The sequence below is a fragment of the Drosophila pseudoobscura genome, chromosome X, assembly GCF_009870125.1.
Source record: "Drosophila pseudoobscura strain MV-25-SWS-2005 chromosome X, UCI_Dpse_MV25, whole genome shotgun sequence".
NCBI classification, from domain to species: Eukaryota; Metazoa; Arthropoda; class Insecta; order Diptera; family Drosophilidae; genus Drosophila; species Drosophila pseudoobscura.
Window position 1 is genome coordinate 29,510,034 of NC_046683.1, and position 72,089 is coordinate 29,582,122.

The window sequence follows — 72,089 nt, forward strand, 5'->3', positions numbered from 1 at the left end:
GGCTCAATCGACTCGGCTATTGATGCTGATCAAGAATATATATACTTTATGGGGTCGGAAACGATTCCTTCTGGACGTTACACACATCCACTTTCACCACAAATCTAATACTCATTTTGAGTATCGGGTATAAAAATGATTCTTATTTATAGGTAATAAAAGGTACAAAAGTGCTGAGTCTGTAAAATATATGTTTTGTGTATTATGGATAATTTTAGTGTCTGGTGGGCAATTGCGACATTTTGATGGTCAGCAACTGCCCCGCTGTCTTCGCCCTCTGCGGAGAGAGTGCATTGTCAGCAGAATTCACTGCAGTGGCTAGTGTGTTGTCGCGAGGTATTATATTGCATGCAAAATAGAAAACTGTGTCACGGTGTCACTGTGTTATGCCGACGGGTATTATAAACTATTACTTAAGCATACTTCTGCAACTGAACATTCTCCCGGCCGTTGAAACTGTGTTCAACCATCGTTCAAGTCGACGGCAAACCGGCGTGCAAGGGGTATAGGGGGTGATGACATGGCTGGATCGGGATTTGATGGCCTTGGTTTCCATAGTTGATATTTCTCCCGGAAAATGAAAGCAATGATCAATAAAATTAATATTGCTAGGGTTGCGTAAGCAGCGAGTTGATGGTGCTGCATGGTGGTGAGATGGTGTGGCAGCTCGTGATGATTGATGGTTGATAGTTGCTGGCGTAGATCATCAAGTTCTTGAAGAAAGTCTGATGTCTGGTTCTTCAGTTGCCACATTGGTGGCGAGGGTGATGTCTCCGGTGGGCTCACGTCATCAAACCGAGTGTAAGTCGATTTTACTTCGCTGATTGTGGTGCTGAAGGTGCTGATGCTTACTTCAGTATTGCGAGCAGTGCAACCAGGGGACATGGAGAGTAGACCAGTTCCTTCCAGTGTTATGGTTGACGGAACTCCGTTGCATACTGCTTGAAGTTTGGTTGTAGAATGCGTTGCGAAGATCCAATTATTTGGATGCTGAGTTTTTAGCCACACCGTGTCAGCCTTTGTGTGTGTTACCTGACACAGTGTTTCTGTTTTATTGTTAAACAGTTGAAACTCACAGCGATTGTCCACATTGAAGATCGTCTGATGGTCAAAGCAGATGAACTCCTCGTTGTGTACTTTAAGACAACGTCGGAATTCCTCTTTGGTAGTGCCCATGAACTGGTCTCGGTGGATGTTCACCGTTATTATGGTGGTTCTGAGGTCAAATAGACTCCAGTTGAATCCCAAAACGGAATTGGGATGATGCTGAAAACTTCGAGCTGAGCTGTTGAAACCAGCGGTAGCGTCAGTTTGAAGATGACGTGTTTTGGAGTCGGGGTTCCTTCGGCTCGCATGATTCTGTATAGCTGAATCACCTCCTTCGTTGTGACCGGCAGCATTTGATCTTGTGGCAAATGATCCCGTATCTGGTCTAGTTGGTCTATTAGTTGCTCGGGAGACACCAGCGTGGAGCTTATTCTCCGATGATGAATACCGATTAGGACATCAGATATGTCGGACTGCATTCGTTGGAGAGTTGTTGTGAGCAGGGTTAATTGTGCTATTAGTCCTCAGTACGCTTGAGTCAGATGATCGCTGTGATACGACCCTCTTTCTCTTTCTGTTCCAAAATTTTTAGGCGATTATCAGTTGTTGATTTGTCCTTTCTGACTACGTTTATTGTCGCGTCGACAATTGATGTTTGGTTTTGGAGCAGATGTAGGAGAAAGTCTTCATGGGTTTTCACTTTCTCAATTACTTGAGTCATCTCTTCTGCGTATTTTGCGTCGAGAACACCAAAAAGACTGCTTGCTACATTTCCTATGATGTCCAGCGGCGATCTGCGTTTTCGAGAGTTTTTCATTAAAACGCTTCCTGCTTGTAGCTCGTTATACACATGTTGAAAGTGTTGAACTATGGAGTTACATGCCGGAACATTTTTTAGTTCAGGGCACATGTATCGTAACTCTGAAATTCCGGCAGACATTAGTTGCATATCCTTCCAATATGGGTCCAAGTCATAGTATACGATCATGGTCCACTCAGACGTTGCTATTCTTGATGTTCCAAGTTTCTCATAGAATATTCCAGGCTTGTTTGAGAATAGTGTCACATTTATTGACTGTGACAATGCTAATGGAAGCATGAGCAACAGCACCACTAATGTTGATGTTAGTGTAGGTGACAACTTTGTTGTTCGCTGTGTGGGTGGCTCATCAATCTCCGTGGTGTCACTGATCACGTTGTGGGAACGTTTGATTGCCACATCTTCTGGAAAGAGCGGCGCTAGACGAGTGATCGGGCGCTTGTATACGCCAGGATATGTCTTAATGATGCGACCCATTGGCCACTTCATTACAGGAAGGTTGTCTTCCTTAACCAAAACTAATAATCCTTCAGGTACGTTTGGTGAAGCGGTCTTCCATTTATGCCGATCTTGCAATTCTTGGAGGTATTCTGTAGACCATTGTTTCCAGAATGAATGCTTTAGGCGCGATACCAATTCCCAGCGCTTGATCAATGTTCTTCCTTGATGATCAGCATTGACGTCAGGAGGCGTTGTCAATGGTTCACCAATCAAGAAGTGTCCTGGGGTGAGCGCTGTTGTATCAGTGGGATCATTTGACATTGGAGTGATGGGTCGAGAGTTGAGAATTGCTTCAATTTCGATTATCACTGTGTTTAGTTCTTCAAATGTCAATGAGGCTGTGTTGGTGGCTGTCATCAACAGCTTTTTTTGCTGATTTTACCGCCGCTTCCCAGAGGCCGCCAAACGATGGGGCCCTGGGAGGAATGAATTTAAAATCCACTTGTTTTTTGTTGCAATGATTCGTGATCAGAGCACTTGCCTTTGAGCTGCACGTTGTGCTGGGAGATTGCCCATGATCTGGTGCATCAGCTTTGGTCTAGCCTTGGTGCATCTAACACAGCTGTGAATGATGCTTCTAGCCATTGTCTTGTCATTGATGATACAATATTGTTGTCTTGTAATCGCCCTTAATGCTTGAGCACTACAATGTATGTTCTCCTCATGTAGCTCCCGCAAGATCATTTTGACGATTGGGTCATTGTAAGGCAGCAAAACTGGGTGTTTTGCGTTGTATGGAAGTAGAGCTTCTTCAAGTCTACCACCAACTCGGATGAGCTCACCGTCTCCTTGGAAGGGAGATAACGATATGATCGAGCTCTTTCTATCCACAGTATAGCGTTGGAACTGTTTTAACTCTGCTGTAAACTCGACTTGTTGTATGGTTCGCAGGATTATAGTGCGGGCGTGAGTCAGTTCTTTTGCGCAGAGCGTTGTGGTGTTCGCTCTGTTGGTTTTGTAGCAGAAGCGTAACATATATGCCACAATGCGTTGCAGCTTGTGAAACGAGTTGCTATGTTTGCAAGTATATAATTCATCCCCAAGTGCACTAGGTGTGATTGGCAAGCTTACATGTTTAGCCCTTCTCTCAAGATTGCTGGGTTCTATGTTGTCTGACTTCGTCCAGTTGTCTCGAGATCCATGCAGGAATAATGGTCCATATAACCACAGATTGTGATCTGCCAGCCTGCTTGCTGCGATTCCTCTCGACAGGACATCGGCTGCGTTGTTGGCCGATGACACGTGACGCCATTGTGACTGGTTTGTTAATGTCTGGATTTTAGCTATTCGATTTGCCACAAAGGTATGGTATGTTGATGACGATGCGTTTATCCAGGATAACACAACGGTGGAATCACTCCAAAACCATCCTGAAACCGTGTTAATGTCCATATGCAGATCCTGTCGGACTCGGTTTGTGAGCTCGGCACCGAGGACTGCAGCACAAAGTTCTAACTGTGGTAGCGATTGTTTGGCTGTCGGCGCCACAGGTGATTTCGAACAGAGCAGTCTTACTGACACTTGGTTGTTTTTGTATGTAGCGCGTACATATACTGCTGCGCCATATGCTCGTTTTGATGCATCTACCAACGTATGGAGTTCTTGTGTAACTGGAATTTTACCATCGTAGATATGCCGGGGAATTTGCATTTTGTTCAATGTTTGTAAGTCGTCCCGGTATTCTTTCCATTCGGTGTTGTAATGGTAATTCGTCATCCCAATCCAGTTTGAGCTCCCAAAGTTGTTGCATGAAGATTTTTGCCTTGACTACCACTGGTGCAAAGAGTCCTAGTGGGTCAAAGATTTGGGCCAGTTCGGAGCATACCACCCGTTTGGTGATGCGTGTAGCCTGGCTTTTCTGTGTTCGTCCACACAATGTATCCTTCTTCGGCATCCAGATGAGACCCAGAGTTTTCACGCTGTAGTGCTCTAGTGTCTCTCCTAGTTTTACATTGGTTACAATATCCTCTTTGGGGATTCCTTGGAGAAGTTGCTCATTGTTGGAGCACCACTTGTGCAATTTGAATCCGGACGGTAGCAATATCTTATTTAGTTCTTGTCGAACCTGAATTGCCTCTGGAATCGTGTTTGCTCCAGTTAGACAGTCGTCAACATAGAAATCGGTTTTTAATGTTGTTGATCCGACTGGTAGTCTGTCTTTGTATTGTATTGCCAAATGATCCAGACATTTCGTTGCTAGGAACGGAGCAGCTGTTGTCCCATATGTTACTGTTTTCAGGTGGTAGTACCTGCTCTCTTCGGATGGATTGTTTCTCCAGACTATCATCTGATGGAATTGATCCTCCGGATTCATTCACACTTGCCGGTACATCTTTTCTATGTCCGCTGTGAACACGTACTTATGAATTCGAAATCGTAGCAGAATGGACATAAGTTCGCTCTGAACGGTGGGTCCAACCTGTAGAATGTCGTTCAAAGATTTCCCGCTTGTGGATTTGCATGAGGCATCGAATACTACCCGAAGATTTGTGGTGGCGCTCTTTCCATGAGCTCGTTTACTCCCGTTGCACAAATGGGTGAGGAATTGTGGGCAGATTTGACTTTTCCTTCCACAATCCATCCCAGTTTCGTGTTTTGTAGCAACGGGCCTCCTGTCCTTAGCTGCTGTTGATCTGGTAGCAGCAGCGAGTAATAATGCTCGGCTCCGATTAGCATGTCGATTTTGCCTGGCTTATGGAAGTTTGGATCTGCCAGTGAGATCCTGCTTGGTATGTTTAAGCTCTCTGAATCGAGTGCCTGAGCTGGTTGGTCAGCTATTATCTGTGGTAATACGAAAGCTTCAATTCTTTTCGTAAAACCTTTGTGAAGGGATTTCATGAGCAAATTTACTCGTGCTCTGCTGGTCTTTGATTGACCTCCGATTCCTTCGATCCGCAATGTTGTGTCTTTTAGTTTGAGTGACAACATTGATGCCATTCGTTCAGAGATCAAGTTTATCTGTGATCCTGAATCTAGCAGTGCTCTGAAATTAGCAACCTGCCCGTTGTTGGCTTCTACTGCCACCTTTGCTGTGGCCAGAAGATTGTAACTATTGTTACTTGCTGCACCAACCGTCGGAGCTGCGCCTGATGCTGTTTCCAAATGTAGCATCGTGTTGTGCTTCTTGTCACACTTGAAGCAGTTTCGACCGGGGCATGCGTTTGTTTTGTGATTTGTTCTAAAACAATTAACGCACATTTTTTGTTTTTGTACCCAATTTGGTAGTTATGATGGAGATTTGGAGCGAAATTCTTCGCATCCGTAGAGCCAATGGCTTGCTTTCTTGCAGAATGTGCATAAGGGTGCTCGCGCTCTCCCTGTGTTTGCTGATGCACATGTCGTGCCTTTTGGCTCTCTCCTTGATGCTGGCGGCTTCTTACTGGTTCCTAGAACCCGAATTCTTTGCTCCAAGAACTGAAGCATCGTATCCAGCGCCTGAATGTCCTTTGAGCTTCCCAATGATTGCTCATACAAGGCCTTATTTGTTACATCCAGTTTGTTTCTGATAATGGCAATCAATATCGGATCCCATGTAAAAATATTGATGCCCAATCCCTTTAGTGATGCAAGGGATTCTATGGTTGTTATATACAACTCTTTTAATGACTTGGGATCGTCATTAATTGTTTGCTGATTGAGGAAGCGGTTCAGTACCGTGTTCGAAACATCTCTGGGATTGTTGTATGCGTCAACTAGTATTTCCCAAGCGGCTTCATAATTTTCTTGCTTTAGATCGATATGTCGAATCAGTCTTTCTGCCTCGCCGGTAACGGTGGTTTTAAGATACCACATCTTTTTCACCGTAGGCATGTTGGTCTCATGCACCATGCATGAGAACAGATCGAAGAACTGGGTCCATTTTAATAGAGATCCCCATCAAACTTTGGGATGCTGATCCGTGGAAGCTGCACGTTATCCGTGTTTGGTGTGGCTGATTTTGCCAATGCTCTTTGGACCTTACTTTCCAGTGTTAGGTAGGATTCCATGTCATATCCTCCTTCCACTGGGTCCTCGTATTCCTCATGAATTGTGGAGTGGACTTCCTGCGCTTGAGTCCATAGTGATTTTATCAAATCATTTGATGTGCGTCCTTCCGCCTCTGAAAGTTGTTTCAGATTGCGTTTAACGGACTCTACTATAGCCTTTTGTCGGCGACATAGTGAAAGAAGTTTGCTGTAACCCTTCGAGGACTGCTGGATCAGACCGCTTTCTTTGGGAGCTACCGGAGGATTCTCATGCCTTTCTTTAAAGACGATTTGACGGTCCCCACGAGCACTAGACGTCTGTTATAGCTTATCCATGCATTCGGTAAACATCGCAATGTATTGCTTACATGTTGTACGTAAGTCTTCCCGGAATTTTACGTATTCATCCGTTTTGTCTGTATCGCGAAGTTTGGAGTCGTTTTTGTTGAAGCGATTCCACGCATTTTCTAGTGCTGATATTTTGGCTTGAAAATAAGAGGCCGTTTGCTTTCGTTCTTGGGAATCTTTTTTAAAGTTCCGAATGCACCTCGATATTTCCTCACCAATCTCTTGCTGCACATCCATTGCCATTGTAGCGGCAGCTTCTGCCTCCATATGTTTACCCATTCTATCTGTTTGTACTTATTCCTTTCGACCCGTTGGGAGTGTTTTATTTGCTTTGCAGCTGGATACGCTCCGAATCGCAACCGTTGTCGGTCAGAAAGGTAATAGTACAGGTGATGTGTTGGATGGAGGGATTTTTGCTGTTTCCAATTACCTTGGTGGTAGTCTAATTCTTTAGCTGTTTTTCTGTTGGCTGATAACCTGAATATGTCAGATTTGCCAGAGTGATACTTATTGGTAGGAGATGCTACCGTAAGTGATGGCCTGGTGCCAAATTTTTATTGAAGATGTCCTGTTGACTGCTTCAATCTGATGTCCAGATCGAATCCTTTCACTGTAGCTTGTCTGACAGTTTGAAAGGATGACCAAGGTCGGGGTCACAAAATGTTAATGTGTGTGTGTGTGTGTAGGAAGCTGGGTTGCATACGGTACATAAACCGTCTACAGTTTGGTCGTCGCAACTAGAACTTGAACCAGTTGGACTGCGGAGTGGGTATCCTACGGTGCGCAAGGGAGGGTCTGAAGACACGGCGACAGCCTCTGATGATTGCGATGGAAGATGAGTGACAGGCAGTTAGGGTACTGTTTCTGATACTGATTTTATTGATAAAAATGATTCTTATTTATACATAGGTAATAAAAGGTACAAAAGTGCTGAGTCTGTAAAATATATGTTTTGTGTATTATGGATAATTTTAGTGTCTGGTGGGCAATTGCGACATTTTGATGGTCAGCAACTGCCCCGCTATCTTCGCCCTCTGCGGAGAGAGTGCATTGTCAGCAGAATTCACTGCAGTGGCTAGTGTGTTGTCGCGAGGTATTATATTGCATGTTAAATAGAACACTGTGTCACGGTGTCACTGTGTCAACTGCAACTGAACAGCAACGATGAGTAGTCCAGAAATTCCTACCCTTTATTTCGAGTTTTTTGGTTCTTCTGAGAACTAAAAAATGCAGAATTGTTATCAAATAAACTGCGTAATTGCTGCGAATTAGTTTTGTTGGCTGGTCACAATTGAAAAATTATAAGAGTTTTTCCAATTGAAATTAGCGAAAACTTTGTGTAATTTAGTTATTTATTCGGCGGGGCGAAAATGGATACGCTCGATCTCCTTCAATGTTAGCGAACATCTATATTTTCTTCACAATGCAAAATCTCTTACTCTAGCTAACCTACGGTGGCAAAGCGGGGCGAATTCACCAAGAGCGAGAGAGCGAGCTTTTCTTGCGCTCCCGCTTTGCCCTAGCCTAACTCACACTAGACTTCATAATTACGAGCAAATAAACAACAATCGCCGCATAGAGGGAAGGTCACGCAACACTTGATGTTATCGTTACCATAAATATAAGCACATCTAAAACCTTGGATCAATTTATTAATTTAAACAGTTAGTTAGTGATTGAATTTCTCAATTTTTGATTAATTCACAATACCTATAAGCTGTTCTAATGATGCCATGAAGTTTTTATTATGTACTAGCTAACCACCCGGAAGAAGTTGATCTGCCACACAACAAAAAAATTTTCGGAATTAAATGTGGCTAATTCATAGCGAACAATTTTTAAATGACCCGGTCAACTTTTTTCTGCCTTAGAGGCAATACGTAAGCAGATTTTTTATTTTATCATGTTCATTTTTGTATTTTAACGTCTTGGTGAGAAATGAGCCTCGTAGTTTTTAATTCAATGTTCATGTATATTGCGATTGACCTATTTACACGCTCATGATTGTAGTACACCGCCTAAGTAACTATTTTTACGCGCATAGCTGTGTTGTTGTTTTGCTCGTGTCCAAAACATAGCTGTAATGTTCTCACACGCATAGCCAAGCCCGCAGCTGCACACACACACAACGATGTGTACCGTTTGGCATTGGACCGTCGCATCGCCTGATCTTCCAATTCCCTTTTAGCTCGACTTCTTTTCGCGGAGTTGAGTCAGTAGAAATTTCTAGACGAAACCGCCCGCACGCATACTTTGTACCGCAGAAACGATCCCCCCGCTGTTCTTGTAATATACTTGTAAAATAACCACCAATATTAAATAATCAATAAAATAAATAAGCTCAAGATATAAACGATTATACAGTCCACTAATTCATAACCACGTCTACTGTGATGACGTTTATGTCCTATCACACGGGAGCGCGGTAGAACGATATAAAAAGTATCCTACAGCAGTATATATATACACCGCTAACCAAATTGCCATTCAGTTCTGAACACTGGTGAACGGGTCGGACACTGCGCTCAAAGGCGATCTCCAGGCAAGCAATATTATTTTTGGGCAACATGATCGGGGATATGGCATATGTTACTTTTTTGACGGCGATATCTTTTGAGTGCCAGTGGCCGTTGTCTGGTGTTTGTCATCGGCATGATCACCCAGACGGCCGATCACGGCCTTGGTCACATTCTTCACGAGTTGGCTGAAGATGTTCGCTGGTGTTGGTTTTCCAGATGTCATCAATGTCCCCGTTGGTGCTCTTGTCGGCCGACGTGCATTTGGGTTTTCTGTCCGATCTGCTGGTCGTCTGACTGTTGTGGCCAGCACTTGCCTCGGCAGTGTTTTGCTGATGTTTCTCCTCTGTGGTGGGAGTAACAGCATTCATGCATCATTCATGAAAGATTGGTGCCGCCAATCGGAGAAGAATTGACGGCTGCAATAATATTGGCACAGCTTCATAAATTGTGGTGTTTTTTTCATAGTTAGGCAAGATAAAATAGGCGATAAAAAAAAGTGATCTTCGCATAACATTTGGCAGAAGGTTCTACACGGAATTGCCGGCCAGACTGTGCTTCAATTTGTTTCTTTCCTCTAATTATTTTTTAATACTGCACAGTGGGTGAAATGGTCAGTATTGCAGAAGAAACCCTCTAGCTCATACGGTATTGAATACAACACATATCTGGTTTAAAATTAGAGCAGTTTTTAGAAAATACGAGGGGGAACGTTGTGAGTTGCTGCTAAATTTATACCCGATACTTAGTCAGTATGGCTCTCCTCCGGCAGATGCCGCTAATATTAAACGACACGACAGAGTGCGTGCAAGAGAGACAGAAAATCAGTCTGAGCGTGACGTCGGGCGCTGCGTAGCCACTGCAAATTGATTTCTTGCTTTTGGCTACAAAAATGATCCGATCTGATCCAGATTCAGCAATCTGATAGATATGGTCATTATCTATGATTCTGCGTTTTTAGTTTTCTCGAATGTGCAATATTGTGGATGCAACAGGGTTTCGTCCTTTGTGGGGGCGGAAGGGGGTGGGACGAAATTCTGAGATATACGTTTTATAGTGAGATCTAACAGAAGTGCGAATACCAAATTTGGTTACTCTAGCCTTAATAGTCTCTGAGATTTGTGGATGCCCCAGTCCATTGCGGGGGCGGAAGGGGGTGTGGCGAAATTTGGACACGAAACGGTCAAGGTCCGATATCACAGGAGTGTGGATACCAAATTTGGTTGCTCTGGCTCTTATAGGTTCTAAGATCCTTGAACTCATATTTTGCAATTGGCAAAACCGACCATGAAACCTGTGTGTTAGAGAGAGACAGAGCGAGAAAGAATGAAATTATTTTCTTGATTCTGGCTATAATAATTATAAGATCTGGTTGAGATTTTATATTCTAGAATATATAGTCATCCTCTACGATTCTGTGTTTTTGGTTTTATCGTATCTTTAAAAATGTGAATGCCACAGATTTTCTTTTTTTGTGGGGGCGGAAGTGGGCGGGGCGAAGTTTTGAAATATTTTTGTAACAGTGACATATCACAGAAGTCTGGATCCAAAACATCGTTGCTCTAGCTCTTATAGTCTTTGAGCACTAGGCGCTGAAGGGGACGGACAGACGGACGGACGGACAGACAGACAGGGCTCAATCGACTGTATGCTGTGTGCTGTATCATGCCTAAGCAATGTAGTTTTTTTTGCATTCTTGCTCATCCAGGCAAAATACAAAATCGCGATCGCATATGGTTATTAAATTAGCATAAAAAATAGAACTAGTTTAATTTAAGAAAATAATTTCCAAGCACCAAGTTGCGCACTTCGGTGCACTTTGGTGCATGCGCACCAATCTCTACCACTTCGTACCTTCAGTTTTCACTACAAACAATAGCTTTTCACTCAAAAGAAAAAAGAAACGGTTGTTTAGTATTCTTTAAAGTTTATTTGTGGCTTTTACGTATAGTTTTAAAATTCACCACATTTGCGTTAGGTGGATTGAGTAGTCATATTCAAAGCAGCAAAATAAATATGTATTAGAAAAAAATGTATAAGAAAAGAATTCTGTTTAATTTACTGTTGGAAAAAAATGGAAGCAAAATGTACTTCAAAGATAATGTTATCTATTAATGAATATAAACTTATTTAAAAATACGCGTTAGATATCCGTATGCCATTAGGTGAGTACTATTATTAAGATTTAATCGTATACAGTATTGTTGGTATGGTATTCTGGCCAGACTAACACACACGCGCAGCTCAGTAGTAATATGTATATATATAAAGTGCATTAGTTTCGATTACGATAACTTGCCCATATAAAGATGCCATCAATATAGATTAATAGATATTTTGATAAAATTTATTTTCAAGGGCTAAGATCCTGGTGGAGGTTGGGATCGTAACCGCCCATACTATTATCGTATGGTTGCTGCTGATCGTAGCCACCGGAGCCCATGGTATAACCCATTGAATCCTGTGGCGGAGCTGGTGACATCATGGGTGTTGTTGTGCCACTGGGCGGACCTGCCATCGAATAGGGGGAAGCACCTGCTGCCTTTTTGGCTGCATACAAATTGGCCTCTTCTTGTGCCTTACCAATGTTCTTTTTATAACGAATGCGTTTATTGCCAAACCAATTGGATACTTGTGAGACCTGGTGATAGATACGATTATACCACAGCAGTAAGGAATGATTGATTTCCAAACTCACCGTTATTCCGCACTTACGCGCCAGCTCCTCCTTGGCCTCCTCGGATGGATATGGGTTACTTAAATGACTATAAAAGTATTCATTGAGGATTTCTGATGCTTGCTTGCTAAAATTACGCCGCTTTCGACGTGCGTCTAGAAAGCGCGAACGAAGAATCATTACAGCTTCGCATGTCGACTGCTTCAGCTGCATTTGTATAGAGCTAAACTTTTTGTGAATGATCTGTACCATTCGCTCGATTTCTTTGGGCGTAATGGGTCTGGGTCAAAGAAAAAGAATGAATTGAATTTAAATATACTAAATAAGTCACTCATCCTAAATTGTATTACCTGGTTCGACTCTGCTCACGCAGAAGATTCATAACGTGCGTAGTGAACTCGTTACAAGCCTGCTCGTACTTCTCTAGCTCTTGGTGATAGATCTGACGAATCTGCGCCAACTTTGCGCGATAGTCTGAGTGTTCAATGGCATTGTCAGCACCATCAATCGATAGGGAGCCACCTTGACTAGCAGCTGCTGCGGATGCAGCTGCTGCGCCTCCACCACCTTTTTCGGGACCAGCAACGCCCTCGGCAATCAGCATATTATCTAGTCGCATCAGTTGCGGGTCTGGTGGTTCTTCTTCCTGAGTATTGCGAATTGAAAGAACTGTAAAAATTAAACATATAAAAAAATAGACTTTGAAATTATTTTTTATCTATTACTTCAGTATCTAAATTTAGTATTTTAGTAGTTCTTTATTTTTCGATCGTTCGTCTAAGACTGTATATACGAGTAACGTGTATATTATTTTGAGATTTAAAAGTTCGCTTTCTTGGAATCGTTTTTATTTGAAGTCGAAAATATATTTTATTTGGACATCACCTATGTATTTATTTATTTTATTTACAAAACTGTAACCTTATATGAACCCTACAGCAGGGTTTTTATACCCGATACTCAAAGAGTATAGGAGTACACCTAATTCTGTTTTTACACTGTAGATTGGTTCCTGAAAAAACCATGTAAGAAATGCATTGACCGTATGAAAAAAAAGTGATTGGTTCCTTGTCTGTAAAACATATATATTATTATTTATTTTCAAGCTTTCAAGTAGGACATACTTTTTGTTTGTTTTATTACTTTTTTAAATTTTAATTATTTATTCTACTATTTTTATTTATTTGTTCTATTATTTTTATTTATTTTCTTTCTTTAAGTGAATTTTTTAATTTTATTTTATTGATTTCCAAAATTTTTTTAACTTTAAAGTAAAATTGAGTTGCGCTCCTAATGGTTTTTATGCCATGGTGAAGATTGTTCCATAAGCGAATAGTGTTAATGCAGAACTACCTCTTCGAGCAAAGCGTTTCAATTCGAGAGCATATGTAATTTTGTTCTTTGTGATTCAGCGGTGTTAAGTTTGCGGTAAAGGTAAATCGGTCATTGGGTGGTCACAATTTTATGAAAGTATACTAAGGTTTTAAAATCTATCCATGAGGTCAAGTTGAGGTGAAGTATTTTACGAGAATGGTGCGAAACATAGTCAAAACGACTTAAAAGCATAACGGACAAATGAATTAAAGCCTACTACTAGTGTAAGCCTACTACTAGTGTGTGCAAGTCACGAGCGTCACAATGACCAAAAATTTCTACCCAATAAAAGAGAGTAGGGATGAGAATGTCTTTAGCAATTAATAGTCTTATTTCTTCTGGCAAAAAAGTTGTAAATGCTGAGAGGTGACGCAACAGACCATATATACGTCCAGTTGCCTTTGATATATGTTTACTCTATGACAGAGTACTACTGAATATTATCCCCAGATTAACTGCACAATCTTCGTAGGAAATAGGTGTATTGCCTATGTATAATGTATACGAGAGATTTTTTGTATCAATCCGTTTTTTTACAATTACAATTTTTTAGGATTTAAATATGTATTTAAATTGGAGAATTTAAATTAGGAAAAAGTTGGAAAAACAAATTTGCGAACAAAAAATGTCTTTATCAAACACGTCTGATTGCATAGTTTATCATTATTATATATGCACTACTGGCCAAAATAATAAGTACATCGGTGTCGTGCTAGTTTGTTATGGAATAGCTCGAAGGTTTGTAAATGTAAGGATGCCAATTGTTTATATTTGGAAAGGTTACAGTCTTGCCACATATTTAAATCAAAAATTAAAGTGGGGAACCATCTTAATACAATTCTATGCATACATTTTTGCTGAATGGGCATTTTTGGTCTGGCCAAAATAATAAGTACACTGGTGTTATTTATAAATTTTAAAGGATTAGATAAGGATTTGGTCAAAGGATTGTTTGTTTTTATCGAGTTCTTTCATATTTAAGTTAAAAAAAATTCTTTAGATAGGCCGTACTCCTGAAGAAAAGAAGTTTTCCATAAGTCTTCAAAAAGAAAGGAAAATTCTCCGGGAAATTGCGAAAAGTCTTGAACGCTCGGAATTTTTTGTTCTGAATGCTTTAATATCTAAAGTGGTTATTGAAAATCAAGGATGGAAGAAGAAATCGTTACAAACAACGGACACCCGCATCATCAGTCTTGCAAAAAAGGATCAGTTCATGTCTTCCAAGGCCATATTCGCTCAAATTGGCAAAGAAAAATCAGGTCTGATGGTTCGTCGGAGATTTCAATATACAGACCTAACAGGACGTATAGTCCGAAAAGTTTAATTACTCCGAGTAAAAAGTTTGAAGATGAGGCGAAAAGTTGTTGAAAATCATTTGGCATGGTCTGGGTCAGATGGGTCTTAGAAGTGGAATAATATATTATTGAGAGACGAAACAAAAACAAATCTTTTTGATAATGACTCCAGAATTTGAAAACCTTTGGGGTGACATAAAACATTGAATTGGTAAAAATTCTTTTCGAAAAAAAAAAGAATTTTGGAGAATTTGTGCAAAAAACGTGGTGAGATTCCAGTCGTGACTTGCCGCAAACTTATTGCTAGTATGCCAAGAAGAATGGCCGAAGTCATCCAAAACGAGGGGGGACGTTGTGAGTTGCTGCGGACACCGCAACTCTACAGTTATATCCGATACTAAGTCAGTATGGCTCTCCTCCGGCAGACGCCGTGAATATTAAACGACACGACAAAGAGTGCGTGCGAGAGAGACAGAAAATCAGTCTGAGCGTGACGTCGGGCGCTGCGTAGCCAGTGCAAATTGAATTGTTCCCTTTGGTTATAAAAATAATCTGATCTGATCCAAATTCAGCAATCTGATAGATATGGCCGTTATCTATGATTTTGCGCTTTTATTTTTCTCGTATCTTCAAAATTGTGGATGACACAGATTTTCATCCTTTGTGGGGGCGGAAGGGGGTGTGGCGAAATTTTAAAACAAACTCGTATCGGTCCGATATATTAGGAGTTTGGAGTGCTGAAGGGGACGGACAGACGGGCGGACGGACGGACGGACGGACGGACAGCCAGACATGACTCAATCGACTCGGCTATTGATGCTGATCAAGAATATATATACTTTATGGGGTCGGAAACGTTTCCTTCTGGACGTTACACACGTCCACTTTTACCACAAATCTAATATACCCCAATACTCATTTTGAGTATTGCTACAAAAATATTTCAAAACTTCGCCCCGCCCACACAAAGGACGAAAATCTGTGGCATCCACAATTTTAAAGATACGAGAAAACCAAAAACGCAGAATCGTAGAGAATGACCATATTTCTTAGACTGCAGAATCTGAATTGGATCGTATAATTATTATAGCCAGCATAAAGAAAACAATTTTATTTTTTCTCGCCCTGTCTCTCTCTAACACACACGTAGCATAGGCGGCTTTGCTTAGAGCAAAACACTAGCGCCTAGATCTCAGAGACTATCCAGTGGCATCCACAATTTTGAAGATACGAGAAAACTAAAAACGCAGAATCATAGATAATGATCATATCTATCAGGTTTCTGGATCAGATCAGATCATTTTTATAGCCAAAGGGAACAAATCAATTTGCACTGGCTACGCAGCGCCCGACGTCACGCTCAGACTGATTTTCTGTCTCTCTCGCACGCACTCTTTGTCGTGTCGTTTAATATTCGCAGCGTCTGCCGGAGGAGAGCCATACTGACTTAGTATCGGGTATAACTGTAGAGTTGCGGTGTCCGCAGCAACTCACAACGTTCCCCCTCGTTTTTTTGTAGTTTTAAGCATTTTATTCGCGTTTGAAGTTGAGAAAAAAAATGGCGAATATTCTCTTTATGCTCTTTCTTGTTTTCGTTTGGTTTCTAGCTCTTTGTGAGCTGTGTGTTTTATCTATTTGTGTTGTGTTATTTTGAACCGTGCTAAATGGAATAAAATCGTATTAAAAAATGTGTACTTTTAAACCGTGTGAAAAAACCGTGTAAAAATGGAATTAGGTGTATATTAAATTTGTGGGGGAAGTGGATGTGTGTAACGCCTATAAATATACATATTCGTGATCAGCATCAGTGGCCGAGTCGATAGTGCCAAGTCTGTCTGTCCGTCTGGTCGTCCGCAGAATCGTAAAGAGTGCCATATCTAGACTGCAGAATCTGAATCAGATCGGATTATTTATGTAGCCAGAAGGAACAAATCAATTTTATCGACTGATTTTCTGGTAATTGGTATGGTATCAATGGTAATTGTGTTTGTATTGCAATATAGACAAAGCGGCGGTAAGAATTTGTTAAATAGGCGCTCGTGATCAAATTTTGTGTTTCCTTATTTAAATCTGGTGTAGTTGATAGCGTATTTCCTATTTGTTGTTAATGTTCCTCTGATTCCTTCATTTCCCGGTGTCCACATGAGTTTGATTTTACTAATGTTGGATTCATTATTTCATTTATTTTAATTTCTATAAATTTACATCTGTGGTTTTTTAGGTGCAAAGATTTTCCGCTGGATATTTTTGTGCCAGTAAAGTTTATGTGTTCTGCATGTTGCTTAATTCTCTATTATAGCCCAGCTTTTGATTGAAAATAAGACAGAGATCGTCAGGATATCAGGATACATCGTGTGGGTAAAAAATTTGTGCTGGCTTATTATATTTATTTTATTAAAAGCGATTACGAAAAAGAGTCACTGACAGCGGGTATTCTTTGGGGATGCCGTTGTGTAGTCCTTTTTCTTCTGATAAGGTGTTGTTTACTTGTACTCAGAATCTTCTGTTTCCAAGGTAACCTAGTTTCCATTCAGAGTTGTTCAATAATGCAATGGGTTCCTACTCTGTCGAAAGCCTCTTCCATATTGATGGACAGGTAGATTTTTTAATATTGTACAACTGATGCTATCAAAACCGGGAGTGATTCCTCATAGGCTAGAACTGAAGTTATATTGTTGTGATGTTGGTTTCAATAAGTTGTTCTTTGGATTTTTGAATATAAGGTAGGGGTGATTTTTTGATGCATTGGGATCTTTTTTTTCTGAAAGAGTCTAAGAAATTTGCGTCTTTTAAATAACTGGACCAGGCTTCTCTACCTGTCGGTGTTTACATTGTGTGGATTTGGGTATTTTTCGCCTCCTGTTTTTACGTGGACTTTTTTGACTTTCTTTGTCTCTTTTAGCCAGGCTCCGCTTTTCACTTACTTTTGCAGATTACATTTTCAGCCAATACGTTTACTTTTCGTTTTAAGGGGCTCACAAATTCACAAATTTTTGGTATCGATATGTTTCATTTTCTCATCAGTTCTGAAAAACAAAAACAGCTGACCTGGTTGCTTTGAAAATATACAGCCTGATAAAAATACCTTTATATTTTCAATTGATTGTTTTGAAGCAACGTTCCGATAACCAAATCGGACTGCGTAAGCGGTTTGCACCAAAACGAAAAAAGTGATTGAGATTGGGTTAAGAAAAAATTATTTATAAATAAAGCAAAGGTTAATTTGCCCTGATATAGGTGTCAAGCTCATGTTAATGCATCAATAAGTCATCTAATTTTTTATACCCGATACTCAAAATGGCTATTGGGGTATATTAGATTTGTGGTAAAAGTGGATGTGTGTAACGTCCAGAAGGAATCGTTTCCGACCCTATAAAGTACATATATTCTTGATCAGCATCAATAGCCGAGTCGATTGAGCCCTGTCTGGGTGTCCGTCCGTCCGTCTGTCCGTCCCCTTCAGCGCCTAATGCTCAAAGACTATAAGAGCTAGAGCAACGATGTTTTGGATCCAGTCTTCTGTGATATGTCACTGCTCCAAAAATATTTCAAAACTTTACCCCGCCCACTTCCGCCCCCACAAAGGGCGAAAATCTGTGGCATTTACAATATTGCAGATACGAGAAAACTAAAAACGCAGAATCGTAGAAGATGACTATATCTTCTAGAGTGCAAAATCTGAACCAGATCGTATAATTATTACAGCCAGAATCACGAAAACAATTTCACTCTTTCTCGTTCTGTCTCACTCTAACACACAGGTTTCATGGTCGGTTTTGCCAATTGCAAAATATGAGTTCAAGGATCTCAGAACCTATTAGAGCCAGAGCAACCAAATTTGGTATCCACACTCCTGTGATATCGGACCTTGACCGTTTCGTGTCCAAATTTCGCCACACCCCCTTCCGCCCCCGCAAAGGACGAAAATCTGAGGCAACCATAAATCTCAGAGACTATTAAGGCTAGAGTAACCAAATTTGGTACACACACTCCTTTAAGATGTCACTATAAAACGTATATCTCAGAATTTCGCCCCTCCCCCATCCGCCCCCACAAAGGACGAAAATCTGTTGCATCCACAATATTGCAGATTTGAGAAAACTAAAAACGCAGAATCATAGATAATGACCATATCTATCAGATTGCTGAATCTGGATCAGATCAGATCATTTTTATAGCCAAAAGGAACAAATCAATTTGCAGTGGCTACGCAGCGCCCGACGTCACGCTCAGACTGATTTTCTGTCTCTCTCGCATGCACTCTTTGTCGTGTCGTTTAATATTAGCGGCGTCTGCCGGAGGAGAGCCATACTGACTTAGTATCGGGTATAACCGTAGAGTTGCGGTGTCCGCAGCAACTCACAACGTTCCCCCGTCGTTTTCCTTTTGCAATTAAGATTTTTTTTGTATCAAAGCCGTTTACTCTTTATTTCGTCAAGGAAAATGTTTTTGATTTGAAAAGTAAGAAGTCTTGCGGATTGTGAAAACGGGAGACCCAATTTATGTGATTTCAAAAGTAAAACGAAAAACTTTTGTAAAAGTGAAAAACGGAGCCTGCCTGTTTTTTGCTCATATTCATTGAAGCCCTATGGAAGAGATCCATACATACTGTTGAGTGATCACTTTCACAAATATACCATTAAGCATTTAGGTTGAGTGGTGGCTAGCAAAGGGAGATGTGTTCATTAGTGAAGGTGTTGTGAGTTGAGTGTGTGCTTGGGCACCATTGTTAAGATTCGCTTATTGTGTGGAAAGCGAACACCAGGCCTTAAAGTCCCCAAGCATACGTGTTCTTGAAATTGTTAATAAGATCGTGCAAATCTTGCTCAACAAAATTATCAGTTGGCGAGATGTAGATATGTATTAATACAAGGGGTGTTTCAGGTTTGATTCCTGCACCAATGGAAACCAAAGTGGAAAATATAGAAATTATTTTGCGATCAATACTTTTTGAAATGGAGAGGGCGACGCCTTTACTTGCTTTTGTGTTTGATGTAATGTAATTTTTTTTGTATAGCTCAAATTGTTTTGCCGTATTAAAATATATCCTCGTTAATGAGGTGAGTTTCTTGTAGTGTAATTAGCTTTGGTTTGTGCTTATTTACTAGAGCCGTGCACGAGTACACACTAATTCGTATTAACAGTTAGGAACCACACTGTGCACAGTATCAAAACATGATTCATGTATCCTTTTCACACTATCTTTCAATTCATTTTCTTTCCTTTATTTGCTGACTCATTGACTCAAGGCATAATTGTCGAGTGACTCATGTCAAATCGTATGACTCGCACTCACTCTGTTACGAAAAACGTTGCGACAGAGAGAGAGTGTGTGAGGTGTCTCTCTCGCTCAATTTGTTGTGCATTGTTTTGCTCACTGCAGTGTGGAAAAGAAAACGTCCAAAAGCTAACGAGAAGGACATTTTCATTTAATTTTCTGTCGGTGCTAGTACTGTTTGCTAATTACTGAAAATGGAATAATTCGATTGTTGGTTCTTTTGATTATGTAAGTTTAGTAGAAAATGTATGCGTGTGTTTCTATTCGAATATTATATGCACATTTAATTCGCAGTCCTTGTCACCATCTGGCTTCGAATTACCAGCCGATATAAAAGCAAAAATAGTGGCTGGCCAATACAAAATTAACCAAAAAAGTGGCAAAAGCAAGGTGTGGGAAGTTTTTGGTCCTGTCGTTGGAGAGGACAGCAATGTTATTCCAAACATCGTGGCATGTCGAAATTGTTTTACGGTTTTCAAGTTTACTGGTGCCACGTCCAATTTGGTCCGGCATAAGTGCTATAAGGTTACCAAATCTGAAGAAAACGGCAACGTTTATGAACCTGTCGTAGATGCTGAAACGAAATTATCGGTGACAAAGGTCGTGACGAAAGTGGGTCGTTCAAAATTGTCGACCATTTAGTATTATCAGCGATTCAGGATTTAAGGACGTTATAACCGTTGCCCTTGATATTGGAAGTTGTTTTGGACCAAACATAAACGTTAGCAACCTGCTACCTCATCCAACAACTGTATCGCGTAACGTCACAGACTTATACATTCACACGATTCAGTTAAGCAAGATGGGATAATTTTTGGAATACTGTGCACTCATGCAGGGCTCTATTATTTACTAAGAGGGGGAGACTGTAGAATTTGTCTTTGTATCCATATATGTTCCATTGAAAGTTTTAAGTGCAACAAGCAGATCAAGTTAAATTGGTTATAACGTTGTCAGTAATTTCTAGTATTGTGTCCTTGTCTAATTTTGATTCGCTGATTGTTCTTGTTTGTTTGCGTTTTTTTTTTTTTTTCTTGGAGGTGGGTAGTTTTGTGTGGCTCACTTTTCACTGTTAGCAAGGGAGGCGGCCAAAATTTACTCGCAGCGAAGAGATATAGCGCCGGCGGAGCCAAATAGGGACGAAATCGGACAACGGGAGCGGCATCAAACAATGGCCGAGTGGCAGCGCAGATGGACGGAGTCAACGAAGGGGAGATGGACGCACACCCTAATACCAAGAGTCGAAGAGTGGTGCAAGCGAAGGCACGGGAGTGTGAACTTCCACCTGACGCAACTTCTAAGCGGCCACGGTTGCTTTAAAGCATACCTACATAGGTTTGGCCACGAAACAGACGGAGAGTGTCCGGCCTGCGACGGAACGCCAGAGGACGCGGAGCACATACTCTTCAACTGCGCGAGATTCGCAGCGGAGAGAGAGAGAATGGAGGACTGCTGTGGAGAAAGGCTGACAAAGGAAACACTGGTGAGAGCGATGCTGGAAGACACGCACAAATGGGAGGCTGTATGCAACTTTGCGTGCGTTGTAATGCGTAAGCTACGCGAGGCCGAGCGCGCCAGAAGACGGCAGACAGGAGGGGCATAGAGTGCCCGCCCGGGCCCTGCGACGCAATACCTGACGGTCGTCCCGCAGGAGCACCTGGCAAACCAAACATACCTACTTAAACACCTAATACTTCTTTCTATACTGCTACTTTTCTATCCTACTGTATATATCATGTAAACGCTTTTTCCCCTTCCGCTTCTCACTACCTAATAAAAAATGGAATTAAAAAAAAAAAAAAAAAAAAACACGGTATATTAGATGTGTGGTGGAAATGGATGTGTATAATGTCCAGGAGGAGGCGATTCCGACCCCATAAGGTATACATATTCTTGATCAGCATCAATTACCGAGTCGATAGAGCCATATCTGTCCGTCCGTCCGTCCCAATGAGCGCCGAGTGCTTTAACGAACCCAAAAGGGTTCGATACAATCCTTCCCCCAAAGCATAATATGCATAAACCCACTACTAAGATACGCGCCGACCCCACAAAAGCTGTCCAAACGCACCAGGCCACGCGAACCTCTCCACTCCAGACCAAGCAGCCGGCCAGGCGCAGTCTTCCGGGTTCATTGACTACAAAAAGATGACACCGCGGAAACTTACGACAAACAACCAGCGACAAACCCGCCAGAAACAGAAACCAGGTCAACCCACGATCGCCAAAACAGCGAAGTGCACCCCGACACGGAGCGCATTTCGACCCCGCTGACACAGCAACCACAGACGTATAAATAGACGCCAGGCATTACCAGAATACAACTTACGTAGAAGCCCGGCTCCGAGTACAGACGGTCTACCAAAAACTTACGAAAAAACCTGGCTCCGAATACAGACGTTGTATTTATCTAAGAATATAAAAGTGCTAAGAATTTATACGAATAAAGCCACATATCCAAGTAACCCGCTGCGTAAGTTCATTTCAAATAGCCGACACTACCCCCACTAGCCCACACACAACATCCGACGCACACCACTAGCGACGCTCGACCAAGCCACGATCCACCCTCTCTGAGATAGGCCAACCCCGAAATCTCCCTCAAAGTTCCATCCACTTCTAAAAATTTCTTGTGGATTGACCACTGAACGTGACTGAGCTTACTTCAGCCTGAAATAGTGCTCAGAGACTATAAGAGCTAGAGCAACCAAATTTGGTATCCACACTCCTCTGATATCGAACCAGCAGAAGTATATTTCAAAATTTCGCCCCACCACCTTCCGCCCCACAGAAGAAAAAAATCTGTGGCATCCACAGCTCTCAGAGACAATTAAAGCTAGAGCAACCAAATTTGGTATCCACACTCCTGTTAAATCTTACTGTTACGAGTGAATTTCAAAATTACGCCACACCCCTTCGGCCCCCAAAAAGGACGAAAATCTGTGTGGATGCCAATTTTAAAGATACGAAAAAATTAAAAACACACAATCATAGAGAATGACCATACCCACCATATTGCCGAGTCTGGATCAGATCGGATCATTATTATAGCCAAAAGCAACAAAACAATTTCCAGTGGCTACGCAGTGCCCGACGACACGTTCTGACTGATTTTCTGTTAGCGCCCTATGGCGGAGAGGAGCCCTGACTAAGTATCGGGTGTGAATGTAGAGTTGCGATCGCAGCAGCAACAATGTTCCCCCTCGTTTTTTGTGCGATTGTGTTATTGAGGGCAATGCAACTAACCAGTTTTTTCCTTAATTTCGCATAGTACCGAGAATAGAGCTGGCTTCATTCGATGACAGTTTAGTGTGTGCTTTCTGGCCTGTGCCTCGTCCAGTGACTGCTCAGAGATGCTCATAATTTGTTGTAATATCTCGCCAATATCCTTTTGCTTCCGCACTTCGTTCTCGTTGCCAGTATTTTGGCCATCGTCCTGCCCAGATAGGCTATAGCCCTGCGGTGCCATCATTCCACCAGTGTGAGCCATCATGCGATTAGGATCCTCCATGACTTGTCGAAAGATTACCCACTTACAACAGAAATGCAGATCTGAAAAATTGAAAATATATATAAGTAATTTTATGATCGCAATAGATTTTTCTGTTAAGTGCATGTCTGGAGTGTAGGTGCGCGTATGTAAGTTAACAAATGTTAACCAAATTGGCCATTAGGGGAAGTAATTTCTGCAAGATTGCAGAGCGCGGCTACCGAGGCCGCCGGATGCCGGACTGCATTGGACACCAGACACGGGGCGCATTGTCAGCGTTTCTGCTAAACTGAGACGGGCCTGACGGACGATGAGCGAGGGCTTAAGATCGGGAGTTTAGGTATCATAAGTTCAGCTTTATATCGATCATAATAATGAATAGTGTTTACCATATTATTCAAAATAACACTAAAACTTATTTTTACTGGCGCCCAACGTGAATGAACCGCCCCCAGTTAAATATAATGCGGAGACAACGCCCGCTTTAGTGTAAATCGACAAAAGTATTGAGTGCGGAGACAACGTTCGCTCAACAAAGTTAAAGAAAAAATTCGGTCAAAACAAAAAAACGAGAGAAAACAAAAAATATATAAAATCTGAAACAAATGAATGCGGAGACAACGCCCGCTCAAAGAAAGCATTCGGTCAAGGTGTAAAAACAAAAGAAAATCATTTAATCCCGAGTAACATTGATTTTCGTCCCCCTAACGGAATGGGGTAGGTCGAAATTTTGAAATACACATGTAACAATGAGATCTAACAGGAGTGTGGATACCAAATTTGGTTACTCTAACTAATAGTCTCTGAGATTTTCGTCGTTTGCGGGGGCGGAAGGGGGTGTGGCGAAATTTTGAAGCTAACTGGTCAAGGTCCGATATCACAGGAGCTTTTATAGTTTCTGAGATCTAGGAACTCAAATTTTGCAATAGGCAAAGCCGACCATGTGTTAGAGAGAGACAGAGCGAGAAAGAATGAAATTGTTTTCTTGATTCTGGGTATAATAATTATACGATCTCGTTAAGATTTTGCATTTTAAGATATATGTAGTCATCTTCTACGATTCGGCGTTTTCTGCTTTGTCGTATTTTTGAAATTGTGGTTGCCACAGATTTTCGCCCTTTGTGGGGGCGGAAGTGGGCGGGGCAAAGTTTTGAAATATACTTGTAACAGTGACATATCACAGAAGTCCAAAATCATTTTGGCGTCATTGTTAAGGAAATTTTATCTTCTCTTCTTTCTTGTTGCCCTTTGTGGTGATAAACGCAACTAAGAAACGTAATAACGCGCCATACATTGTTGTCGGCGGGCAAAATCACAGATCTCTGCTAAGGGAGTTAGAATTTGACGCCAATCTAAATAAACAGCTGACTCGACTTGCTAGAACGGTCAAAGGACAGTAAAAAAAATAGTCCGCACATGAGCATTTACCACAGCTTTGACGATTTACTTGAAGTGTTAAACGATCTTAGTCTAGATATTAAGCGCGGCCTGGGGGAACGAGCAGGAATAATGGACGCTGCACACCTCCAAGTCAATGTGTCCGCGGCGGTCGGCTCTGCACTGGAGGTGCAAAAGGCTGACTTTGAACAGCGTTTACAGGTAGTAACCAACCAGTTGCAGGCAGCGTTAATCACGTCACCCGAGGCTAAGGCCTTCGAGCCGGTTACCTTAGATAGAATGGTGGTTTGTGAGAAAGCTCTGGATGCAGTAAAAACACTTCCAGAGTTCCATGGCACCCAGGAGCAATAGGTTTCCTGTCGCCAAGCAGCAAAGGCTGCCCATACGCTGTACGAGGGAATAGTCCTCATAATCGGAAATAAAATTAGAGGCCGCGGTGACTCCCTCTTAGCATCGTTCAACACGGTGTTGAACTTCGAGGCAATTATCAATCGTCTCGATTTCACATATTCGGACAAACGTCCACTGCCCCTGCTAGAACAAGAACTCGCCAACCTCCGACAGGGCGGCTTGTCCGTCGTGCAGTTTTGTGAAGAAGTTGAGAAAAAACTCACCCTTCTTACAAACAAAAAATGATGTCCCTAGAAGCCCCACAGGCGCAGCATCTCAACGAAAAACATAGAGATGACGCCCTCCATGTCTTCATCCCAGACCTCATACGGAACCTTACGGACGTACTATTTTCAGCTCAAACTAAAGACTTGCCATTGACTTACATGCGCGATCAGGGCAAACAACTGACAAATAGTCACCAAGGCCTGGACAGGGTCGAAAAAATGGACGTGAACCCCTACTCCTCGAAGTTCCGCCAACCAACAAACTTTCAAAGGCAGCAGGGACCCAATGCAGGCCCACCTGTCACGGCAAGCCTAGCTAACGGTCACAACGAACAACGAACAACAGTATGAGCAGCTAGAACAGGGGGCAGTGGCTGAGATTGATGAGGAAAATAACGCAGAGTAGGATAGTGACAAGGTCAATTTTTTAGAGGAGAGTCCCTGCCCCCGTTCATCAAGAGAACAGTAGCGGGGATAACATTAAATTTTCTGTTAGAAACTGCGGCTGCAAAGAACTACATCAAACCGCTAAGCGAACATCACCAATTGTTCCGGTGGAGGCCCCATTCATCGGGAAAATACTGCTCGGCTTTAATAAAGTCGAGCGAAAGTGCTTCCTTACACATTTCGGCATAAGAAGCCCGTTTTTCATCTTGCCAGAACTTTCAACCTTCGATGGACAACTTCACAATGGTGGACGACATATTAGTTCCGCGAGCTGTAAGAGACGAATTTCCCAAAATGATTGCCAGTCGCATAAAGGCTTTTGCAGATCTAAACGAAAAAACTGCCCTTTAACACGGGTGCAGTAGCCACAATCAGAACCGAAAATGAAGAGCCATATTACTCAAAAATGTACCCTTTCCCAGTAGGATCCACTGATTTCGTAAATGACGAAGTGAATCACTTATTGCGGAACGACATTATTCGGACGCCCGTCTCCCAGGTCTCCGTGCAACCCCAAATGGGTTGTTTGAAAGAATCCTTTCCGACGGGTTCAAGGAAAAAACGATTGGTCATAGACTTTCGCAAGTTAAACACAAAAACCATTCCAGCCAAATACCCAATGCCTAGTAACTCTATGATACTTTCGAATTTGGGAAAAGCAAGATACTTTACTACCCTTGATCTGAAATGTGGGTACGATCTTGATAAGATCTCATTTCGGTAAACGGAGGGATATATGAATTTTGCCGTCTGCCATTTGCCCTAAGGAATGCATAAAGCATTTTTCAGCGGGCCATCGATGATATGTTACGGGAGCATATCGGTAAGATATTCTACGTGTACGTCGATGACGTTATCTTATCTTCGAGGAGCGAGGCAGAGCATGTTAAGGACATTGACACTGTACTCGGCAGCCCCCATGACGCAAACATGAAGGTGTTGAAAGATAAATCCCAATTCTTCAAAGAAAAGTTTGAATTTCTAGGATTTGTCGTGTCAAGCGAGCGCAAAACAACGAGCCCTGATAAGGTCAAGGTACCTTGTTTACATTTAGCATTACCCTTACGGAAAAGGGACATAAACATCTACACAGGCCATCAGCCGCTGATTTTTGCAGTTTCCGCCAGGAATCCCAACTCAAAAATAAATCGCTGGAAAGCGCGGATTGATGAGTGTGGCACAAAGGTCTTCTACAAGCCAGGCAGGGACAATCATGTAGCAGACGCACTGTCGCGAAAAGCATTAATGTTTTAGAGAGCCGGAGTCGGTCAGATGCAGCTAAGCTACAATCCACAGTGAGGCCTCGCTTACTTCTGTAATCGAAGCTGTTGACAAACCGTTGAACTGCTTCAGGAACCAAATAATTCTGGAAGAATCAAGTACCCCTTCAAAGCAATATCGCATCTCTTCTCCGAAAAATCACGTCACAAAATTTACTCCATCAAGGAAGTAGTACAGCCTGGGGTCGTTAATTCCATCCACGGCACCCTGCCAATACTGGCGTTTGTGCAAAATGACCTGGTTAAAGCCTGCCCGGACACAAAATTCCGGTATTGCAAGGCCTTGGTGACGGGCATCACCAATGACGGAAAGCGAAGGGAAATAGTAGTCCCCGAACACAATCGGGCGCACAGAGCAGCCCAGGAAAACGTGATGCAGGTGTTGCGCGATTACTACTTTCCAAAAATGGAAACAATCGCGGCAGAAGTAGTAACAAATTGCAGGATATGTCAAAAGGCAAAATACGATAGACACCCTAGGAAGCAGGAATTAGAAGTAACACCAATACCAGCAAGGGTTGGCCAATTGATTCACATTGACATATTCTCCACCACAGAAAAATAATTTCTTACTGCGGTCGACAAGTTCTCAAAATTTTCAATTACACAGCAGGTGGCTTCGCGCACGATCACAGTCGTAAAGATACCGAGCCTGCAGTTGGTAAACATCTTCCCAAACATCAGAACCATTTATTGTGATAATGAGGCAGCCTTTAAGTCAGAGACTATTTGGTCTTTGTTAAAGAACCAGTTCGACATTGATGTGGCAAATGCCCCCCGCTACACACCACATCAAACGAACAGGTGGAACGCTTCCAAAGCACCCTACTAGAAATTGCCAGATGCTTAAAACATCAACGCCAAGTCGATGTTACGGTCGAGCAAGATATTATAGCGACTATTGAGTACAACCGGACAGTCCACTCGGTCACGAACAGAACACCCGTTGATGTGGTTCAGCTGTGACCTTGGGGAGGAAATAATGTTGATGTTAATGAAGGCGCAACAAGAACAGCTTGATAGGAACAAACCAGGCAGAAAAAACAGGACGTTCGACGAGGAGAGAAAGTCCTAGTAAAAACAAATAGGAGGTTAGGAAGAAGCAGATTTGGGGACCACTGTTCTTATAAGGAGATTGGTCCACAAAGACAATTTGAGGTAGATAAGGAGTTAACTTTTAAGTTATAGTTAATAAGTTTTTGTATTTTTTCAATTTTACTAGGCCCCTCAACAAGTATTTTTAGCCTTCTTTTAATCATAAAAATAGACAAATAACCGTAAACTCGAAAACCCAGGCACAGATTAATGCCCTCACTGCAACCGTCAACCAATTGTTGAAGGTTAGCAGGAAGAAAGAAATATAATTCTGACGCTTGAATTACCAAACATAATGACAGCCACCACTTTGGCGAAAATAAACACCATCAAACCGTCTATCATTGATAGCGATGATTTGGAAGAGATTTTGAATTAAAGTTCTACCGGTATCAGCGTATTCCAATTAATGAACGCTACCAATGTGAGTGCCTTAGTTAATAAAGAATTAATAATATTCGTAATCGAAATGCCTAGACCACACATTAGTACGAAAATAACTATATTTCCTGTCGCCCATATTGGGGAAATAATCCGAATGCCAGAGAATGCAGTAACGTCATGCAAAAGTCTCCCAAACCTTCAAAGCAGCACCGACAAACAACTGTGCCCAAGAGCTGCATTCCAGAGCAGTAGCCCACTGGGACACATAACATCTTGGAAGTGGATGACGGCATCGTAATAATCAACGCCGCGTGTGCAATCGCCTCATTGACAATTTCTCGGAATACCGAATTATAATGACTTCTGACCAGGTCACCTGCATTCATGGTTCAACGCACACCAACTTTAACAGTACACCGAAAAGGCTTCCAGGTGTGGCAGCGGCCGGAAGAATCAACGTCAGCCGACACCAAACTCTGCTAAGCCTGCCATACCTCCACAAACTCAGCAAGGAAAACTTGCAAACCACCGCTGAAGTTCAGACGGGCCTTGTCACCGGGTCCGTGATAGCCGTCGCCGTAGGCATACTTATATGCGCCGTCATAGCCGGAATCTTCTGGCAGCTGCGTCGCAAGCAGCGGAATGAAACAACCAACGCCATTCAGCAAGTGTTGAAAAAATTGAGCTCTACCGAGGACAGCAAAGTCTTGGAGGAGGGAGTAGTTAACAAATGTTAACCAAATTGGCCATTGGGCGGAGTGAAATCTGCAATATCGCTGAGTAGGCAGATTCACTGACCGCAGGAGCGCGGCCGCCGAGACCGCCGGCCTGAATCGGACACCAGACACGAGGCGCAATGTCAGCGTTTCTGCTGAGCTGTGACGGGCCTTACGGACGATGAGCTCAAGATCGGGAGTTTGAGTATCATAAGTTTAGTCTCATATTGATCCGCCGAGTGGCCACAACATATTTTAGTGTGGTCTATATTAACTCATAATAATGAATAAAGTTGTACCATATTAATCAAAATAACACTAAAACACATATTTACTTGTACATATTTGTGAATACAATGCTTTCCACATACAGCTTTCCACACAAAACAATAATCGGGATGTTTCGCCAGCCTTTCTACCTATTGGCGTATCATGAGAGTCCATGCACCCGTTCGTTCTCTTTCGTAGACGGGCTTTTTTGTTGCGCTCCGCTTTTCTTTTACATAAACAGCCGGTTTTTTCATAAAATAATCCTTAAATAACACCCTAACCAGCTTACAATCTGGAAATCTATATTAATCTGCTCGTATATTTCACCTTCTTCGGATATCTCAATTTATGAGCAGCACTTGTCCGCTTTAAACTCTGTTTCTTCCAGATGAAGATCATATGAGTGTTCTTGGTTACTTCAACTTCGGTCTTCGGTACTCCAGTCTAATAACCTAGTGCCCATGACACGACATGACTTTGTTGACGGCTTGCTTGACCTGTCCCTGTCTCAAGACAATCATGTGAAAAATTGCTTGCGTCGATTGCTTGATCTGCGCTTTGTATCGGATCCGACCTTAGTGTTGTTAACCCGAGCCCCTCCGCTCACTATACCTGAAGACGCCTACCATCCTACTTTCGAAGTGTCGCTAGATATAGGACCAACTGTATTGGATCGATCGAGTAGGCTATCTGAATGTGTCCGCTGCTTTCGTAAAGCCTAGTTTGCGAGGCTTAATTACCTCATTAGGAATTTTGTAGGGTCCGCTTTGTACCTGTGCACTGATTTTATGCACTTGACACACTTTTTTAATCTTGGGTCCCGCTTTCTTGTCCAATTAGTTTTGGAAAACCTCGTGGGTTCACCAAAGATGTATCCAGTCAAAAGTCAAGACATTAAAAACAATTTCAAGAAGATGGTTCTCCTACTTCTCTCTGTCGCTATGTAATACTTCAAATAATACTCGACTTCAAATTCGTAATCAGCGACCCCAAAAACCTTCCTCCATATTTCGAGCATTTTAGTTTTTTCAGGTTAGAAAAAACCTGACGTGATGGACCAAATCTGACCTTGGATTCGTGTTCAGGGCCCCAAAATACATACGGATATGATACTCTGGTCAGTCGCACAAGACACTTTTTTTGTAGGGCTGTGTAATGATCTAACACCGATCTTTTTGTCCATTTTTTTTACTGCGCACTTGCAACATCTCTGCAAGTCACTTATATCTCCAACTGAGCATGGATTTATAAGGCGGAGAACAACAACCTCAAAGTTATAAGTTAACTTTCTTTATTATCAAGGGCTTTCAAAGTAATCTACAGACGGATGTTATTTAAACCGATTTCAGTAAGCTAGCTACCCTTGTTCCAGGTCTCAAGGAGTCCTTTGGAGTACCACAGGGAAGCTTTCTAGGCCCCTAACTTTATACACTCTTCATTAAAGACCTGCCTTCGGTTTTAACATACTCTCGAGTACTTATGTATGCGGACGATGTTAAGTTCTGTGTCCAGTATAGAGGATACTTCACTTTAATCTTGACTGCAATCCGATCTCAATCTTCAAGTTTTCTGAATACATTTCTATCATGGTAAATAAGGTCAAGGTCGTGCTTGCGTTTATAAAGAGGTGGTAAAACGAATTTGACGACCCCTATATAACAAAGACTCTCTATACCTCGCTGGTTTGTCCCGTCTTAGAATGCGGGTTCTCTGTATGGTGCCCTCAGTACAAAATAAATGACCGTATTGAATCAGACCAGAACAACTTTTTGCTCTGCGCGGCCTTAGCTGGAATGAAAGTGTGAGATTGCACATCTTACCCTAGTAGATTGCTTTTAATAGACCTTTCAACTTTCAACTGGATTTATCGATATCTATCGTTGCTGATGGTCGCGTCTTTACTTCGCTCCGCATAATAATTATTTTTTTCCGTGATTTAAGGAGAGTAATTACATTATAAAACGTTTATTGTGTTTGTAATTAATCGAGCATTCCGTTTGCTACATGTGCATAACCAGTACTCGTGTTTTCGTGTTGTTATTCCCAAATTTTTAATCCAATTTGTGCTTTCTTTCCTACCCCGTCATTCTTAGTCACCGGCAGCTGCATTATTGTTGACATATCTATTGTCGATGCACTCTATCTGAGCCGCTCTCTCTTCTTATCTACATTCTAATCTTCTCTGCATAAATACTAACACAGTCGTATTGCGTTTGCCGCCTCCCTCTCCGCGTCGGACGTTTTGTGTTTTTCGTGTTCGTTTTGTGTTTGTGATCTTGCGACGGCCGTTTGTTCGTTGTTGTTGCTGTATTGATCTGCGTAATTGTTTGTGCTATTTGATCATTATTAGTTTCGACGTAAAGTCATCGCTCAAGCATTTTCCTCGAATAATCTCACCTTTCTCATATTTATTTTCCTCATCTTTTCATAATGAGTATTTGTTGTGCTAAACGCTGCCGCTCAGCTGCCACACGGCAAACATTCACCTTCTGCTGGTTGTGTGATAACATAGCACACACTGTTTGCGCCGAATTTGGGCAAATTGGAGGACGCGTAGTCGACCTCATAAAAAAAAGTCTCAACTGGACCTGTTGGGACTGCAGAGCTATTGAGAACGACATGCGGATTTTTATTAGACAGACTCATACTGAATTCGCTGCGCTCAACTCCGGATTCAAAATGCTACAGGATAAGTTTCTTGCGATGGAGTCTCATTTCAAAAATCTAAAAATTTTGACTGAGTCACCAATTATTTGCCAATCTCTAATCCGGTCGTTTCTCTTCCAGTCCCGGGATCACCTGCACCGCAATCTCGATCACCGTCACTTATAAATTCTGACGCCATGGACCTTTGTTATAATGGTTACATTGCACCGACTACGACAGTGGCTTCATGTGCAGTCTCTCCTGCAGTCGCACCTGCCGCCAATCCCGCGCCCGTGTCTGACCAGGACGTCGGCCCGAATGTCATCGAGGAAGCCGTCGCAAGCGCTTCCGTGGTCCTACTTGAAGCCGCTAACGCTGCCGTCCGGAGGGATGTTGAGACTCCCTCAACCTCAACTCCCATAACTACTGCTTTCCCAACTAACACCTCTACGTCCACTGCTCCCGTCTCAACAAATAATTCTGTGACCCCTCTATCTGTTCTTACTGCGGTTGCTCCTTCAAAACCTATTTTCGTCTCTCGACTCATGGCATCGGCTACGGAGGTCATGGTCCAAAACATTATATTGTCTAAACTCAACATAGATAGTTCTGCGGGTCTCGTAGTTACCAAATTTAACTTCAAGGTCAAGCGAAACATCTCCTCTTTTAAAATTCTCGTCCCTGATAAGCATGTTAATAGTTTGCTCGACCCCTCTATCTGGCCGGTGCATACGATTTGTCACCTTTTACAAATCGTCCCACCAGCCCGGATCATCGAGTAGGTATTCTTCCAACTCCATCTGCTCCATCTGCATCTCCGTCTGCTACATCTTCTGTAGCAAAAAACTAGCTTCCCCTAGTACGTTAAAGATTGCCTATCAGAACGTTCGTGGCTTGGACAGCAAGCTCAACAAGTTACATACTGATAGTGCAACTTTTGAGGCCGACATTATCGCTTTCTCCGAAACCTGGCTTCATCCCTCAATCTCTGATTCTGAAATCCTTATTGACAAATTTAACATTTATAGATCGGATCGTCCATCTCATGGTGGTGGTGTCCTGATTGCTGTCCGTTCTGACAAAACATACCAACTTTTTTCTGTCGAAGCTCATAACAATATTGAAATTATAGTAGTTAAGCTTCGACTCTCCTCGATAAATCTATTTATATCGTGCTCTTACATCCCACCGTCCTCTGAATTTTCAACCTACATGCTTCACGCAGCCCTTTTTCAAACTGCTTCGTCACAACTTAATGAGTCCGATTTTCTTATCGTCCTCGGGGATTTCAATCTTCCAAATATTTCCTGGTCTCCATCCAAAGACTCCAACCAGATGTTCCCAATCATACAGCACGATTTCGTTGATTCTCGATAATCAACGGCATATGCAATAGCATTGGTAGGATTTTAGACCTTGTCTTTACTACCGACTCTACGAACCCTTTAGTACGCCGAGGTTCCCCTCAATCTTTTCCCGAAGACCTTTACCATCCTACCCTGGAAATAGATGTCCAGCTGCCTTCACCTGGTCCCACCAAATCCTGCATAAAGCCTTCAGCTATATTTTGCTTCAAGAGGGCTGATTTTACCTCTTTGAACAGCGCACTTTCTCTGATAGATTGGTCATTCCTCGACGACTTTCATGAGATCGAACCCGAAACTCACGCATTCTACAGCACTGTTTTTTCCATCTTTCCTACCTTTGTTCCTATAGTTTCCGCTCTCAGAAATCTTTCTGGCTCCATTTGGTTCACTCCGCGGCTAATAAACCTAAGGAATATTAAATCTCGTTTATATAAGAAGTTTAAACTGTCTGGCTCGCAGTCAGAATTTTCTAAGTATTCAATTGCAAAATCTAAATTTTCCATTTGTAATACTCTATGCTATAACAGTTATTTGTCTAAACGCAAGCTCAACTTTAAACGAGATCCTAAACAATTCCTGAAGTTTGTTAACTCTAAATGTAATTCTTCACAATATCCCTTCTTTACACTTAAATGGTACTTATGCAGATAACAATTCCGATATTGCTAACCTATTTGCTTCATTTTTTCAATGTTGCTACTCTGCTCCTTCTAATAACATGCCCATTCTCGCTTCACCTAATGACTATCCTGCCGCGCACTCATATCCTATCCCTTTAAATAGTGCAAGTTGTATCCATCCCCCCTTTATTGATTATGATGGCCTTCTAACTAATTTAAAATCGTGTAAATTTTCTTTCTCCACTGGTCCAGATTTGGTTCCCAGTGCCGTTCTTAAACTTTGTGCGGATTCACTTTGCGTGCCTCTCTTAAAACTGTTCAACCTCTCTCTCGAGTTTGGTGATTTTCCCACCGTCTGGAAGGAATCATACATAATTCCTATTCATAAAAAGGGGTCTAAATCAGACGTCTCATTCTACCGGTGTATCTATAATTTATCTGCCATTCCTAAGCTCTTCGAAAAAATTATTACTTCTCAGCTCTAACACTTTTGTAGTTCCCTGTTATCAGAATCACAGCACGGATTTGCAAAACGTCGCTCCGTTTCGTCTAACCTCCTTGAATTTTCCTCCTTCGTAACTGCCGGATTTGGAAAGCAATGTCAAACTGACGTAGTTTATACTGATTTTAGTAAAGCTTTCGATTCAGTTAATCACAATCTCCTCATCCACAAACTATATCTACTAGGATTTCCGACTAAACTTCATCACTGGACTAATGCGTACCTTTGCAATCGTTCTCAGCTTCCAATCTTCTCTTTCTAAACCAGTTTTTGTCTCTTCGGGTGTACCGCAAGGTAGCCATCTCGGGCCCTTATTATTTAACCTGTTTATCAACGATCTTCCCCAAGTTTTAACGAATTCACGAGTCCTAATGTATGCTGACGATGTCAAGCTATGTTTTTCCTACAGCGATCCGGTGTCCCCGTTATTTCTTCAATCAGATCTCGACGCTCTCAACAATTGGTGTACTATTAACGCTCTTCCTCTTAACATTTCCAAATGTAACGTCATGACCTTCCATCGCAACAAGCCTTACCTTTTTGACTTTACAATTAATAACATTTCCTTGGAACGCCTGTACAAAGTTAATGACTTAGGCATTATCTTCGTTCCACACTTATTTTTTAATTCTCATATATCCGCTATTTCGAATAAAGCCAAAGGAGTCCTTGGCTTTATCAAAAGATGGTCGAAGGAATTTTCTGACCCCTATACCACTAAACTACTCTACATTTCTCTTGTACGGCCTATCTTGGAATATGGTTCCTGTATCTGGTTTCCACATTACCAAAAATATCAAGATATGCTTGAGTCCGTTCAATAACAATTCCTTATCTTTGCCCTGCGCGGAGTTAATTGGGACCCCTCTCGTCATCTTCCTTCTTATGAGAGTCGGCTGCGCCTCATTAACTTGCTCTCTCTTGAAAGCCGTAGAACTTGTCATGGAATTCTCTTTCTCCACAAACTTCTCCTAGGCGAGGTTTAATCTTCGGCCCTCATTAGCCTTATCAGAATTGCTGTCCCATCCCGCCCGACTAGGCATTACTTTCCTCTCCGTCTTCCTCTCTGTCCTTCAAACTACTCTGACCATGAATCTTTCCGTAGCCTTTGCCGCGATTACAATAAATTTTTCCATCTTTTTGCCTTTGATACTTACGCTTCCAAAGTAAAATCTTCTTTAATGAATAATTTAAGTTAACTTCTTTCGGCCTTGCATTGTGTTACCGTACTTTCCAGTAGCAGATAATCTTATGTTTTGTACATTCCTATTTTTACACAGTTTAACTGTCCATAGTTGAACTCTAAACATTAAACATTAAACTTTAGTTAGTCGTAAAATAATTCTTGATGTGATTTTCGTGCACAACTTGATCGAGGGTGACGTAAATAGCTCTGACTTGTTAAGCCACATAAACTTTATGATTCCTATTAGATCCACTAGAAAGTATTTACCGTTGACCCTTCCCCTTTTGCAGATCGAATTATTTCTTGCATCAACCGCTTAGGGTCTTATCGGATTATAATTCTCTCTATCGTAATTCCCTCCATCTGCTTAATTCACAGATATTAGCCTACCTCGTAGTTGGTATTAGTATTAATATTTTGAATAAATGCTTAGTTATTTTAGCATGATAGCTCTAATTTTCCTCGAACATCTATCTTTCCTGCATGTCCGCGACAGGTTCGGTTAACGCGTCGCGCGTCATGCGGTAGCGCCCCTCGGTCGGCCGGGATGGAGGAGGGCTGCGTTGCTGCCTGGAATCCGCACGTAACAGTCTTAGGCTTGGTTTCACGGGGGCAACTTGTTGGTGCACTTGATACTGCCACTTAATGGTGCAGTCATTGAAAATCGTTGCACCGTCATTATGTTTCTACTCTGGCTAACGATTCTATCGTATTATGTCATTTGATATGGTCATTCTCTATGATTCTGCTTCTTTGGGTTTCTCGTATCTTTAAAATTTTGGAGTCCCACACATTTTCCCGATTCGAGTGGGCGGGTAATAAAAAAAATGTTCAGTTCAGTGTGTCTTAAAGTCTGGGAGAAGTAGCCGTCAAAGGCTACGGATGGAGAGACGCCTGACAGACTTCTGGCTGCTGCATCTAACTGCACGAATTTACTATACACCTGCCGGGTATTAAAAAAAACAGCCAAGAAAAAACGATATAGGATGATAGGGTTGTTCGATTTTTATACGCTGCATATTTATGTATCCACATGCAGCTCTGGACAACACACAGACTGCCTAGAAAGTTTTGAATCCTTGTCATTCCCAATGACATTTTGAAAACAGACGACACCTAAGAAACGCAGCACAGATGGGTGAAATAAATTATATTGCAATCTGATATTGATCTGATTGGATCTGCCATGAATAGATTAAAACGAGCTACAGAGTCTACATTTATACTAGAGGTCTGCATGAATAGCTATAACCGGTATTCGAATTAACCATGCGCAAAATGAATTGAATGAATTCGAATGCAACGCCGATAGAATTTGGGTAAATGAGAACGATGAAGTATAGCACATCCAACAACATTCAAACGAATTCGCACGATTTGAATGAGTTAAGTGAGGGGCTGAATCCGATTCCATTTTGAATGCATTCTATTTTTCTGCCTGTACATTTGGGCAGCAATAACAGTGTTGTCAACTTTTGAGAAAAAAAAGGTGGTTTTGTGGTAAAATTATAAAATAGTTTTTTTTTGGAACAAGCTTTGTAGACAGTTTCAGAAAACAAAAAAATACATAGCAAAAGCTAATTGTATATTTTAAATATTCAGATTGCCGGCTTGGCCACTTTTACCACAAATCTAATATACCCCAATACTCATTTTGAGTATCGGGTATAAAAATGGCCCGAGCTAGCTAAAAAATAGCTGATTCTTTCAATTGTGGTTGCTTTGCTCTGTATAAGGAAAAGAAGAACAAGAAGAACGTCAAGCCCAAGCCACGAACGAATACATAGGGTACGCATGCAAAAAGTCGGACAATTCGAATGGTCGTTTCTATTCAGTTGCGTTCATTTCGTTTTGCGCATTCATTTATTTTCACTCATACAACTGATTGCTTGCAAATATGAAACCAACACTTTCTCGCATACACATCGTACTCATTCAACTCTTTTTAATTCGAATGCATTCTATTGCAGTTTTGTTATACCCGATACTCAATATGAGTAGAGGGGTATATTAGATTTGTGGTGAAAACGGATGTGTGTAACGTCCAGAAGAACGATTCCGACCGATTCCGATTTCCGACCCCATAAAGTATATATATTCTTGATCAGCATCAATAGCCGAGACGATTGAGCCCTGGTCTGTCTGTCCGTCCCTATCAGCGCCTCGTGCTCAAAGGCTATAAGAGCTAGAGCAACAACATTTTATATCCGGACATTTGTTATATGTCACTGTTACAAGAATATTTCAAAACTTCACCCCGCCCACTTGCACCCACAAAGGGTGAAAATCTGCGGCATCCAAAATTTCAAAGATACGAGAAAAGGGAAAAAGCAGAATAGGAGAGGATGACTATATCTTCTAAAGTGCAAAATCTGAACCAGATCGTACAATTATTATAGCCAGAATCAAGAAAACAATTTCATTCTCTCTCGCTGTGTCTTTCCCTAACACACACGTTTCATGGTCGGCTTTGCCTATTGCAAAATGTGAGTTCAAGGATCTCAGATACTATAAGAGCTAGAGCAACTCCTGTGATATCGGACCTTGACCGTTTTGTCTCAAAATTTCGCCACACCCCCTTCCACCCCCACAAAGTACGAAAATCTGTGGCATCCACAATATTGAAGATTCGAGAAAACTAAAAACGGACAATCATAGAGAGTGACCATATCTATCAGATTGCCATGGATCAGATCCGACTATTTTTATAGCCAAAATTAACAAATCAATTTGCAGTGGCTACGCAGCGCCCGACGACACGCTCAGACTGATTTTCTGTCTCTCTCGCATGCACTTTTTGTCGTTTCGTTTAATAGCTGCGTCTGCCGGAGGAGAGCTTTACTGACTAAGTACCGGGTATAAATTTAGAGCGGTCGCCACAGCAACTCACAACGGCCCCCCTCGTTTTGTATAGAGCCATGCAGACCTCTAATTTATACCCAATAATCAGTCAGTATTTCTTCCCCCCGCCAGAGAGCGCACACTGCACATTGAGTGTGTGAGCGAGAGACGCGTGGACGGCGTTACGTAGCCACCGAGTTCGTTCTGGCTATAATAATGAACCGATCTGATTCAGACTCGTTAATCTGGTAGATATGGTTATTCTCAATAATTCTGCGGGCGAAATTTTGAATTACACTTGTTACAGTGTGATATCACAAGAGTCTGGACACAAAATTGTGTAGCTGTAGCACTTATAGTCTCTAAGATCTAGGCGCTCATCTTTTCGGACGGACAGACAGACAGCAATGGATCTGATGTGCCTCTTCGGGCTCGCGCACACAGTAGCTGAAATCGGAGCTGAAAGCCGAGCTGATCTGAGAGCTTTTTTTAAGGCAGAATCAGCTGGCAGGTGAATACATTGTCGGTTGAGTTTAAAAACTATTTAAACGAAATGCCACAGCATATAGGTATATTTTATAACTTTGTAAAAAATGGAATGGAAAATCTGTATTTATCAGACAGGCTCCGTTTTTCACATTCACAAAAGTTTTCCGATTTACTTTTGAATACACAGAAACTGGGGCTCCCGTTTTTACATTCCGCAAGATTTATTCGTTTCAAAACGAAAAAATTTTTGTTGACGAAATGAAAAGTAACGGCTTTTTATAGAACGAAACTTGGGCTCGGAAAAAATTGGCCAGGGCAACAATTTTCGTTTTGGTGCAAACAGAAAAAATATGTGAAAACTGGAGGACCTTAAAACAAAAACGAAACGTTTTGGCGGAAAACGTAATCCGCAAAAGTAAATGAAAAACGGATCTTGACTGTATATAAAAATGTCGTTCTGTGAAAAACATCGTTTTTTTTAATATTTTTTTAAGACAATCAGCCCAAAAGTTTATATTTGTCTAATTTGAACATAGCCCACACATTTTTGATGAAAATCTGACCACAACATAATATACAGTATGTCAAGAAACTCTTTACACACTGAAAATAAATTTAATTTTTTGACTTTGGATAAGAAAATAATGGACTTTGATTCAAATTAATCACATTTTTTTATCTACAGACAAATTTTCTGAAATTTTTAAAATGTCTGGCAAAAGACTAAGCTTTGACGTTGTCCAATTGATTTACTATAATCACCAGTTGGGCAAATCTGTTGCGGACATGGTAGACATGTTTTCCGTATCAAGAAAAAGCATTTACAATGTCCTAAGTCGCGCGAAAAACGAAGGGAGACTGGAAGCAAAACGTGGAGGTGGCCGCAAAAAGGTAGATTGACAAACGGGCAGACCGCCTAATCAGGAAAATGACTCAAAATCCTCAAATATCGGTCAGGACTCAAGCCAAGGAGCTTGATGAAGAACTTGACTTGGCTGTTTCACACGAAACAGTACGCCAGGCCATTCTACGTCATAAGTACTCTTCCAGAGTTTCACGAAAAAAAAAACCGCTGCTTTCGTCGGTCAGTGTGGAAAAGCGCTTCACTTTTTCTGTTAACATGATCAGTAGCTGGCAGAGTATTGGGATGACATCATATTTTGCGACGAAACAAAAATTATGTTTTATTACAATGATGGTCCACCCAGAGTATGGCGCAAGCCGTTAACAGCTTTAGATAACCGAAATACCATTCCGACTGTAAAGTTTGGAAAACTTTCGGCTATGATTTGGGGGTGTATCTCTAGCCGAAGAGTGGGAAATATTGCATTTATAGAGAACACGATGTATGCCAAACAGTACCTTCAAATTTTAAGAACAAATCTAATGAGGGGGAACGTTGTGAGTTGCTGCGGACACCGCAACTCTACAGTTATATCCGATACTAAGTCAGTATGGCTCTCCTCCGGCAGACGCCGCTAATATTTAACGACACGACAAAGAGTGCGTGCGAGAGAGACAGAAAATCAGTCTGAGCGTGACGTCGGGCGCTGCGTAGCCACTGCAAATTGATTTGTTCCTTTTGGCTATAAAAATGATCTGATCTGATCCAGATTCAGCAATCTAATCGATATGGTCATTATCTATGATTCTGCGTTTTTAGTTTTCTCAAATCTGCAATATTGTGGATGCAACAGATTTTCGTCCTTTGTGGGGGCGGATGGGGGTGGGGCGAAATTCTGAGATATACGTTTTATAGTGACATCTTAAAGGAGTGTGTGTACCAAATTTGGTTACTCTAGCCTTAATAGTCTCTGAGATTTGTGAATATCCCCAGATTTGCATCCTTTTCGGGGGCGGAAGGGGGTGTGGCGAAATTTTGAAACAAACTCGTCTCGGTCCGATATATTAGGAGTGTGGATACCAAATTTGGTTGCACTAGCTTTTATAGTCTCTGAGATCTAGGCGCTAATGTTTTACTCTAAGCAAAGCCGCCTATGCTACGTGTGTGTTAGAGAGAGACAGGGCGAGAAAAAATGAAATTGTTTTCTTGATGCTGGCTATAATAATAATACGATCCAATTTAGATTCCGCAGTCTAAAAGATATGGTCATTCTCTACGATTCTGCGTTTTTGGTTTTCTCGTATCTTTAAAATTGTGGATGCCACAGATTTTCGCCCTTTGTGGGGGCGGAAGTGGGCGGGGCAAAGTTTTGAAATATTTTTGTAGCAGTGACATATCACAGAAGTCTGGATCCAAAACATCGTTGCTCTAGCTCTTATAGTCTTTGAGCATTAGGCGCTGAAGGGGACGGACAGACGGACGGACGGACAGACAGACAGGGCTCAATCGACTCGGCTATTGATGCTGATCAAGAATATATATACTTTATAGGGTCGGAAACGATTCCTTCTGGACGTTACACACATCCACTTTTACCACAAATCTAATATACCCCAATACTCATTTTGAGTATCGGGTATAAAAACCAAAGTCAACATCATATCCTCATATATCTCCCCTAACAAACCCTTCAACTCCCGCAATCTACATAACGTCCTAACCGTAACCACAAACGACCCCACTCTAGTCCTAGGAGACTTTAACAGCTGGCACCTCTACTGGGGCTCACCTAAGGCCAAACTAAGAGGGAAAACTTTAGCCTCCTTCGTAGACCAATCCAACTACATCCTCCTAAACGACAAATCCCCCACCCACTTCTCAACACACAAGACATTCACCCACATTGACCTCTAGCATCAGCAACTATTGCTCCAAAACTCCTTTGGGAAGTAATAGACGACCTCCACGGCAGCGACCACTTCCCCATACTAATCTCTCTTTTCAACAACCCTTGCCTTCCAAAATTTACCTCAAAACCGTCCTTCAAACTGAAAAGAGCCGACTGGGACCTCTACCAAAAACACATCCATAAACTCAACTCCACTACCCAAACAAGCGACGTCAACAGGGAAAACGCTCTAATTAAGAAAATAATAATCCAAAGCGCCCATCGTTCCATCCCCCAAAACACCACTTTCTCCTTCCCCCGTACCGTTCCCTGGTGGAACAAAGAACTAACAATCCTTAAAAGTTTAAAAACCACTAAATGGAATAAACTCAACCGAGACATAAACAACACAACCTACATAGAATATAAAAAAGCCAAATTCAAAAGAGCAATCAGGGAAGCTAAACAGAAATCGATTCTTGATTTCACAACCCAAATACACCCCAACTCAGACACATCCTAACACACATGGTCTAACATCAGACGACTATGCGGACTTTACCCTGTCAAAAACATTTACAATATCTTTAACCCACATACCCAAACAAACACAACCAACCAAACCGAAATAGCCAACTCCTTCGCCCACACGTGGTCAGATGAAGCTCACGATCGTAATTTCTCCCCAACATTCCGTACGAACAAATCCCACACCCTCAGCACTATAAATCGAAAAGGACATTACACTCATAGAATTCTTATCAGCACTGTACTCCCTCGACCGCATCTCCTACTCAATAATAAAAAACGCACCCCCGCACCCATAAAATCAGAATAATAAACCACTTTAACAAAATACTCGACTCATACATCCCATAATCACTCAAACTCAGCCTAGTCCTCCCGATTCTAAAACCACTAACAGACATAAAATCCTGCCTAGTCAAAACGCTCGATAAGATAGAGGCAAAAAGGTTATGGTGGTTTGTTTTGAACAACAAACTAATTCACAACAGCCAACTAGGTTTTAAAAGAGGCAAATAGATAGGTAATAGATAGTCTACTCTACGTAGACCACCTAGCTACCAGAACCATTGCCCTAAAAAAACATCTCACCTTAATATCCCTTGACTTCACCAAAGCTTTCGACAAAATAGGAATCCACTCCATCATTCAACAACTAAAAAAATGGAAAGTAGGTCCACGAATGTTACAATACGTCATAAACTTCATGTCAAAAAGGAAAATCCTGGTGAAAAGTGGCTCGAACCTCTCGAACACCGTCCCACTCCCCAATGGCATACCCCAAGGCTCCCCCATCTCAGTTATCCTTTTTCTTATAGCGTACAAGCCACTCTCCGAAATCTTATCCTTTCACAAGCAGATCAAATTCAGTGCATACGCCGACGACTTCCTCCTTATCATTTAACACAACAAAAGGAAAAGCCCCATAACCGACATCCAAACAATCCTCAACCAAATAAACAACTGGTGCACTCAGTCAGGTGCAGACCTATCCAAAGACAAAAGCCAACTTCTACACATATGTCCCAAACATAACTGGAAACCAAAATTCCTTACTGTCAACACATCCATCAACGAAAACAACTCACTCAAACTACTAGGCCTCACACTCAACTCTAGATACAACTGGAACTCACATATCAATAAACTCAAAATAGACTTTGCCAAGCCACTGGGCATTATCAAACACCTCTCGTCCTCAAAATACAACTGCCACACCTCATTACTTGTACAAATTATGAAATCTCTAATCATATCCAAAGTCGACTTCTGACTCCCCATATACGGTTACGCACCAAAAAGCCAGCTTAACCGCCTGAAAACTACGATTAATGCAGCAACAAGAGCCGCCCTAGGTGCATTCCCACTAACAACCTTCTATCCGAAGCCAACTTACACACCTTGGAAAACAAGCGAGATTTTGTAACTGGCAAAATATTTAAAAACCTCATCCACGTTAAAGACACCCCCCTAAACTCACTCCCAAAAAACAAAAAAAAAAAACACAGACTGCTTAGCACGATTGACAGAGCCAAACAAATATCCCAGAATAACCTCATACCGTTCTCCCCGATTAAAACCTCCAACACCAATATCACCCTATCCAAACACGATAAAAACACCACCCCCCCAATAGTCTTCCACCAACTCTTCCACTCCATCAAATTCAACCTCCATCAACACACCTTCCTATACACAGACGGGTCCAACGCAGCAGGCATTACCATCTATAGCATCTGCAGTGGGACATCAACCATAAAATCCGGACTACTTCCACAGTACTCCTCAGTCCTTTCCAGCAAAATTATTGCTATCCACGAAGCCAGTTTATTAAGCCGCAACAAACGCGGAAGATACGCTATCTGCACAGATTCACTCTCCTCTATTACCGCAATTACCAATCCCAACAATTCCTCGTACTACCCCACCACAATCCGAAACTAATCCGTAATTCTAACGACATCTCACTATTCTTTAAGAAAATCCTCCTATCGAAACAAATAGACCTCCTCACTAAGACTTCCCCCTGGTACCAACAAGTTATCAATCTATCTTCCACTCAAGGCCCCAAAAACATAAACAACCTTAACAGAAGACACCAAGTCATCCTAAATAGATTGAGACTGGGGCACACAAGATTCACCAATGCCCACTACATGGATAAAACATCGTCCAACGCATGCCCATTGTGCCACAACCTAACCATAGACATAAGACACATACTATACACATGCCCCGCCCTCTCTATTCAAAGATCCTCAATATTCCATAACACCGACCCCATGCAATATATCTCAAACCCTAACAACAAAAACGCAAATATAATCCTCAACTATCTTGAACAATCTAAAATCATTCACTACATATAACCTCATAAACAATCATCCCTGTACATATACATATATCCAATTAGTATATTAGATAATAATTCCCTCACAACATATAATAACGTATAGAACCAACCCTGTACATATGTACAGTATGTCTATTAATTGTTTGCAAAATCTAAAAAGGCACATAAGTTTGACTTCAACATTGAAAATATGAGTAAAGGCATAAGTTGGGGGAATTTTTTTTATTAACTGTTATCAAAATGTGTTTAAGCTGTAGGTATGACGAAAAAAAAGGACAAAATTCCAAGACAAACGGTAAAGAAATTAAAAAAAAAAAACAAAAAAGCGGCATGTATGACTCTGTCTATTAATTCTTTGCAATATGTAAACACTGATTGAAAGAAGACGAAGGAAAAACAAACGGGACATCAAAATCAAAAACGACCAGACGCGTGCTTTTCTTAAGTCTTCTTTGCAGTCATTCGTTTACAAATTTTCCTGCATTCAGTTCAGTTTCTTGTGTTATAGCAATGCCCGGTAAACGAACTGAAGATAATCTGATACAATTGGTTTATTTTAATTATGGCAAAGGAAAGACAGCTAAAGAGTTGGCCAATATGTTCAATATTAAGTTGAGAACAGTCTATAATATTATTAAACGTGCGGAAAAAGAAAATAGGCTGGAATTGCAGACCTCTACCGGCAGACCAAAAAAGCTTTCTCGCTGGGATTGCTCGAAAATATTGAAAACCGTGGAAAATAAGCCGCAAACAAGCCTCAGAGAGTTGGTCAATGATATACAAATTAATCTAAACAAGACCGTTTGCCCTGAGACTGTGCGAAAAGTTTTAAATGTCCACAGATATTCCTCACACGTGGCAAGGAAGAAGCCGTTGCTGTCCACAGCTAATATTGAAAAACGCTTTAACTTTGCGATATTTAATGTTGACAAGCCTCCTGAGTACTGGAACGACGTGATTTTTTGTGACGAAACCAAGATCATGCTGTATTATAATGATGGGCCTGGAAAAGTTTGGCGTAAGCCGAATACAGCCCTCCAGTCAAAGATCATTGTGCCCACTGTGAAATTTGGCAAGCTTTCAGTGATGGTTTGGGGCTGTATTTCTTCCAAAGGTGTTGGAAAGCTGCGCATTTTCAATGACATTATGACAAAAGAATTTTATTTGGACATTTTAAGGAATGAATTGACAAAAAGTGCGCAGAATTTTGGTTTCGTTGATCCACAGAACACCAGCAAACTTAAATACAAGCTGTACCAGGACAATGATCCAAAGCACAAATCATTCCTTTGCCGCACTTGGCTACTTTACAATTGCAACAAAGTCATTGACACGCCCCCCCCAGAGTCCGGATCTTAATCCTATCGAGAATTTGTGGGCCGCCCCACCTCAAAAAGTAATTTGATTCAGTGTATAAACGAGGAGTGGCTAAAAATACCGGAATATTACGACATAAATGTCCTAATATCATCGATGTCGCGACGTCTCAGAGGAGTATTGGATGCTAATGGAGGACACACAAAATATTAGCCAAATAGAGCTGCATCCTTTAAAGATATACATTTTTTAAAATTGCTGTTTGCATTTTGCAAAGATTTAATAGACACACGATATTTGCTGTTTTTGTTTTGTTTTTATGAATTGTTTATGTTTTTGTTTCTTTTTCATTTTCTTTTGTTACCTATTTTGTTAAGAATACACTAAAGAAAACCATTGTATAGGACTGAACATGAAAACAAGTGCCTTTTCTAATAAATAATTATGTTTAAGTTGAACTTGCGTGACTTTTTTCATTTTGCAAACAATTAATATATATTATATAATAATAATAATATTAAAAATAGCAATATTCATCAAAGTAGATTGAGGAAACAAATTTAATTGACATAACTTAAATTTCCGTTCTCAAAAAATGCGACACTTGAATACGACATTCACACTGAAATATTTTTTATTTTGGATGTGGTCGCGACCGGACATCGAATAAATTCTCAAAATAAATAACAATAAAAGCCTCGAAGGAAGTATGTCAATTAATAATGAAAATAAGTCATAAAATTGGTAAAACTATGTGTGTTCTGAGTGATTTCATAAAGAACGGGTCAAATTATGGCAAAAACATAAAAAACCGAACCAAAATTACTACTTCCGAGACCTCTATGAGATATCATCTGCCTGCCGCATCTAAAAAACACGACTAAAACTTCATTTAAAAATCGAAAACTGTACTTTAAGCTAGTGCTAAAATAATAAAAGAAGTTTTTTCGAAGACTCCACACCATAAGGGACTGTAATTAATAAAAAAAATAAAACGAGGCGGAACGTTGTGAGTTGCTGCGGAGACCGCAACTCTACATTTATACCCGATACTAAGTCAGTATGGCTCTCCTCCGGCAGACGCCGCTAATATATATAGACACGACAAAGAGTGCGTGCGAGAGAGACCGAAAATCAGCCTGAGCGTGACGTCGGGCGCTGCGTAGCCACTGCAAATTGATTTGTTGATCTAGGCTACAAAAATAATCCGAACTAAATCAGATTCAGCAATCTGATAGATATGGTCATTATCTATGATTCTGCGTTTTTAGTTTTCTCCAATGTGCAGTATTGTGGATGCAACAGATTTTCGTTCTTTGTGTGGCCGAAAGGGGGTGGCGCGAAATTCTGAGATATGCGTTTTATAGTGAGATCTAATCCGTCCCCTTCAGCGCCTAGTGCTCAAAGACTATAAGAGCTAGAGCAACGATGTTTTGGATTCAGACTTCTGTGATATGTCACTGCTACAAAAATATTTCAAAACTTCGCCCCGCCCACTTCCGCCCCCACAAAGGACGAAAATCTGTGGCATCCACATTTTTAAAGAAGAATCGTAGAGGATGATCATATCTTCCAGAGTGTAAAATCTCAACCAGATCGTATAATTATTATAGCCAGAATCAAGAAAACAATTTCATTCTTTCTCGCTCTGTCTCACTCTAACACACAGGTTTCATGGTCGGTTTTGCCAATTGCAAAATATCAGTTCAAGGATCTCAGAACCTATAAGAGCCAGAGCAACCAAATTTGGTATCCACACTCCTGTGATATCGGACCTTGACCGTTTTGTGTCGAAATTTCGCCACACCCCCTTCCGCCCCCGCAAAGGACGAAAATCTGGGGCAACCACAAATCTCAGAGACTATTAAGGCTAGAGTAACCAAATTTGGTTAGATCTCACTATAGATCTGTTAGATCTCACTATAAAACGTATATCTCAGAATTTCGCCCCACCCCCTCCCGCCACCACAAAGGACGAGAATCTGTTGCATCCACAATATTGCAGATTCGAGAAAACTAAAAACGCAGAATCATAGAGAATGACCATATCTATCACATTGCTGAGTCTGGATCAGATCAGATAATTTTTATAGCCAACAGGAACAAATCAAATGGCTAACTGTAGAGTTGCGGTGTACGCAGCAACTCACAACGTTCCCCCTCGTTTTTTTTTTTAATTACGTGTATTTTAACCACATTTCCGTTGAGTTTGTATTCGTATTACTTTTATTTTACGAATTATTATTACATTTTTCAATTATTATTTATTTTGTATAATAATAAACATTGTGATGTCTTTCGAGCGTTTACTGTACTTGGGGACATAGTATATTATATTTATTGGTAATGGTAAATAATACAACTTTTTTGCCCAATTTATCGCCTTCCAGAAGTTATAGAAATAAAACTATTATTCAAATATTTTTAATAGTCCCGCTTATTCCCCTGCGCTGGGTTAACCGTAATTTCGCTTAACAATGTTTTGCAGCCCGTTTTCGATCGCTTATGAACCAATACACTTGAACAAAATCAGCAATCAGCTTGCTGAAAAAACAAGCATGCTTGATCGATCAAACTAAGCTGAGCTGATTTCAGCGAGCTTTTTCAGCTTTCAGCTCAGCGCAGTCTGCAATGTGCGCACTTGCACCGGTGCAGTGTGTTTGTTTTTTCAGAGCTTATAAATGAGCTATCATCTGCTCCGATTTCACCTACATTGTGCGTGAGCCCTTAGTATACTGCGCTGCACTGATTCCTTTTGCAGATACATTTTTCATTTCATTCTATGGATAGTAATCCGACCATTAGCATGTTTTTGGAGTATATTTGCTCAATTTTAGATTTGAACAGATTATTTTGCCAGTCACATTTGTCTTCGATGGATTTTAATCAAGGTCTCTAATTGGGCGTGCCTCAAATTAAAAATTTGTTGCTAAAAATGGTCTAAAAATTGAAAGCCGAGTGATAAAATGTAATAGTTTGCTGTCTAATCTAATACAGAGCTATTTTTCTTAGATCGCGAATAAAAAAAAGTTTGGCAGACACTCACATTTCAGAAATTTCTTTTTGAAAAACTTATATTTTAATATACTCTAAATTCTTTTTCACACAGAAAGCCATATTACGTGTATCTTACCAACATAAAAGCTATGCGAGTTGCAGTAGAAAAAACATTGTTATTAATCATTGTCGAAATGTAAATGTGATAATTTCACAACTCAAATTCTTACTCGAAGTTTGCTATGTATTAACCGGCTTTGCAGCTTACTTTCATCGCTCTAGTAACACGCACTTTAACTAAAAGATATGTAGTATAATAAAATCAAACAAATACTGGTTTTCCAGAAATTTATGCATATGAACGTATCCCCCATACAAATTTTGTGCGGAAGTATTATAATCATTCTACATGCTCATGCAATATAACACACAAAAAGAAAACATTTTAAAACCAGTAATTTTGTAATGTACATTATTTTTGAGGAGCAACTGATGCTTTCGTTATGTATTCTGGCTTACAATTTGTTTGATTCTTTGTACATTTTTTATATAGAAATACAAGGCATGTACATATGTAAAGAATGTATGTCAAAATAAATATGTATGTATGTGTATTGTTACTTACAGTTAGCCCAACACCATATCATAACCAACATGCGTAAATAGTTGTAATTTCTTACTTACATGCTTGTTTCGTACGTGTGTTGAATATGTGCTCAATTGGAGTTTGAAAAATTAACTGTTCTACTGCTATATATTAGTTCTAACTAAACTTTGTTTCCTTTCTGCCCTTATTAGTCCCTTATTTCCTCAATCACTTCTTCCTTTTAATTTGTAATAGCTCAGATGAGAATAATTAATGCATTTTGTACGACATATTTTGACAATTTTGACAAAAATTTAATATTTTATATAAAGCATAAAAGATGTGCAAAAAAGTCTACCAAAAAATTAGGCTGTGTATACGGTTGAAAACAATCGATTATGGTTGTGTTGTACATATTGATATATCGATATAAATATATATATATATTTGTAATTGATATTATTATCGATATTTCTGTTTGATATTTCAACTATAAACCCTAGTATATCTAGATAAAAAAAATGTTTAGATTAACATATGTTAGTTCCCAGGCATAGACTTGGTCCCCCTTAACCTTATTGGCAATGGAAATGGATTTATCGAATATTGACTTTTTTCTTCTTTTTCGCATATTGTACTCCTCATCGGCCACATAAAGAGGCGAAAATCCGACGTGGTATAAACTCAGTTTTGTCTTACGTTACTTTTGTCTATTTCCATGTCAGCCTTGTCATGCTCCTCATGAGGGGCTCTTTGTGGTGCTCGTCGCTGGTCGCATGGGCAGCGTCGCCATATAATGCTGCTGATACTCTGACATATTATATTGTTAATGAAATAATAGGGGCCTCGCTATGCCTGCTAATGAGGACCCCAGCCGCAGTAGACTCTTTGATTAACTTTGTTTACCCTAAATTTAAAAAACAAGCCCAATCGTAGTGCATCTTCATCTCGTCACACTCTGCTGTTAGCTTAATATTATTCTTTTTGCCAGAAAACCATTTTTCTAATCTGCGTACTATGCTTAATCATACAGTATACACCATGTAGTTGTGCCAGCTCATACCAAAAAACTGTTGCTGCTATCGGGCTGTTGGCGCTGCTTATTTGTTGCAACCTCCCAATTTTGATTAATCGCGGTGTTGTGCATATATAATATATTATGTAAAATACAACCACACAATATTATGGCGATATTATTTTTTTATTTAATGTACTTGTTATTGGCAGCAGCTGTTTTTGACGTATGTCGGAGTTTCAAATCTGTCAAAAAATCCCACCATTCCCCCGGGTTCGGTTCAGTGTGCAGCCTATAAGTCAGAATTGCTGTTTACACTTGACAAACTCAAGTTATCGAGTTTGACTGCTGACATGGGCGAGTGTTTATAAATAAACCAAATTATGCTTATATACATACATATGTTTAAGAAGAAGGTGCCATAAGTCTGCAAAAATGTATGTTATGGAGAATTGCTCAATTTCTGAAAAGCAGAGAAATGGCGAAGCAGAGTTCAGTAAGAAGTAAGAACAATTTGTGCATGAACATTGCGTGTGGAATTCAAATGTAAGGGAAAAAGCTATACGGCACGCTTTGCGGCTAAATTTACAAATTTTGTGTGAATAACAAGTTTTAAAAAGTTCAATATAATGGTGAAAGTCGGCAGATTCATTTGCAATGTTTTGCATCACTGCCAGTTTTCTTCCACTGTTTCAATGATTTTTTCGACGGGGTGTTTTGTATATTTTCTTCATATTCTCAATTTATTTTTTTACCTCGAAATGCCACGGTCAGTATTCTTATAATTATTCGGCCATATCCTTAATTTCTGCGATTTTTCCTCACGTCCATTTCGTAAGTCTAGAAATGGCCACAGGTGTCTCACAAATCTCTTATCCAATGACAAGATTGGTTTGATGTATCCTTTTAAAGGATTTAATGATTGTTAACATTACCTCCATTTTTCACATCTTATTTTGTTTTTTGGTGATAGTTCAGGATAGGCACATAGGGTTGAAAAAGGGTTACGAAAATCGAATCAACTTTTTACCCTATGAATATCCTATGTAAAACAAATCTGAGTGTTGCCACTAACCATATGGTACATAGATGTGCCTGTACATACAACCAACATTTTACACAGCCAACACAGAAAATTAAATCCCAGGGTCTTCGGTTCTGGTATTCGGCAACGCTTTGCATGTGTTAGTATAACACGCACAATCTTTTCCATTAAAAAATGTAATTGTATGCTTATTTCGTTTTTTAGAGTTCTGGGTTTCTGTTTTGCTTTCAGCTTACTTTATTGTATGTGTGCACACGCATTTTCACGTACTTTGTACCGCAAGGCAGCGTGCTTGGGCCGACACTGTCCTGCTTATTCACCCACGACATGCCATATCTCTCTACGGTCCGAAGGCAAACTGGGCAGACCCTCAAGGTGGCAACATTTGCTGATGACACAGCAGTACTCTCGAGAGCTAGCTGTGTCTATGATGCCACAGACAATCTATGCAATACCTCAAGCTGTTTGAAAACTGGGCCTGTCGATGGAACATCTCCATAAACCCTGAAAAATGTGTAGTGGTGACGCACTGTATTAGAATGGGCTCTGGACCTGGTGTCTTCCTGCTTGGCAATCTTATGGAGCAGCGTAGGAGTCCCACATACCTCGGAGTTACACTGGATGTACGTTTAATTTTCGACAGTCACATCCGTATCGTGAGGAGCAAGTTGGTGGGTAAGGTGTAATATGAGCTTTAGTTTTTACCGAGTTTGTTCGGTTCTCGTTTATTAATCATTCTGGGTTCTAAGGGGCTAATTTAATAATAAAAGGCTGGGCGCTGCTTCGGCAGAGAAGCCAGCGTCAGCGCTGTACATAAACGTACATATATAACAAACATATAAGTGGATAAACATGTATGGCAACGAGAACGTTGCCATTTGACGGAGGTTGGTTTGCACAAGTGTTTTATTTCATGGTCAGTATCCTACGGATATGCTGACACTGCTTTGATTGTGCCCGCTAAACTCAAGGGCGATCATATTGCATCGCACTTGGAATGTGCTGGGTACTTGTGTTTGTTGAGTCTACAAGAATGTGTAGTTGTTTTCAATAAGTCTGTAAATTATGAGTTTGTATATTTGATATATACTGATTACTAGACCTCGGATTTTGCATATTTGCATATTTTCATCTGATTTTTACCAAAATTTTTATTGCAAAACATATGCAAAATATATGCAATCAAAATATGCCAAAAATAAGCAAAATATACGCAGCATATGCAAAAAATATGCAAAATATATGCACACGAATTTCATCAAAAAATTGAAGCAATACTACTTTCCCTTGTCCAACGCTTTACCATATATTGTTGTGTTTTTCTTATCGCAAGCCCGGCTTAAAACAAGAGCCAAGCTTTTTTTCTTATCGCAAGCCGGACTTGAAACCAGAGCAAAGCTTTATGACAACACCAAAGATATGCAGCTTCTTTATATGGAGTCTCTCTGTAACATATTGTTACTGTAATTTCTTATCAGTTTGATCTCTGGCGTTATTTTAAGCTATTGATTTGCGCGTTTGCTTTACTTTTCTACAGTCTTAGAAGTGAAGTGTAGTAAAATGCCGAAAATTAGCAGGTATAAAAGAAATTTGTTAGGAAAATGGTTTAACAGCCTTTCCGAAAAGTGTTTTAAAGTTGTTGTTGTCGTAACAGCCTTCTGCTGGTTTCACACGGGCCACTTGACGGTGCAGTAACTGCAGCAACGTCCAGAATTAACCTATCCTTATGTACTTTTTGTTCTTTATTTCTATTGCCTTTAATAAAAATATTGTTATCTTCTACTGATACTACTGTATAAGGTCATAAGTATTTTGCACTTACAATTTTACTGTAAAATCCATCACTTTTTTATTTTGTTATCATTATCATTGTTATCATTGCTATCATCCATCATTATTTTGTTATGACCGGCCTCTTTACCACCCAGGGGTGTAGGGGTGTTTCCGACCCGATAGACGGATTAACAAAAAAAAAAAAAAACATACAAAAATTGTACTCATTGGCACTATCTTAAGCGGGGATATTTGATATTATTTTCCATGAGCGTGGTCCCACCCTTCCATGAGCGCCATTTTTTAAATTCGCTCGCTCCTTTTTCATTTTCAGGGTCCCGCTCTTTTTCCCGCTCTCGTCCCACCCAACTACCGTTTTCTACTCACTCATGAATACGTTTTACTTTCATATTATATTCATGTTATATTTTCTTATTTATCTATTTTCTTAACAATATTAATTAATAACCTAGATTCTGCCGACGAATACAAATACTAATACAAAAAAATACTAACAGAAATACTACAGTCGGTGCTCAGCTGGATTCCTTGGTCCCGGTGGTTCTCGCACCAGGTTTCCGACCTGGCCAGTACCGGGCTGCTGCTGCCGATGTCCGCCGCTTTCGCTGATGTTGATGCCTGCCGTTGATGTCTTCGTGGGATCTTCGTCTCCACGATCACCAATTTTTTCTTTTTTTTTTCTTTCAGAGCACTTGCGGCCTCCTCTATTTTCCACCGGAAACTCCCCTTTTTTTTCTCGTCCCGTTTCCTTTTCTCCCACGCAACTCTGCCACTGCTTGCCAGGATCCACAATAGATGTCGCTGTCTTTTTCTTCTCCAGCCCTGATACCTATCGGATCTCTCTAAAACCGCCCATAACAACTCACTACCGTTTCCAGGATTACTCGAAACGGGAGTGCAAAGCAAGGCGGGCTTTTTCAATTAAGGGGCCCCAAACGTATGCCATCGCCCACACCCTGAGATTGAGAGTCTCTGGCTCCATCGACTGAGATGCCCGGGCTACTGCTTCAGATCCTTTGGGTGAAACACTCAAATACGTGAGCTTTGCAACGTCTCCAGCTCGTACAGACTGCTGCCCATACTCCGGATCACTCGGCACTTTACGTATTTTGGGCTGAACTTTGCGTTGATGTTGTTTTTAAAATTGCTCAACACGAAATTCCGCTTATATATCTCCCGACCCGGTGAGTACCTAATTTCTTGAGCTTTTCGATTATACCTGTTCTTCGCTGTATTGTAGGCTTCATGAGAGTTTCCTCGGACCTCATCTCGGACTATTTCCATCTTATCACTCCTCGCAAAGGGTGCATAGTTCACCCGGTGCATAATTCCCCCGGTTGAGATGTATGAGCGTATGAACTAATTGAATGTTCTGTGGCTTCGCTTCACGGTTCCTACAGTCTGGTGATGATGTGCGGTAGATGTTGGTTATGAATTAGTGGACTGTATAATCGTTTATATCTTGAGCTTATTTATTTTATTGATTATTTAATATTGGTGGTTATTTTACAAGTATATTACAAGAACAGCGGGGGGATCGTTTCTGCGGCGGTACAAAGTATGCGTGCGGGCGGTTTCGTCTAGAAATTTCTACTGCGGTACAAGGTAAGCGTGCGGGCGGCTTCGTCTAGAAGTTTCTACTGCGGTACAAGGTAAGCGTGCGGGCGGCTTCGTCTAGAAGTTTCTACTGCGGTTCAAAGTAAGCGTGCGGGCGGCTTCGTCTAGAAGTTTCTACTGACTCAACTCCGCGAAAAGAAGTCGAGCTAAAAGGGAATTGGAAGATCAGGCGATGCGACGGTCCAATGCCAAACGGTACACATCGTTGTGTGCGTGTGCAGCTGCGGGCTTGGCTATGCGTGTGAGAACATTACAGTTATGTTTTGGACACGAGCAAAACAACAACACAGCTATGCGCGTAAAAATAGTTACTTAGGCGGTGTACTACAATCATGAGCGTGTAAATAGGTCAATCGCAATATACATGAACATTGAATTAAAAACTACGAGGCTCATTTCTCACCATACCGGCCACCCTGAACGACTGTTCAGAACAAGGGAAGCACAGCAAGTTTGGTAATAGGCCTCTTGTACACTCCTCGGGCGGTTTTGACGGTGACCACTCGAACCCTCTCGTCTTGGCCAGGATGAACTTCGGTGATTCGCCCAAGCAGCCACTTGCTAGGCGGTTGATTTGGCTCCTTCAGTACCACAAGAGTGTCCACGGTTATGTCGTTGGACTCCTGCTGCCATTTCATGCGAGGTTGCAAGCAAGTAAAGTATTCCAGATTCCAACGTTTCCAGAATCCTTGAACCTTGGCTTGCAGTTGTCTCCAACGCTGCAGTCTGTTAATGTTGACGTCTAACAAGGACGGCTCCGGCACCGACATGTGAGGTTGACCTGTAAGAAAATGAGCGGGGGTAAGGGGATCCAAGCTGTGATCGCTGGGCGCGCACAGTGGGCGAGAGTTGAGTAACCCTTCAATCTGAGTTGAAATTGTTGAATATTCCTCGAAGGTTAACGCACTGCTACCAATTACTCGGCGAAGGTGGAGTTTGATAGATCGTACGCCTGTTTCCCAAAGACCTCCAAAGTGCGGGGCAGATGGCGGAATGAAGTGCCAGTTGATGTCCTGACTCGTCAGAAAATTAGCCATTTCCTCGTCTTGACTTTGAGATACAGCTATCCGTTGCATCTCCGTTAGTTCCTTTCTGGCTCCATGGAATGTTGTGCCATTGTCCGAGTACAAGTCGGATATAGGGCCACGTCGAGACCAAAAACGTTTGAAAGCGGCGATAAATGCAGGAGTCGTCAAATCACTGACGAGCTCGATATGAATTGCTTTGGTGGACAGACAAACAAAGATGGCAAACCAAGCTTTGCCAAACTTCGGTGTCCGACCTGCTGATGTCTTGATGGTAACTGGTCCAGCGTAATCCAATCCAGAATGTAGAAAGCAGCGGGTGGGCTGAACGCAAAAGGCGGGAAGATCAGCCATGAGTTGTGTACTCGTTCCTTTGCGCTGGAGGAAGCATATCTTGCAGTTGAATACAATTTTGCGGACTATGTTACGGGCTCCCAGGATCCAATACTTCTGTCTCAACGTGTGAAACATAAATTCGACTCCAGCGTGTAACGATGTGACGTGCTGGTGTCTAGCTATTAAAACAGCGACTGGTGATTCCTTTGGAAGAAGGATGGGATGTTTTGCGTCATAGGTTGTCATCGAATTTCCAATGCGTCCTCCCACGCGCAGAATTCCTTGGTCGTCAAAAAATGGAGTGTAGTGAATCAACTTGGATTTTTGAGAAAGGGCTTGTCCAGTGCTGAGCTGTCTGTACTCCACTTGGAAGAACTCCATCTGGACATGTTTGATTACCCTAGAGCGGGCATATTGAAGCTCCCATGACGATAAAAATGATGACAGGCGGTCCTTGCAACGAAGACGATGTACGAACCGAAAGCAATAGCTAAGTGTCCGCAAGAGATGTGACCAGGAGGAAGCTTTGTTGATCATACAGTTAAGATCATTTCCTTCATTGGAAATGTGTAGATTAACTTGGGGCTTGACCTTTACTTCCATCCGCTCAGCGTCCTCAGTCGACAGTGCGAACTTGGCCTTAGCAGGTGGCCAAGTGCGATGTGATTGGGAAAGCCACGGTGGTCCATTCCACCACAGTTGATGTTCTACCAGATCCTTTGGTAGAAGGCCGCGTGATGCACAGTCCGCGGGATTGTCCTCAGTGCGAATGTGTTGCCAGCAGCTACGTGGGCAAGCTTCCAGAATCTCAGCCGTGCGATTACAAACATAAGTGTTCCAAGTCCGTGGGGGTGATGAGAGCCAATGTAGTACAATTTCGGAGTCTGACCAACACGAAGTACTGGAAATAGGAACCGTTAGATTTTGCTTAACCAGAGACATCAATTTCGACAGAAGATGGGCGGCATTCAACTCGAGCCGTGGGATGGAGATAGGTTTGATGGGTGCCACCCGGGTTTTTGCGGCGATCAGTGTTACAGCGTAGTCATTATTGACTCTCACGCGACTGTAGATGACAGCGGCATATGCATGAGATGACGCATCGGCGAATCCATGCAGTTCCGTTGCTTGAAGTGGCGAGGATAGATAGCGGGGTATGCGACAGCTTTCCAGTAAATGAACTTCAGCTACAAACTGTTGCCACCGTGCGCATAGCTGCGCGGGTAGTGGTTCGTTCCAGTCGACCGAGCTCAGCCAACTATCTTGAAAGAGAACCTTTAGAAATACAGTTGTGGGGGCAAGCAACCCAAGTGGATCGTAGATCTTGGCAAGCTTTGACAGCAAAATCCGTTTTGTCAGAACCCCTGTGGCGTCGGGAATGGTCAACTTGAAGGAAAGCTCGTCCACAGCCGGGTCCCAGCGTATTCCAAGAACCTTGACATATTGAGTTGGGCTCTTTCCCTCTAGGGCTTCAAGTGGATACTCACAAATGTCCTGTGGCAGCGATTTGAGTAGTGACCAACAGTTTGAACTCCATTTTCGAAGTTTAAATTGAGCTTGGCTCAATAGCAAAATTAATTCATCTTTGAGTGCAATGAGATCGTCGATACTATCGCAACCAGTAGGGATATCATCCACGTACGCGTCTCGTACAAGCACAGCAGCAGCCTTCGGATACAAATCGGCATGATCTTGCGCGATCTGCTTGAGAACTCGAACAGCCAAGAACGGCGAAGACGCTAAACCATACGTCACGGTCAGCAATCGATAATGATCGAGTGTAGCAGTCTCCTCCTTTCGCCAGACAATCCGTTGGTAATGCGTGTGATCTTCTGAAACCAGAATGCCTCTAAACATTTTCTCAATGTCCGTACAAAACACATAGCGATGCTGACGGAAACGTAGACATACTCCAAGTAAATCCCTTTGAATAGGTGGTCCGATGTGTAGTCGTGAATTAAGTGAAGATCCATTGCAGTCCTCCCCAGAGCCATCGAATACAACTCGGCATTTCGTGGTGGTGCTATCTGGTTTAAATACTGCGTGGTGTGCTAAGTAATTGTGATTGGCGGGACCGTTTTCTACGGTAGTAGAAGGAATCACCTCCATGTGTCCTCGTTGTATATAATCCTCCATAAACTCGACATACTGTTGTTTGAGAGCAGGAAATTTTCGAAATTTCCGCTCGAGAGAAGAAAAGCGGCGTAGTGCTTGTGGCAGTGTGGACCCCATCGGAGGGGCAGATTCCTTGAACGGGTATTGGACGATGTACACGCCATCGTTTCTGCGGGCGTGCGTATGAACGAAGTGTTGCTCAGCGGGATCACTAGCATCAATGGTAGCGTCACTTGGTTGAACTCGTTCCATGTCCATGAACGATCGAACCAAAGTGTCCAGCTCCTCGTGCGCGTGATGTGCTAGTGCGTGGTTGTGAGCATCACTACTGAGATGGTAGCTGCCTGTAATGACCCAACCAAAATTAGTGTGAAGTGCAATAGGATATTCAGAACCAAACTCTTTGCGTTGTCCAGTGTAAAGGTTCCAAAGCTGATCAGCTCCTAAGATCACGTCGATTTCGCCTGGTTTACCAAATGTAGGGTCCGCTAAGGGTAGATCACGAATCCTTTTCCACATCGGTGTGTTAGACTCGATCCTCTGGGCTGGAATCGAGGAGGTTAAAGTGTTCATAATCAGACCTGTTACCACCACTGAGGCCGAGCTTGTGCGGGAGAGCAGCGTGAATGTGGCGCGACCTCTAGTAACCCCAGCAGGATTTGCGCCTAGACCAACCACTGGTATACGAGCGTGGGTGCGCGGCAAACCAATTCGTTGAATAAATTATTCGGCGACCATCGTTATAGTCGAACCAGTATCCAACAGTATCCTGCAGGTGGTCTCGTTGCCCCAGGAGTCGACTATAGTGGCCAAAATCGTTGGCAATATGGCCTGACTCTTGGCCACGAATTTCCTCTCCAATGTATGATGGCTGACCACGGCAGGATCAGCGTCAGCAGGGAAACTGGACGAGCGGACGGGTGAGTCAGCGGAGTTATTGACCTCAGCGGAAGCCGTGACAGAGCGTATGTCCTCTGGATGAACAAGAGTGTGGTGCCTCAGCTTACACAGACGGCACGTGTTTGTGGAATTACACTCCTTGACTTGATGAGATCGGCTTAGACAATTGAAGCACAAATTACCATCCCTTGCGAACTTGCGGCGGTCCACAACATCCAGAGCCTTGAATTGAGTGCACGCATAAAGACTGTGTTGCTCGTGACAATATACACAATCACGAGCAGACGTATTTGGCACGTCCACATGATGAGAAATTGCACGACGTTTATTCAGCACCGTGTGTGTATCCTGGATTAGCTTTGGATCTTGACAAGACTCAAGTGCATCGCAACGGGCGAAGACAAAGCCGAACAGGTCATTTATGGTCACGTTTTCCTTGCACGATTCACTGGAGGTGGCCCACGCTTCCTTGCATTCCGGGTCTAACTTTGAGAGCAAGATATGGATTAGCCACACATCGCGGCTGTCGCAGCTCAGCGCATGTAGACCACGTATACTTTCGTCAGCGGTGTCGACTATCTTACGCAACTCGGCGATGTTTGAACCCTTTGCGGTTGGCAACGAAAGAAAGTTTTGAATGAACGAACGAGCAATCAGTGACTTCTTGTTGTAGCGATTTTCGAGCCTCTCCCATGCGTCCTGGTAATTGGCATCCGATACGGGAATATGTTTTATCAGAGACAACGCTTCACCATCCAGATAGGATTTCAAATAATGAAACTTTTGGCACTTGGACAGACTACTCTTCTTGTCGACTGAGCCTAAGAACAAGTCACTAAACTGCCACCAATCCTCGTATCTGCCCGAAAACGTCGGAATGCGTATTTTCTCGAACTGCAGCTCTGTGGTTCCCGATGAGTCCCGAATCCTCTCCAGAAGTTGAGTGACTGTACAAACTCTTGAGCCTCCGCAGCCACGCGAGTTAATTGGGATTTGCAGGCCCCACGTTGCTGAATTAGACGATGCACTAGGGCCTTCATGGCAAACAGCGGGTAACGGTATCACTCAATATGTATATAAATAAGCTCAAACGCGGAGATCCGGCTCGAAGGACCAAAATTTGTTATAGTTATGAATTAGTGGACTGTATAATCGTTTATATCTTGAGCTTATTTATTTTATTGATTATTTAATATTGATGGTTATTTTACAAGTATATTACAAGAATAGCGGGGGGATCGTTTCTGCGGCGGTACAAAGTATGCGTGCGGGCGGTTTCGTCTAGAAATTTCTACTGCGGTACAAGGTAAGCGTGCGGGCGGCTTCGTCTGGAAGTTTCTACTGCGGTACAAGGTAAGCGTGCGGGCGGCTTCGTCTAGAAGTTTCTACTGCGGTTCAAAGTAAGCGTGCGGGCGGCTTCGTCTAGAAGTTTCTACTGCATCAACTCCGCGAAAAGAAGTCGAGCTAAAAGGGAATTGGAAGATCAGGCGATGCGACGGTCCAATGCCAAACGGTACACATCGTTGTGTGCGTGTGCAGTTGCGGGCTTGGCTATGCGTGTGAGAACATTACAGTTATGTTTTGGACACGAGCAAAACAACAACACAGCTATGCGCGTAAAAATAGTTACTTAGGCGGTGTACTACAATCATGAGCGTGTAAATAGGTCAATCGCAATATACATGAACATTGAATTAAAAACTACGAGGCTCATTTCTCACCAGATGTTATGTTTTGAATATTTAGGTATTTACATAAATCTTCAATTATTGAGTTTTTATATTCGACGAAAATTCGATGACTTGGTTGGTCCCCATACAAACTTATATGAAAGGGCCTTCGCTTAGTACGTCTCCGCTTTTAGCGACAATATTTTTCACAGTTCAACCGGCTATTACCACGTTCCGAAGAAAAATACAGCGAAATAATGCCAAAAAAATTAAGTGTTAATGTGTATGTGTGTGTAGGAAGCTAGGTTGTATACGGTACATAAACCGTCTACAGTTTGGTCGTCGGAACTAGAACATGAACCAGTTGGACTGCGGAGTGGGTATCCTACGGTGCGCAAAATGAGGATCTGAAGACACGGCGACAGCCTCTGATGATTGCGATGGGAAAATGAGTGACAGGCAGTTGTGGTACTGTTTCTAAAACTGAGTTTTATTGAACAAATGCATCTCCTTATATAGCTAGCAGTGGTACTCTTATTCTATGGGAAGGAACGCACAGTCTCCTTGTGAGTGTATTTTTAGATTGGGTGCACTTACTCTGTGCGGGGGTTACATTTCAGTGCATTTACTTAGGTACTTGGCAGCAATAAATTAGATAGTTTATTGCTTGATCGATTTTGGTGGGTTCGAGTTTACAAGCGCTATTGTCTATTCTTTCTTGCTAATGTAATTTTCGTGTCGTCATATATTCACATGAATTGAAATGGACAATTTTATTTATGAGTATTTGTGTATGAGATTGCACTGTATATTCTGTAATATTAATTAAATATATGTCTGTGACTGAACATTCTCCCGGCCGTTGAACTGGTGATTTGATGTCCTTGGTTTCCATAATTAATACTTCTTTTGGAAAATGTAGGCAGTAATCAATATAATTGATATTGCTACGGTTTCATAGGCAGCGATTTGATGGTGCTGCACTGTGTTGAGATGGTGTGGCAACTCGTGATTATTGATGGCTGATAGTTGCTGGCGTAGATCATCAAGTTTTTTAAGATAATCTGATGTCTGGTTCTTCAGTTGCCACATTGGTGGCGAGGATGGTGTCTCTGATTGGCTTATGTTACCAGGTTGATTTTACTTCGTTGATTGTAGTGCTGAAGGTGCTGATGCTTACTTCGGTATTTCGAGCAGTGCATCCAGGGGACAGCGAGAGTAGGCCAGTTCCTTCCAGTGTTATAGTTGACGGAACTTCGTTGCATACTGCTTGAAGTTTAGTTGTAGAATGCGTTGCGAAGATCCATATATTTGGATGCTGAGTATTTTGCCACACCATGTCAGCCTTTGCTTGTGTTATCTGACATAGTGCTGCTGTTTTATTGTTAGACAGTCGAAACTCGCAGCGATTGTCCACATTGAAGATCGTCTGATGGTCAAAACAGATGAACTCCTCGTTGTGCACTTTAAGACATCGTCGGAATTCCTCTTGGGTAGTGCCCATGAACTGGTCTCGGTGGATGTTCACAGTTACTATGGTGGTTTTGAAGTCGACCAGACTCCATCTTATTGAATCCCAGAAAGGAATTGGTATGATGCTGAAGACTTCGAGTTGAATGGTTGAGACCAGAGGCAGCGTCAACTTGAAGATGACGTGTGTTGCAGTCGGGGTTCCTTCGGCTCGGATGATTCTGTATAGTTGAATCACCTTTTTCGTTGTGACCGGTAGCATTTGATCTTGTGGCAAATGATCCCGTATCTGGTCTAGTTGGTCTCTTAGTTGCTCGGGAGACACCAACGTGGGGCTTATTCTCCGATGATGAATACCAATTACATCAGATATGTCGGACTGCATTCGTTGGAGAGTTGTTGTAAGCAGGGTTAACTGTGCTAATAGTCCTAAATACACTTGAGTCAGATGATCGCTGTGATATGACACTCTTTGTCGGTTGATTGCTGTTCCAAAACTTTTAGCGATTATCCGTGGATACTTTGTCTTTTCTGACTACGTATATTGTAGTGTCGATAATTGATGTTTGATTTTGAAGCAGATGTAGTAGGAAGTCTTCATTGGTTTTCACTTTTTTAATTACTTGAGTCATCTGCTCCGCGTATTTTAAGTCGAACACACCAAAAAGACTGCATGCTACATTTCCTATGATATCTAGGGGTGATCTGCGTTTTCGAGAGTTTTTTATTTAATTATCCTGCTTGTCGGGAGATATAGGCCGAAATGCTCACATTTATGAGACAGACTCGAACTGGGTTTCTGGATATCCGGAAACAATTTGTGGCTCTCAACGAGAAATTTCTTGCCCTTAAATCACAGTTTCTTGGGCTCAAACTCTTGAGCGAGTGGCCTAGACGGAAAATTCCGCATAATGATACCAATCTCTTGCAACCTAATCCGATTGGTACGCCTGCCTCCCACCTTCATCCATCGGAAGCATTTGTTACTCCGTGTAGTCATGCCTCGCCGTTATCTGTAAATCCGCCAACGCTGGCTCCGGTGTTCTTTACACCGAGCAATGTGCTTCCTTCGAGCATCCAAGTTCCCAACAGCATCAATCCCATCCCTGCAGTTTCTGTTGCCGTCACTTCTGACGTGGTGAGTGCCCCTAGTGCGGGTGTGCTGGTTGCTGGTGATGTCTTGCCAATTCCTGCTCCAGCCATTGCTGCCAATTCTTCTGGCCCAGGACCGAGATCTCTTTTAGGAGTGGCTCCACCATCTTCAACTTCATCGTCTTCAACTTAGAGCAGTGGTCCCTCGGAAAGCAATATTTGTTTCTCGTCTTATTCCTGAGGCTACAACGGAGGATGTTAAACAACATCTTTCCTCTAAACTTAACACTTCACCTAATGATATAGTTGTGACTAAATTTACATTTAAACATAAGCGCAACATATCATCATTTAAAATTCTTCTCCCTGATTCTTTACTATCCAGTTCTCTAAAACCGTCAATATGGGCAGCATACAATTCTCAAAGATTCGAACTCGAATCCCAGAATTACCGAACGTGCTGCTCCAAAAAACTGATGTACTATTTTTCTATGCACTATCAGAACGCTCGCAGTTTGTTGGGCACATTGCGTTAAATTCATACTAATAGTGCGTCCTTTGATTTCGATGCCATTGCGTTTACCGAAACCTGGCTTAACTCTTCTGTTAATGATCATGAAATTTTCATTGATAGTTACACAATCTATAGAATGGACCGCCCATCTTTTGCAGGTGGGGTTCTGATTGCAGTCAAATCTGTTTTCTCATCTGAGTTTTTACCATTCAATAACATCCATGGAATTGAATTTGTTGCAGTCAAAGTTCGTGTTGGCTCCGCATTTTTCTATTTAACCTGCTCTTACATTCCTCCCAGGTCTGATGCTGAGCTTTACTTACACCACCTCTCAGCAATTAATACTGTCTACTGTCTGTATCTGCATTAGGGTGCAATGATCGAATGATTGTCATGGGGGACTTTAACCTCCCATTTCTTTCTTGGCTGCCTTGTGATGACGCTAACCTGTTGTTTCCCAATTGCCATAATGACTTTATCAATGGGCTAACGGATATTTCCCTTGTCCAAATTAATGCCGCTAAAAACATTAGGGACAGACTTCTTGACCTCGTTTTTGTTAACGGTGCTTCTCTTGCTACGGTATCTAGAGCAAGCCCAATATCACTCCCTGAAGATCATTACCATCCAACTTTGTTGATATCCCTGGAGTTTACACAATCTGGAGGTGCTGACAGTTCCATTGCTCCTTGTCACATAAATTGTTTTCGCAAAACAAACTTTATCGATGTAGATCTACATCTTTCGCGTGTGGATTGGTCGTTTCTTTATTCATTACCGAACATAGATGCAACTGTTAACTCGCTTTATAGTTCTATTTACTCCGCCCTTAATACTTTTGTTCCAGATATCACTGTACCTGTATCGTCCAAGCCTCCCTGGTTCTCCAAGTATCTGTCATACCTAAAAAATAATAAATCCGGTTCTATAAAAAGTACCAGAAGTCGGGCTCCACGTCGGCCTTAACTCTATACTCCTCCGCTCGCTCTCTGTTCCTTGCCGTTAATAGTCAGTGTTATAAGTCAGTTTCACAATGTAGTAGTAACTTTCGTAGTGATCCTAAAAAATTCTATTCGTTCGTTAACTCTAAGCGCAAGTCAAACGCTTTTCCTCCGTCCCTTCATTAACAGAACACAACAGAAGCTTCTGCGGATGGTATTGAAAAATTATTCGCTACCTTTTTTTCAATCAACGTACTCGTCTGATATTTACAACGCATCCACTCCGTATCCGTACCAGCTACCTCAAGCTAACAGCATTTTTCTGCCCTTTTCGAGGAAAGCGTGGTTCTGGAAGGTTTGTCATCTATGGACATATCGTTTTCTGCGGGTCCAGATAAGGTACCAGGTTGCATTTTAAAACACTGTGCCCAGTCCCTTTGCAAACCCTGGACCTTTCTCTTCAACCTCTCTTTGGAACAGTCTTGTCTACCAGTAATTTGGAATGAGTCCATTATCCCGCTTCACAAAAAAGGTTCAATATCAAATATTGAAACGCATCGTGGTATCGCAAAGCTTTCCGCCATCCCGAAGCTTCTTGAGTTCCTGGTCACCCGGCAACTGCAACATCTTTGTTGCAGCTTGATATCTCCGTCGCGACACGGTTTTTTCAGACATCGTTCAACTTCGACTAAACTTCTTGAGTTTTCTAACTTAATCCACCGTGGTTTTCAAATTGGTTTGCAGACGGATGTAGTTTTTACTGACTTCAGCAAGGCATTCGATTCTGTGAACCATGCTCTGCTTATTCACAAGCTCTCTTTATTAGGGTTCCCAACGAATCTTCTAGATTGGATTTTGTCCTATCTCTCTAACCGTACTCAACGTGTTTTGTTTTCTAACGTGTTGTCAAACACTGTTAATGTTACTTCAGGTGTGCCACAGGGCCCGCTTCTGTTTATTTTATTTGTGAATGACCTTCCTCAAGTTATAACATACTCTACTACACTAATGTATGCTGATGATGCTAAAATCTGTCTTTCTTACTCTGATTGGTATTTGCACACACGCCTTTAACTTGATCTAAGTGAACTACTATTGTGGTGGTCAACTAATCTTCTTTTTCTGAACCTTCCCAAATGCAAACTTATGACATTTTACCGTCGTGCTCCTCATTTTGTCTCATATGTTCTAGGAAATCATATCCTTTAGCGAATTTCGAGTTCAAATGACCTCGATGTCCTTTTTGATCATAAGATGTGTTTTAACACCCATATAGCTGCAACTGTAAATAAAGCTAAGGGTGTTTTAGCATTCATCAAGCGTTGCTCCAAGGAGTTTGATGACTCGTACGTTACGAAACAACTGTACATCTCGTTAGTACGTCCTATATTGGAGTATTGTTCTTGTGTGTGGAGCCCGCAGTATAAAGAGCAGCAGGTTGTTATTGAATCCGTGCAAAAGCAATTTTTAATTTTTTCCCTTCGGAACTTTAACTAGGACCCGGGTAGAATCTTGCCACCCTACTGGTCTAGGCAAAATCTTATTGACCTGCCGTCGTTGCACCATCGCAGAATATGCAATGGCGTAATGTTCGTGCACAAGCTCCTTCTCGGGACTGTTGACTCCCAAACTCTCTTGGGTCAGATTGACTTGACCGTTCCATCTAGACCTACAGGTACTTTAAGGCCTATCCGTCTACCCATATGTTGGTCTAATTATGCTGATCATGAACCTTTTGGGGTTTTATGCCATAATTATAACTCCCTCTGCCAAACCCTATCCCCTGAACTGTCTCTTAAACTAATTGCATGCAATTTTTAGAATCACTTAAATTTAGCTAACTTTTAACTTCTCTTTTTCGCCTTTAGTAACTAAGTACCATTATTAACAGATAATTTGTTAATTTTAATAAATAAATAAATTGGTCCATAGTGCTCGGAACCGTAAGAGGGACTGCCGAGGGGAGCAACAAGACATCAAATGCATATTCTCCACCCATAAAATTCGAACTTTATAAACGTAACAAATATTATGGAAATTGTAAAATGTGGCCGGAATGTGCAGATATAAATACTACGATCAATAAATGTTTAACCAAGAGCGAAAATTGTGGACGAACAATAATATTGAGGCACGAGGTACGAGGTATAGAGTCGGTTGCAAACGGCAGTTCAAAACGTAACTTACTTGTCTTAAGCGTTACGCTGCGGTGAACGCCGTGTGGATTGTGGATCTTCCGAGCGCACCGCCAAACGCGCGACATCGAGTGCGCGGCAATTATCTACTGATGCCCTGAACAAAAAATATTCCGAAAATATCGACGTTCTGCCATGTTTAGCTCAGTCACTGGATCTTAAACTCATCGAAATCTTATGGCCGAAGGTCAAAGGAATTCTACCAACTGCAAATCCGTCAACCTGAACTCAGTTTTGGCAAGTGGTTTAAGAATTATTAAAATTATTGGCTCAAATCGTATTGAAACGTTGGCAGGACCTTACTGACTGTACGATTTCAATTAAAATACAAAATCGTATGATTAGACCTAGAAAAATAGCTAGCCATAAAAGGTTAAGATTTCCCAGCCACCTAAATAAATAAACGATAATACGCTCTAAATATAAATATGTGACATGCACTACTGACCTAAATAAATATACAACGGACAGCTGCATGCATTTGTGTACATACACTGTTAAGATATTTACAGCACTATCATTAAACACATTCTGGATGACCTGCATGTTGTCAAATCTTTCACCATCTGCATGATAACCATTGTGACCGTCATAAATCTGACCCTTGGAATATTCCACTGTTGGATTTGTAGTAACTGCTTAGTCCTAAATATATATAACACATTTCCCTAGCAATTTTATACTCAGAACTAATTAAACATACCTAATATCCTAAGTAAACAATTATACTCATAGAACTTGTATATAAACCTCGCATTTTACCAAATAAAATCAGTACGAAAGAAAACTCTGACGTATTCACATCTCCGAAGCCCAATTTGTTCAAGTACCGATTGCGGCGACCATTTGTTACTGGCACATGAACCGGTAGCATACAAATTTACATTTTCAGCATACGATTGTCATATTGACAATCACCCAAAATCAAGTGAATCTACATCAACAGATTCATTTGATTCGTTCATTTGGTGACCCCCGACTTTAGGACACTTAACCGTTCATCTGGATTGTTGTTCCCGATTTGGAACTTGGATTTAGTTGGAAAATCCTACATAATTGGTCAACTTGTCGACCAATTTACACACATACAACATACAACAATCAGAGTTGTGATTTCAAACCTTCGGTGAAGGAAAACTTAATTGGTGTTATTTGGATCTAACTCAACCATCACAGTCAACTTGGCGACTAAGGTTGAATTGGAAACAAGGATTCCAGTGTCATAAATATTTATTGAGAAAGTATCTCAGTAGGACCATCTTCGTGGTTGTGAGTAGAGGCACAACCAGTCATAGTGACAAATAAATTACCTCCATCGGGTCAAAGTATTAAAATAAATAAAATAAAATGGCATCATCAAGCATTAATGTTATGCTAGACAGGCAGCTTGCCACAGGCGAAGAGATTCAGAGCCTGGTACGAAATTATAAAAAGGATTCTGCTGAAAGAAAGCAGAAACCAGAATATTTAAAATCCCGCATTGAGAACCTTATGAATCTCTGGGATATGTTTTCAAAAGAGGAAACTAATATTCAAAAAATAGTTCAAGGCTCAGAATTTGAGCATAATTATTTCGCCAATGACTATTTTAAACAAATAAGAGATTTAGTCATAAAATACAAAGGCGAATTAACCAAACAACTATCTTCAATCGAAATGGAGACAGACGCAGGATCGATAACGTCTTTGGAGGATGAGCATGAAATAGGGCCCATCATGAACAGAATGACGAATGAGACGCGAAAGGACTTCAAACCAATAATCATAATATATTGGGATGAGATAAGAACAATCCACATTCAAATTCACAAAAAATGTACAGACCCTGTAAAAATGGGGTATAACAATAAAAATTACATAGCAGCTGAAGACGCAGTGTTATCAGTCCAAATAATGACGGAATCCGACTCTGTTCAGCAAGTCATCGCTGCTCCTCATGTTAATAACGCATTACCATTGCCAAAGGTTGCCATTCCAAAATTTGATGGAGATTACCTTAAATGGCAACAATTCCATGACATTTTTAAGAAAATGATTCATGAATCATCAGTACCTGTCATACAAAAGATGTGGTATTTGGTTAACAGAAGGAAACTACATTACAGCATGGAATATGTTACAAGATCGTTTTAGTAACAAAAGAGTGCTAAGTAATGCATTGATTCAACGACTATTGGATCAACCTAGCACAACCAACGATGCTAAATCAATTAAAATGTTGCATGATAATGTTAAGGAAACATTAGCAGCATTAAACAACATTGAGATAGAAACAGACAAATGGGACACAATTCTTCTTTGTCTGTTGACGAAAAAATTAGATCGTCAAACTCTTACTATGTATGAGCAATCCATACAAAATACAAAGGAACTACAGCCGTTGAGCGAGTTCATGCAGTTCCTCGAGCAAAGATTCCTAACTCTGGAAGCTATTGGATGGGAAAGGACAAAGAAGCCCATCACATGCGCATCAGCAGGAGCAGAAAATCAATATGACTATTATTTCTGCGAGAAACCTAACCACGCCATCTGTTGTGAAATCCTCGATACGAGCTTTCAATGTTGAGCAGAAATGCTCTGGGGAATCTTTGCGTTTAATAATGTACTACACGATATAGACAATTCGAGATTTATTCATTTATACTTCAATCAACTTAAACTTTAATCGTAATCGCGTATAGAGTACAATGTAATGGGTAATACGGGTTTAAGCGCGGCCGGCTGCAACTGCTAATTGTCGATGTGATTTCGTCGACACGCAAACGAAGACTCTTCTTGGTGATCGGAGACGAGGTTACGCCGCCCTAGCATGAAACAACGCCGTTCTCCGAGTGGGCAATTGCAGTTAGAGCGCTTTCACTCTCTTTGTAGTTTAACCCTTAGAAAACCGTCCATGCCGCCCCCAATACTGGGACCAGTATTAGAAACCAAAGGATGTCACATGTGAATGCTCTGTGAATAAATAAAGTGTTCGTTATGGTACATGTATGGTCGAATGGAGCTAGCAACGGTGGTAGGATTATTCTGAGGTCTGTGGCAACGATAGCCGACATAGCTTAGAGACCGATCGTTTGTATACGCCTGATGCTGTTTTAACAGTGGCGACTCTGACTAAACTGTCAGCTCCAGGGTGAACTTCTATTATCCTTCCCAGTTTCCACTCGTTGGGTGGCAGTCGGTCATCCTTGACAATTACTAGATCGCTGACTTGTAGATTGTCGGTTTCATGTCGCCACTTTGGACGGGCTTGAAGATGTGATAGCCAATCCGAACTCCAACGCTTCCAAAATTGCCGGATCATTTTCTGTCCTTCCAGAAATTGGACTGCGAGTGGAACATCCCTTGTCGTTACACCCGGCGGAGCTAATAATGAATCTCCAATAAGAAAATGTTCCGGGGTGAGGACAGCTAGGTCCTCCGGCTCCGCGCTTAGTGGACATAAAGGCCTGGAATTTAAACAGGCTTCAATTTGTGTTAGAACGGTAGCAAGTTGTTCGTAGGTCATTTTATATCCTGAAAAAGCTCGATAGATATGTGTTTTGACAGACTTTACATTTGCCTCCCAGAGGCCTCCGAAATTAGGACTATGCGGTGGATTAAAATGCCATTGGACGTTTCGTGCCGCTAAAGCAGGTATTACAGTTGTGGGTAGCTCTCGTTTCAAATGTATTTGCCAGGTTTGAAGAGCCCGGTGGGCACCAATGAAGTTCGTGCCGCAGTCGCTATACACGTGTTGACAGTAACCCCGACGCGCGATGAAACGTTGTAGGGCCATGAGAAAGTGTTCGGTGGTTAAGCCCGTGACCGCTTCAAGATGAATTGCCTTTGTAGCCAAACAGATGAAAACTGCGATATAGTTTTGTAGTTTGTGTGTCCACGGAATCTGGATGCTTGAATGCTGCGAACGAGATGAATTAAAGCGTTGCCATAGAAGGTTGCCATAGGTGGTCCTGCAGTGCGCAGTTGGTCCCGGATCCATTTTGCCAGTTTAACTGCCAGCAGCGCACCCGAAAGCTCGACTCGTGGAATTGTGATCGGTTTCGTGGGTGTGACTCGACTGCGTGCAGCTAGCAAATGAGTTTGAATCATTCCGTTTGGTAGCTCTGCACGAATATATGCACATGCTGCATACGCCAGTGATGATCCATCGCAGAAAACATGTAGCTGTAATGACGCAAGCTCGTGGATGTTGACGCGCAGCCATCGTGGTACTTGAATTTGCTCGACATATGGCAAGTTCTGTATGAATCCCTGCCATCTATCAAGCAGTTCGGTTGGCAGCGGTTCATCCCAGTCCAGTTGTGCTAGGCTGCCATCGTTGCGTTTGATGCGGGCCATCCAGGAGTCCTTGAGTATCGCCTTCGCGGTCATGACACAGGGCGTGATGAAACCTAATGGGTCGTACAGTCGGGCGACTGTGGAAAGTAAAGAACGTTTAGTATGCGCGTGACTGATTTCAAAATTTATCTTGAACCCAAAATAGTCTTGATGTGGATGCCAATAGAGGCCGAAGGTTTTAACGGGATCTTGGTATTCAAACTCTAATAGTGTCTTATGAGATAAATGGTCTGGAGGTATGTCTTATAGCAGAGAAGCGTCATTCGCAGACCACTTTCGAAGTTCCATTCCTGCTGATCGTAAGGCTCCGATCAATTGATTTTGAATTTCTAATGCTCCTTCG

At 41.6% G+C, this 72,089-nt stretch overlaps 2 protein-coding genes and 3 long non-coding RNA genes across 8 annotated transcripts in view; 2 read left to right on the forward strand and 3 right to left on the reverse strand.

Moving 5' to 3' along the window:
- Positions 1–11,231: 11,231 nt before the first annotated feature.
- exd (PBX homeobox extradenticle) lies at positions 11,232–50,111 on the reverse strand. 2 transcript variants are annotated; one of them, XM_033381711.1, is made up of 5 exons: positions 49,778–50,109; positions 23,068–23,373; positions 12,225–12,543; positions 11,896–12,154; positions 11,232–11,838 (listed from the first exon to the last, which is right to left on the reverse strand). In XM_033381711.1, exons 2-5 carry the CDS (start codon positions 23,330–23,332, stop codon positions 11,551–11,553), a joined length of 1,131 nt encoding a protein of 376 aa, XP_033237602.1. In that variant the 5' UTR covers positions 23,333–23,373; positions 49,778–50,109; the 3' UTR covers positions 11,232–11,550. The 2 variants fall into 2 exon arrangements, with proteins under 2 accessions (XP_033237602.1, XP_033237603.1); XM_033381712.1 differs by lacking the exon at positions 23,068–23,373 and having other exon boundaries at positions 49,778–50,111.
- LOC26532347 (uncharacterized) lies at positions 16,052–17,865 on the reverse strand. The gene is made up of 2 exons (XR_004469746.1): positions 17,629–17,865; positions 16,052–17,569 (listed from the first exon to the last, which is right to left on the reverse strand). It is a non-coding gene; the product is annotated as an uncharacterized lncRNA (long non-coding RNA).
- On the forward strand, positions 18,883–21,630 carry LOC117184422 (uncharacterized). Its single transcript, XR_004469750.1, has 2 exons — positions 18,883–20,049; positions 20,116–21,630. It is a non-coding gene; the product is annotated as an uncharacterized lncRNA (long non-coding RNA).
- Positions 50,112–50,889: 778 nt separating the features above from the next.
- On the forward strand, positions 50,890–55,025 carry LOC117184421 (uncharacterized). 3 transcript variants are annotated; one of them, XR_004469748.1, is made up of 3 exons: positions 50,890–51,240; positions 51,971–54,717; positions 54,774–55,025. It is a non-coding gene; the product is annotated as an uncharacterized lncRNA (long non-coding RNA). The 3 variants fall into 3 exon arrangements; XR_004469749.1 differs by having other exon boundaries at positions 50,890–51,197; XR_004469747.1 differs by having other exon boundaries at positions 50,898–54,717.
- Positions 55,026–71,977: 16,952 nt separating this feature from the next.
- The window catches only part of LOC117184644 (uncharacterized), a 3,667-nt gene continuing 3,555 nt past the window's right edge, over positions 71,978–72,089 (reverse strand). Inside the window, exon 2 of the mRNA XM_033383186.1 lies at positions 71,978–72,089. This exon is cut by the window's right edge and continues 2,751 nt beyond it. Coding sequence (XP_033239077.1) covers positions 71,990–72,089 — 100 coding nt within the window. The 3' untranslated portion in view covers positions 71,978–71,989.

Excerpts from the sequence above, each read along its gene's own strand:
- exd (XM_033381711.1), bottom strand. The coding sequence starts at position 23,332 with ATGGAGGATCCTAATCGCATGATGGCTCACACTGGTGGAATGATGGCA. Across the intron at positions 12,155-12,224 it reads CGTGAGCAGAGTCGAACCAG|ACCCATTACGCCCAAAGAAA; the intron begins GTAATACAATTT and ends TCTTTGACCCAG. Across the intron at positions 11,839-11,895 it reads CGCGTAAGTGCGGAATAACG|GTCTCACAAGTATCCAATTG; the intron begins GTGAGTTTGGAA and ends ATCTATCACCAG.